This window comes from Dromiciops gliroides, chromosome 1 (assembly GCF_019393635.1).
Source record: "Dromiciops gliroides isolate mDroGli1 chromosome 1, mDroGli1.pri, whole genome shotgun sequence".
In the NCBI taxonomy this organism is placed as follows: Eukaryota; Metazoa; Chordata; class Mammalia; order Microbiotheria; family Microbiotheriidae; genus Dromiciops; species Dromiciops gliroides.
The window spans coordinates 453634434-453706522 of record NC_057861.1 but is presented as its reverse complement, the minus strand read 5'-3'; the positions used below and the strand labels follow the sequence as shown (position 1 = coordinate 453706522).

The 72089-nt window shown below is 37.2% G+C and overlaps 1 long non-coding RNA gene across 1 annotated transcript; it reads right to left on the bottom strand.

The window, feature by feature from the left end:
* Nucleotides 1-26249: 26249 nt before the first annotated feature.
* On the bottom strand, nucleotides 26250-52817 carry LOC122735814. Its single transcript, XR_006354149.1, has 3 exons — nucleotides 52605-52817; nucleotides 42027-42111; nucleotides 26250-26407 (listed from the first exon to the last, which is right to left on the bottom strand). It is a non-coding gene; the product is annotated as an uncharacterized LOC122735814 (long non-coding RNA).
* Between the last annotated feature and the right edge of the window lie 19272 nt (nucleotides 52818-72089).

The window sequence follows — 72089 nt, the reverse complement described above, 5'->3', positions numbered from 1 at the left end:
TCTGTCACTGTTGCCACAACACCATGCTACCTCAGGACAGTCACAATCCCAATATTCAGACACTCCCAGTGTGATGTGAAGGCACCAATCATTCTGGCATCTTACACGGTCCCATTCCTAGCTCAGGGGTTCTTAACCTAAGATCAGTGACTTCAGGGCCTTGGATGGAAAAAAATTACTCAGATATTATATTATAACTCATGTCCTTTGACGTCCTTTTTTATTTTATACATTTAAACACATTATTCTCATTTGATCCTGACAGCAACCCTGAAATGTAGGTGCTATTATCCTCTTTTTACAGTGGAGGAAATTGAGACATACAAAAGTTAAATGACTTGCCCAAGGTCACACAGAGAGTGCATGTCTATGGGCACATTTGAACTCAGGTTTTCCTGACTCCAGGACCAGCACTCTATCCACTGCACCACCTAGTTGCCCCCTATCAATTGAGATAATTTTTAAGGTCCCTTAGCTACCAAAATTGAAAGCAGATAAAATAATCTAAATTTCTAGACCCATTGAAATCATCTATATAAATTATAATATGCCAAAAGTATTCAAAATATCTGAAAAAAAATGATCTCTTCATCTCTCCATTCTTTTTTGTTTGTTTTTTGTGGGGCAATGAGGGTTAAGTGACTTGCCCAGGGTCACACAGCTAGTAAGTGTCAAGTGTCTGAGGTCAGATTTGAACTCAGGTACCCCTGAATCCAGGGCCTGTGTTTTATCCACTGCGCCACCTAGCTGCCCCCTCTCCATTTGGCTGTTTATGTTTGTTTAATGGATGTCTGACACATGTGCATCCATTAACAGTTTGCTAAGATTGCATCATTCTTTTGGGGAAGTTTCTTCCACAAGAAGTCTGAGGACTGGAGAGCATGTTGACATTCTTCACTGACCCTACCACATGTTTGGAAAGAGATATTTTTCCTTTTGGCTGTATACCCAGAACTGTCAGTGTCTTCAAAGGGGCCTGAGTCAACACCAGCAGTCCTTTGCAATATTCACAGAAGAAGGAATGAGATGACTCCTTTTTTTTAATTGGGGGGGGGGGGAACAATAGGGTTAAGTGACTTGCCCAAGGTCACACAGCTAGTAAGTGTCAAGTGTATGAGGCCAGATTTGAATTCAGGTCCTCCTGAATCCAGGGCCAGTGTTTTATGCGCTGAGCCACCTAGTTGCCCCCGATTACTCCTTTATTTTGCTTCAGATATGAGACCTATGCTACAGGGGAAAGGCTATAGGCCTGCCTCCCCAAACACCACCTCCAAAAGCCATATGAACCCTAAAAATGATTCTGGATCTTTGATCTTTTTGTTCTTTTCTGTTCTAAGTACAGGGAGTGGAATCTCTGACCTTGACTGGGTCTAGTATTCAGGAGTCCAGGAATCCAGGCTGGGTCGTTCAGCTAGGCCATGATCCATGCCCTGAGGAGGTAGAGTCCAGGACTCAGCCTAGCAGAAGCTGGCATCACTGCCAGGTATGAACATGAACTAGATGGGACCAAGACTATAGAAATAAATATATAAACCTCATCTCTCTCCATATACTCAGACTGAAGTGGTATAGGAATTGTGCCCCAAGGAAGAAATTTCCACACACACACCGGTGAAATGTTGTATATTTGTTCTTTACATATCTGTAAATATCCCTTTGTAAAAGTCAACTGATGTTAAGTGGTTGAATGGAATTGGGGTTTGACCCTAAAAATGGGGCAAACAGGCAGTGGGGGACTTGAGCCAATGACACACACAAAAAAAATAGAGTCACCAATACCCAAAGAGTAACTGAAAAAAGAGAGGTAAGGAGAGATGTTAACAGGCCTGCCCCTCAGAGAATAGGGACAGACAAGGAATTAGAAACTCAGGGAATGTCCATCAATTGGAGAATGACTGAACACATTATAGTATGTGAATTAATGGAATACTATTGTGCTGTAAGAAATGATAAAGGGTATGGTTTCAGCAAAAACCTGGGAAGACCTACATAAAGTGATCAGAACAAGGAGAAAAATTTACACAGTAATAGCAACATTGTAAAAATGCTAACTTTGAAAGACTTGATATTTGATTGATACAATGACCCACCATAATTCCAAAGGACTTATGATGAAAGCATGCTACCTACCTCCAGCTGTTTGACTCAGAGTACTAATTGAAGCATATTTTCTTCTATTTCTTTCTTTTTTTCTTTCTTTTTCTTGCTTTTGGGGGAGGGGTTGGGAGTATATGGCTAATATGGACATTTGTTTTGCATGATTATAAAAAGAGAGAGAAGGCTAGAGTCTAAAAGAGAAACTCCTTGCATTTGCTATGACAATCGTCACATTTCCTTAAAACATTCCCTGGTACAAACAGCTTAGTGGTTAAGGTCAGAAGCTTGGGAGGTGGGGGAGGGGAGAATTCCCAATTTTCTTTTTCTTCCATCAGACTTCCGTGACATTTTTATAACTTCATTATGTAATGGTAATTTTTTTAGTGTGATTTGTTTGCTTCCTAACAGTTCCCTGCAGCAGCCTGTGGTGGGTCAGGGTGAGAGTGGGGGAACATTTTCTAGCAGTGGCTTTGATGTGTAATTTGGGGAGTTTATGGTGCTGAGGGAGAGGTGGAGGTTGTAGAGGACTGTTGTTTTTAATCTTCGTACTTGGCTATCAAGGGCATTTGCTTGTATCTTCTGGGAAATATTGTAACAACAATAATACTTCAAATTATGCTGTCAGAAACATAAAAACAATTTTTATAACTGTGGTAACTATGCACAAGCACAGATAATATTTTGCCTAATCATAATAAAGAGATCTAAACATGCCCTGATTTGTCGGTATTCGTGTTATTTCTCCATGGCATGACTATCACAAACTCCCCAAAGGAAATTTTAATGCCACAGTGGCTAGAGCACTGTGAGAACCAATGGAGAGGAAACAAAGTGATTTGGGTCCCGCCTGGAGAGTTGCTTTTCACATCTCGTTAGCAACTGTATAGCTCACAGAACTATGAAGTTTTACAAATGGGAAGAAAAGAAGATATTTAAGAAGTGTAAAACTCATTTTGAGCAGACCTAAATTAGTGTTAATGCTGAAAGTATGAAAGATTGGAATGCATTGCCTGAAGAAGTCAAACCTTTAAACCTGTCATAATCAAAATTAAAATCATTTGTACCTTGGGGACTAAATTGGATAAGAAAAAAAAAAAACACAGTAACACAGTGCCCTCTCTCCACACAACACTGTTAAAAATTACAGACTTAGATCTGGAAGGATTAGATAGACATTATCTCATTCATCCCTCTCTGAGCAGGAAGTTTTCAGCTAACCCACTCAGTTCTGGGAACCTCTGAAATAAAGATAGAGAATAAGACAAGATTCATGGAAATAGGAAGTTTATTATAATATAGAGTCACATCGCCTATATTCCAATGAGCTTAGTTAGGCAAGACAGTTGCTTTCTATGAGCTTCATATTCCTCATCTGTAAAATGGGAATAAGAAGGCTTACACAACCTATTTAAATAAAGTAGTTGTGGACATTAATGCATTACACATTTGAGTGTTGGATGTCATCTAGAAAAACTGACCTTATGAAGTTATTGATAAACATACACACACATAAATGCATACACACATAAACACACACTAATATATTTCAATATGGAGTAATGAAAAGATAAATAAAAAAATTCACATAAATACCAAGAGAAGAAACATTAAATGGACAAAATTTAATATAACTGAATATAAAAACAAAGGAATTGGAATATATCTGGGGTGGAGGGGGAGTCCCAGTAAAAGAGTCAGACGTGCCATGGTCCAAATAGGTGTCAGTAAAAAACTAATGTCCTTGGAACTGAACATAAATAAGCATACTCAGGTATTATACTAATTCCAACATTGACCTCATAATAATTAAAAATTGACTCTTGCAACATAATACAGCTGTGCAATCACATTTAAACCTAATCATTTCATAGAGAGGAAAGTTGTACAAAAAGGTCACAAACACTTTAATTTCATGATAGTAAATTTACTCTTTATTCCCAAAGTGAAAATGTCTAATTTCCAAAAGAGCAAACCAATAATTACTTATTATAAAAATATTTTAGTCAATACCTAATTTCTCTATATTGATTACTGTTTAAGACATTTAAAATATACCCTGGAGCAAGAATTATATGTTTACAATGCTATTCTCCCTACTGACGTTTGTAAGTATTACAGTTATTGATTTAAGACATTCCCAAAATGCCAAACTTTATCGAGATCTTTAAAAAAAGATGTTTGTCTATTTCTTTAAAAAATAAAAATAATAAGTTTAATTAATACTTGAATTTTAGTATTATTAAAGACTTGTGGATTATAAAAGTGATTTGTCATCAACTACATTAATAACAATGTCTTGATTAAACCTTGCATTATGAATTCTGATCTCTCAATAGCATAACAGTGGAGAGAATAGAAACCATTTGAAAAAATAAAAAGGTCTGGAAATAATTAACAAAACGAAATCTTTTCTTTGCTTCATGAGGTTCTCTTTGCAAGAAGAAAGATTGAGGTATTATTTTCCCCTAACTTTCATTCTGTGAAACTTACAGTTCTTTGTAATAAAATAAAATGATGCTTCATCAGTGTGTTACCAGGAGCACCAAAGCAATTTACAAACTTTAGATCATTAAGTCTACAAGCATCATTGTGAGGCAGGTATTAATATAGCTATTCTCTCCTGAGAAGTTCAATGCACTTTATGTAACATGAAGTTCATTAACTCTTTCAATATTTTGAGGTGGGTAAAAGGACTCAGAGGCTTAACAGAAGCACAAAATCACTGCGTTATTGCACAAAATCTCTGAGATATTCAGGACCTCACATGTCATCAAGAAAATATCATACCTGAACAAGAACATGCTCGACACCATAACCAACAAGTGGTAAGCAAGTCTTTGCTTGCAGAGCTCTAGAAAGAAAGAATTTACTACCTGCTGAAGCAGTCCATTCTAATTTTCCTTATTTCAAACTGAAATTTACCTCTCTACACCTTACACTTATTAAACTTAGTTCTGTCCCTTGGAGCCAAACAGAATAAATCTAATATTTCATCTTCATGAAAGCATACTGAAAATAGCTACAATTCACCTACCACTACCACTCCCCAGATGTTAGTCTTCTACTCTTACTCTCCAATACTCCCAAATGATCATCAGATGGTATGGTTATCAGTCATTTTACCTTTCTAATTGCCTTTTTTCTGGGTAAATCCTGATTTTCAATGTCTATCTCAAATTATGGTACCTTTAACTGAACATCAGATGTGGCCTGAATATGACACAGTACAGTAGGACTATAATTTCCTTTATTTTGTATCCTATGTATTCCTCTAATATCACTTAAAATCACATTAGCTTTTTTTGACTACTAGGTCACACTATTGATCATGAAGTCCACAAAATATCCCAGGCAGGTGCTTTTCACATGAACTGTCATCCAGCCATGACTGCTTATCCTATACACAAGTGTAAACTTTACATTTAATTTTATTCAGATTAATATTTTTTAATTATTTAGGTGTTATTCTAATTTTCATTTTTAAAATCATGTCTGCAAATTGGGGGCCATTGAGCCTGACTTTGATTACTGGCAAAATTCAAGGATATAATATTAAATTGCTCTTTGAGAAACATCCATTAAAAGGAAGAAGGGGTCATAAAGAATAAGCATAAAATCATCTTGAGCAAGTCCCTCCAGAAGAACCTTATTTCATTTATTAAGGTTATTAAACTTATTGAAGAAATGCTATGGATATAGTTTGTCTAGACTTCTACAAAGATGTTCTTAAAGTCCCTATTGCTGTCCTTGTGGAATGATAGAGAGAGGTGGGCTCGATGATTATATGATTTTATGGATTTGGAACTAGCTCAATGGTTTGATGTCAACTTAGAAGAAAGTCTTTGTGAAGGGTCCAACAGATCTGTTCTTGGACCTCTGTCATTTAATACTGTGATCAATAGCTTGAATTTTTTAAAAGGGGAAGAGGTGAAGACCTATTTGTAGAAAATAGTTATAGCAACTCTTTTTGTGGTGGCAAAGAGTTGGGAATTAAGGTGTTATCCATCAATTGAAAAATGACTGAACAAGTAGTGATTGTAATGGAATACTATTGTGCTATAGGAAATGTCAAGCAGAATATTCTCAGAAAAACCTGGAAAGATTTACATGAATTGATACAGTGAAGTGAGCAAAACCAGAAGTACATTGTACACAGTAACAGCAATATTGTATGATGAACAATTGTGAATGACCTAGCTATTCTCAGCAATACAATGATCCAAGACAATCCCAAAGAAATCATGATGAAAAATGTTATGTACCTCTAGAGAAGAACTGATTGCATCTGAATGTCGATCAAAGCATAGTATTCACTTTATTTTCGGGGGAGGGGTTGTGCCTTCTTTTGCAACATGACAAATTCGGAAATATGCTTTGCATGATTGCACATGTATAAACTATATCAAATTGCTTACCATCTCAGGGAAGGGGAGATGAGGGACAGAGAGAATTTCAGATTCAAAACTTTTGAAAATGAACTTTTAAAATTGTTTTATATTAATCGGAGGAAAATAAAATATTATTTTTAAATAGCTTGAATGAAATTATAGGTAGCCTGCTTTTATAATGTTAATTGATATTTGAGAAAAGAACTATTAAGCACTGAACATTTTTTGTTTGGTTTTCAGTCATTTTTCAGTTGTGTCTGACTCTTTGTAATCCCATTTGAGATTTCCTTGGAAAAGATACTGGAATGGTTTGCCATTTCCTTCTCCAGCTCATTTTACAGATGAGGAACTGAGGCAAACAAGGATTGTGACTTGCCCAGGGTCACACATCCAATAGGTGTCAGGCCAGATTTGAATTCATGATGATGAGTCTTCCTGATTCCAAACCCAATGTTCGATCCAATACTCCCCCCTAGGAACCCCAAGCACTGAATATAGTAAACATCAAATTATATCATAAATAATGAAGTAGATTATATTTTTAAAACTTCCCATTATTGATGTGGGAGTTATCCCTGAGTCAACTGCCTGTGTACCATAGAATTTTCAGCAAAGATGATAAATAATAAGAATCAAGAAGAATAATGCAAAAAAGATATGGCATATAATTTAGACAACTTAACCTTGAACAATTTAAATAGCTAAATTTTTAATGTGGGGACAACTAGGTGACTCAGTGGATAAAGCACTGGCCCTGGATTCAGGATTCAAATCTGACCTCAGACACTTGGCACTTACTAGCTGTGTGACCCTGGGCAACTCACTTAACCATCATTGCCCCACCAAAAAAAATTTAATGTAAGAAATGATATTATCAACTATAATTTCATCCAAAAGTTTAATCAATGTAAATTAATTCCATAACAAGGGCACTAAAAGATTTCAGATAGCACTGTAGTCAACAAACACCTTACTTCCCCAATGGAAAAAAGGTAGCTGATGCAAACAACACTAGGTTAGAATATAAGCTCATAATTTGGAACTATGTCCAAAGGGCTATAGAACTGCACATATCCTTTGATCCAGCAATACCACTTCTAGGTTTATATCTCAAAGACATCCCCAAAAAGAGAAAAAGACTTATTTTTACAAAAGTATTTATAGCAGCTCTTTTTGCGGTGGCTAAGAATTGGAAATCAAAGGAATGTCCATCAATTGCAGAATGGCTAAACAAGTCTTGGTATATGACGGTGATGGAATTCTATTGTGCTATAAGAAATGAAAAGCAGAATGATATCAGAAAGGCCTGGAAAGACTTGCATGAACTGATGTATAGTGAAGTGAGCAAACCCAAGAGAACATTGTGCACAGAGATAGCAATATTGTTTGATGAAGAATTGTAAATGACTTAACTATTCTCAACAATACAATGATCCAAGACAATCCCAATGGACTATTGATGAAACATACTATCCACCTCCAAAGAAAGAACTGATATTGATGGAACACAGACTGAAGCATGCTATTTCTAATTTTCTTTTCTTTTTTTATTTTATTCAAGTTTTCTTATACAAAATTACTAATATGGGTTGGGGAGGGAAGGAGAAAGAGAATTTGGAACACAAAGGTTTAAAATCAATGTTAAAATTTGTTTTTACATGTAATTTGGAAAAAATAAAATTCTAAGTAAATGAGATAATTGTAAATAAACAAATGAATGAATGGATGAAATGAATGAATGAATAAAAATTGACATTTTAAAAAAATGACTAATATCGTAATGTGCATAATTGTATAACCCATATCAGATTGCTTGCTGCTTCAGGAAGTGGGGAGGGATAAAAAATGGAACTCAAGACTATAAATAAAAATGTTTATTACTTAAAAAAAATAAAGAGGAAATGAAGAGGAAAAAAGAATATAAACTTATTTGAAAAATCTTATGGTGAATGGACAATTCCGAATAAAAATTTCTCATCAAATAGAGGGAAGCATATATGGTTTTAAAAAAAACAGTTTAGGAGCGACTAGGTGGCACAGTGGGTAGAGGACTGGCCCTGGAGTCAGGAGGACCTGAGTTCAAATCTGGCCTCAGACACTTGACACTCGCTGTGTGACCCTGGGCAAGTCACTTAACCCCAATTGCCTCACAAAAAAAAAAAAGAATGACTTTAAGCAATTAAGTGTTTGGGGGGGGAGTAATGAGGGTTTAGTGACTTGCTCAGGGTCACACAGCTAGTAAGTGTCAAGTGTCTGAGGCTGAATTTGAACTCAGGTCCTCCTGAATCCAGAGCTGGTGCTTTAACTACCATGCCACCTAGCTGCTCCCTAGTCATTTTAACTATTATAAATACCCAAATTAATAATAAAGTACTTATGAAGAAAGATGCTTTCTGCATCCAGAGAAATAACTGATAAATAGAAATATGTATAGAATTTTACATATTATATGTGTGGGTGTCTAATGGTATTCATCTCTGGGGGAATAGGAAAAAAATAAGCCCCTAGCAATAAGCCAGGTACTCTATAAGACAGTCCTCAGTTGCTTTTTAAAATCAGAGTGGGAAACTGTACCCTCTGCAGTCATGCCACAACCACGATACCTTTCATTTAGGGTTACTGCCCCTTAAGGGACAAAGGCAATTAAAGACAAAGGAAGCCCATTCTCCCATTCCTTCAATCCAAATACACAACTCTAAGTGTCCCTCTTTCTTTGGTCCTTTGGTTCTGGAAGAAGCTAGTAACCATATGGGCATGCCTCCAAAGAGTCAGAAAAGTCAATCAATAATCACAATATTGCCACATTAAATAAATAAGCAAGCAAGCACCCAGCATTAGGAAGATTAATCTGACAGCATGTGCAGGATTGATTGGAGTGAGAAGACACCAAAGGCATGAAGATCAATGAGGATCCCATTGCAATAGTCTAGGTAAAAGTTAATGAGGAACTAAACTTGACTGATAACAGTAGAAATGCAATGGAAAAGATTAAGAGAAAAGATATTGAAGAGGAAGAAACCATTGCACTGGAGGGCTGCTCAACTGTGAGAAATAAGGAAAAGATAAAACCTGGAAAGTGATATTGAAGTTTCTTTCTAGAGTATATAGCTGGAAGAATGGTGGTGTCATGAGCTGAAGTAGGAAAGTCATAAGGAGTTGGTTTAGAGAGGGAAGTGTTGCATTTGATTTTAGACATATTGAGTTTGATTTGCCAACAGCCCTATGGGGGTGGAGCCAAGATGGCAGAGGAAAGGTAATGACTTGCCTGAGCTCTCCCCAAGACCCTTCAAAATACCTTTAATTAGTGCCATAAGAATTTGATTTGTCATTAGTTCATTAAAAATAAATTCCAGAAGACAACTGGACATTTTGGAAAGGAAACTGGGAGAGATATGAGGACTAGAGATACATATATGAATATCTTCTGCATACAATTAATAGTTGAAGCCATTAAGAATGGATGACATGCGGGGGGCAGCTAGGTGGTGCAAGTGGATAAAGCACTGGCCCTGGATTCAGGAGGACCTGACTTCAAATCCAGCCTCAAACAAATCTGGCCTCAAACACTTGACACTTACTAGCTGTGTGACCCTTGGCAAGTCACTTAACCCTCATTGCCCCACAAAAAAAAAGTCAATGAAATATGAGATAGTAATAGTAGAGAATCTAGTATCAAGCAACTAAAATGGTTGTACATGGGAATTCAGGCTGGGGAGGAAGACAGGTGAAGTTAAGAACTGATGAGATGAACTCAGGTCATGAGGATTGAGATAAAAAAAAACAGATTGAATAAAGGGAAGGAGCAGGTACAACAGAAATGAAGAATAATAAAGACAGAATAGTATAAAAAGTAGAATCTGAGTTCAAGATACTGGTGGTGGAACAATTGAAAGTGAGGATGAGATATGACATACCTCCTCCAGTGGTTGACTGGGGAATAGGTTGAAATCATTGAAATTGAGATGGTAAGAAATTGTGATCTCAGGATGTTAGAGGGATCACCAAAATGTAGGTACTGCTTCCTATAGGACTTCTATAGGACAGCATAGGTTTTCTTCTTTGAATTCCTGTAGCTGAGGTCATTTTTCTCAGCATCCTTGATATATCTTTATGAGGTAGCTACCTTTATAAGGTATTTCTAATTCAGGTTGATGAGGAAAGGGTATTTCCCATAATCATACATCAAAAAAAAAACTGATAGGATACTTGCTCTTACATTTTCCAAGGGAACATCTCTGTTGTAAGAGTCATAGGAATAAGAAAATTCACAAAGACAAGATGGGCAAACATCTTTGATTTCATAGGCTTAGAAATTACCTCCAGTAATGTAAATTATAATATTTCTGCCTATCCTGTGCATCTTGTCCATGTTGTCCCATAGGTTTGTCACAGGGAGTCTATCCACTGTGCCAGAGGAAGGCTTCAATTCCTCCAGACATCACAAGAATTTCAATAAAGCACTCTGATTATCTACCCATCATCCCTCACCCTAGCCACAGGACCAGACCAACTTCTCTTCCGAACATACATTTCTCTTTTGACATCTCTTACAATAATTCTTTGTGGAAAAACATTTTCAAAGTTCTTTGAATACTCAAATCTACCCACCATGTAACTTCCTTTTGCCCTCTGTGTGATATTCATTTTGAATTCTTTGAACACTGCCATGTCTCACAGCTGAACATCAAGGTAAAATGAAGATGTACTACAATTACAAAATAATTCCACTATAATTCTTTAGCTCCTTTCAAAGCACAGCTCATTATCGCAATAAATGGGTGAGTGTAGGTACATTATATTTAAATGTTAGAAGAAACTTTAAAGATCCTCTAACTTGGCCTTCTTGTTTTACAGATGAGGAAATCAAAGACCAGAAGAGCCTCTGTGAGTTAACCCATGTTAAACAGAAATGTACTACCAGAGCAGAGACCAGAACCCAGCTCCCCCAAGTTTCCTTCTCACCATTATTTCCTCTAAACCAGACTTTTAAATATTTGTCAAAAGCAATTCAGTTCATCAAATTTCCATTTAAACCATGCCATATTGGTAAATACTGTGCACTGATAAAGAATCTTAGGGAAAATAGCCAATAGGAAGTCAAAAAAAAGTATAGTGAATTTTCTTCAGTCTTATTGCCTGTTTATACAATTGCTTTAGACTGTGGTCATGGGAGTCAGTTATTCATTTCCATGCTTTTGAAAAACACACATGGCCAGGCTCAGGGCTCAAGAGAAGAAATGCAAAAATAGAGAAACTCTAAGCCATACTCAATTACTGAAATTGAGTATAATTAACAAGGAGTGTCCAAAAAATGTTTTTAAAAGATTCATGTTGGCAGTGGCAAACTATTGGAAATTAAAGGGACACCCAGCATTTGGGAAATAGCTAAACAAGTTGTGGTATTGTTGTTCTTCCTTTTCAAAAGGAACCAATGACAACTTATGGTAATGTTTTAACTTGCACATGAATATTGTACAATGACCAACTGAATGATTTGGCTATTTTAAGCAATACAAAGATCCAAGACAGTTTCCTTTTTAAAAAAAATAATACTTTATTCATTTTGAACTTAAGAAAGAACATTTCCATGTACACAGCACAACATAAAAAAGATTCAATATAAAACCATAAATTTCATAGTGTTTATATTTTTGAAAAACTATGTAATAAATACTACACATTGTTTTCAAAGGTACCCCACTTTTCTGTGCTTCCTTCTAAGTTATCTTTTGTTCTCTTCTGTACTACCTCCCTCCCCTGCCCTAGAGAAGGTTACAGACGCAAATATGTACATATATGTACAACTGTACTATACATATTTCTAGTTATCATTTTGTTCTTTGGAGGAGGATAGCATCTTCCTTCATAGGTCCTTTGTAGCTGATTTGAATATTTTTATTGGGGGCAGCTAGGTGGCACAATGGATAAAGCACCGGCCCTGGATTCAGGAGGACCTGAGTTCAAATCCGACCTCAGACACTTGACACTTACTAGCTCGGTGACCCTGGGCAAGTCACTTAACTCTCATTGCCCTGCAAAAAAAATTAAAATTGAATATTTTTAATCAAAATGACTTAGTTGTTCGAAGTTGTTTTTATAACAACATTGTTGTTACTGTGTGTAATGTTCTCTTGATTCTGCTCATTTCACTCTTCATTATTTCATGTAAATCTTTCTTTGTTCTGCTAAAATCAACCAGCTCATCATTTATTACAGCACAGTAGTGTTTCATCACATATACCACAACTTGTTTAGCCATTCCCCAACTGATGGGCATCCCCTAAATTTCCAGTTCTTTGGCATCCAAAAGAGAACTGCTATAAATATTTTTAAATATATAAATTATTTTCCTTTTTCCCTAGTCACCTTGGGTAACAGACCTCTAAGTTATATTGCTGAGTCAAAGCTTATACACAGTTTTTATAACCCTTTGGACATAATTCCAGGTTGCTCTCCAAAATAGTTGATTAGCTCACAGTTCCACCGACAGTGAATTAGTGGTCCAATTTTTCTACATCTCCGCCAACCTTTTCCCCTTCTATCATTTTAACCAATCTAATAAGTGTGTCCTATGAAAAGAGGGACCTCTGGTTTAGAGTGAGTCATTATTCCCTGTCTAACTGACCTCAGATAGATCATGGGGGGGAGGATTGGTGGCAACAGAGTCACTGATGAGTCCTGTCCTGCCTCTGCTTCTCACCCCCAACCCAACAGATAAAATTTCCTCTTGTCCAGGCTTATGGCTAAAAAGAAACCTTGATCTTTCCTCCTTTACAACAAAACCCAGGGAAGAAATCAATAACCTCAAATTCTATGTACAACCTTGGGAAATTCACTCAAAGATTTATGAATGACACTATCCATTTAACAAATGATTTATAAAAATATTTAAATTTTAATGTAGTTATATGCATTTTGTAAGTACTTACACAAATTATGAGTCACCAAATTAACAAATTAAAGGAAAAACTGGAGTGTCTCTTACTATCTCTTCTTGCAGAATTTTGTTGGTGATATATAGAAATACTGATGATGTATATGGGTTTATTTTATATCCTATTTTACTAAAATTATTCATTATTTTCACTAACTTTTTAGTTGAATCTTTGAGATTTTCCAAGAATATCATCATATTTTCTGCAAAAAGAGATAGTTTTATTACCTCATTGGCCATTCTGATTCCTTAAATTTCTTTTTCTTCTCTTATTACCATTGCTGGCATTTCTAATATATTGTTGAATAATAACAGGCATACTTGTTTTGCTTTTGATCTTACTAGCAAGGCTTATAGCTGATCCCCCATTACAAATAATGCTTATTGACGGTTTTAGGTAGATGCTTCTTATCATTTTAAGGAAAAATCAATTTATACCTATGCTTTCAAGTGTTTAAGTGTTGCATCAAAAGCTTTTTCTGCATCTATTGACATTATCATATGATTTTTGTTACTTATCTAATCAATTATGTTAGTAGTTTTCCTTACATTAAACCATCCTATTCCTGGTATAAATCCCACTTGTTCACAATGTATAATCTTTGTAATATATTGCCATAGTCTCCTAGATAATATTTTATTTAAGATTTTTTGCATCCATATTTATTAATGAAATTCATCTATAATTTTCTTTCTCTGTTTTTGCTCTTGCTGGTTTAGTTATCAGTAGCATATTTGTTTCATAAGAGAAGTTTGGTAGGACTCCTTTGTCTATTATTCCAAATAATGTATTTATATTAGAGCTTCTTCAACTTCAATTTTTGGTAAAATTCACTTGTAAACTCATTTGGTCTTGATGCTTTTTTTTTAAAGGAAACTCATTTATGAACTGTTCAACTTCTTTTTTTTAAATGAATTTATTTAGATATTCTATTTCTTTGGCTGTTAATTTAGGCAATTTATATTTTTTTAGATATTTTTTCCATTTCACTTAAATTGTTACATTTATTGGCAAACAATTGGGCAAAATAATTCCTCATAATTTCTTGAATTCATCTTCATTAATCTTATATTCATGCTTTTCCTTTTTAATGCAAGTGACTTGGCTTTCTTCTCTCTTTTTTAGTCATATTAACCAATGTTTTATCTATTTTATTGGGTTTTTTGTAGAACCAGCTCTTAACTTTGTTTATTAATTCAGTGGTTTTCTTATACTCAATTTTAGTAATCTCAACCTTTAATTTTTAGAATTTTCAATTTGGTATTTAATTGAGGATTCTTAATTTGTACTTTTTCTAGTTTTCTTTTAATTATAGACCAAATTCATCGGTCTATTCTTTCTCTTTTTATTAATAGAAGCATTTAGAGATATAAATTTTGCTCTGATTGCATTTTATGCTACATCCCATAGGTTTTGATGTTGTAGCATTATTGGCATTCTCTTTAATGAAATCATTGACTGTTTCTATAGTTTGTTCTTTACCCATTCATTCTTTAAGATTAGGTTGTTTAGTATTCAATTCATTTTTTTTTTAATTCTTTTTTTTTTCCAGGGCAATAGGGGTTAAGTGACTTGCCCAGGGTCACACAGCCAGTAAGTGTCAATTGTCTGAGGCCAGGTTTGAACTCAGGAACTCCTGAATCCAGGGCCGGTGCTTTATCCACTGCGCCACCTAGCCGCCCCCTCAATTAGTTTTTAATCTGTGTTTCCATGGTTCCTTATTCAACATAATATTTATTTTATTGTGATCTGAAAAGGATGCATTTAATAGTTCTTTTCTTCATTTAACTATAAAGTTTTTATGCCCTAACATATGGTCAATTTTTGTAATGGTACCATGTACCACTGAGAAAAAGGTGCACTCTTTTCCTTTTTCATTCAATTCTCTCTGGGTATCTATCATAACCAGTTTATCTAAGGTTCTATTCACCTCTTTAAATTCTTTCTTTTTTTTTGTTTTTGGTTAAATTTATCTAACTCTAAGAGGGGCAATTTAAAGTCCCCCACCATTATAGTAGTACTATTTATTTCCACCTGTAATTCATATAACTTTTCCTTTTAAAATTTAGATGCTATATCATTTGTTATCATTATCCATGGTACCTTTTATCATAATGTACTTTTCCTGTTTATCTCTTTTAATTAAATCTGTTTTAGCTTTAACTTTGTCTGAGCTCATGATTGCTACCCCCTGCTTTTTCATTTTACATCAGCTAAAGCATAGTAAATTCTAGACTTGCCCCTTTTTTAAACTCATTTTTAAATGTGTTTCTTGTTAACAACATATTGTTGAATTCTGACTTTTAATCTGTTCTGCTATCCATTTCCATTTTATGGGTGAATTTATCCCATTCACATTCAAGGTTATTATTAATAGTTGTGTATTTCCCTCCATCCTATTTTTCTTCACTGTTATCCTTCTTGTCCTTTCTTTTTACCCTACCCCTCCTCATATGTCTAATTTACTTCTAAATACTACCTCTCTAATCTACACCCTTCTTTAAGAATCCCTCCTTTAACCTCTCCTTTTTTTGTGAGGCAATTGGGGTTAAGTGACTTGCCCAGGGTCACACAGCTAGTAAGTGTCAAGTGTCTGAGGCCAGATTTGAACTCAGGTACTCCTGAATCCAGGGCCGGTGCTTTATCCACTGTGCCACCTAGCCGCCCCACCCTCCCACTTCTTAACCACACACCCTCCTAAAAGTTCTTCCCTTATCCTGTCCACTTGCCCTCCTGTTCCTTTATAAAGTCAGAAGATTTTTATACCTTTCTGAATGTGTATGTTATTCCATATTTAAGCCAGTTCCAATGAGAAAAAGGTTCCAGCACTACCAGTCCTCCACCTTCCACCTGCTTTCACTGTAACAGTTCTTCCATTCACACCTCATTTGTATGACATAATTGCTCCATTTTGCCTCTCCCTATGATCCAAGACAATTCCAAGGGACTTATGATGAAAAACACTATCCACCTCCAGAAAAAGAACCAATGAAGTTTGAATGCAGATCAAAGCATACTATTTTTTGCTTTGGGGGAGGGAGGGGTTGGTTTGTGTTTTCTTTCACAACATGACTAATATAGAAATGTGTATTGCTTGACTGCATATGTATAACATATCAAATTACTGGCTTTTTGAATGTGGGGGAGGAAGTGAGGAGAGAATGTTGAACTCAAATTATATTTTAAAATAAATGATAAAAATATTTATATGGAATTGGAAAAATATTTTTAAAAAAGACTTAGCTACTCTGGTCAATACAGTGATCCAAGACAATTCCAAAGGACTGACTCATGATTAAAAATATTATCTAATTCCAGAGAGAGAACTGATGAAGTCTGAGTACAGATGGAAGAATATTTTTTCAATTTTTTTTCTTGCTTTTCATTTTGAAACATGACTAATAATGAAATATTTTTGCTTGATTACACATGTATAATTGATATCACATTGCTTGTCTTCTCAATGGGTGAGGGAGGGGCAGGAAGGAAGGCAAGAATTCAGAACTTAAAATTGCTTTTAAATGAATGTTAAAAATATATAAGGAATTAATGTTAAAAATATATTTTGGGGGCAGCTAGGTGGTGCAGTGGATAGAGCACTGGCCCTGGATTCAGGAGGACCAGAGTTCAAATCCAGCCTCAGACCCTTGACACTTACTAGCTGTGTGGCCCTGGGCAAGTCACTTAACCTCAATTGCCTCACCAAAAAAGAAAAAAATATATATATTTTAAAGTTTCCATAACAATATTCTACTTTTAGACATTTTCCTTTCTCTTGTCTTATGGTGCTGTGGTCATTTTTTGTGATCTTTCAAGTATAACTGACTGGCTCATCAAATCACATATGCCAGTTCTTTAAGGACCTAAGGATTCAGCTTTTCAACTGGGCCAGGTGATTTGAAATCATCAAGAGCTGGCAAGTGCTCTCTTTTTTATCTTCTTACTTATCTTAGGAATCAACTATCAGTCATTTTTGTTCTATCATTTCCAGTGTAGAAGTATTTCTCCTTGGCAGAGAAAACAGAAACAAATATATATTTCATCCTCTTTGTGGTCAGTTATTAATATCCCGTTCTCCCACCCAAAAGGACCTATCCCTTCCTAGATCCTCCTCATGTATGTATTCAATAAAACTAAGGAAAAAAAACCTTTGTACTATCATTTGCTTCCCTTCCCAAACTCAGTTCCTTCTGAGCTTTAACAATCCTGACCCTATTTGTCTGTGTTCATGTCACATTCTTACATTCATCCTCTGTTACTTATCTTTGCTTTCATCAACTATACATTTTGGTTTAAAGTCTAAGATGGTTGATGAATTCCCTATGCATCAATATCAGTCTCTTCAGACAAATCCTATCTTTCCATCTCTTTGGAATTATTCGCCTTTCTGTCTTCAGAATTTCATTCTTGAACATCTCCCATCCTTCCTGGTCTCACCTCTCCTGCAAACTTTTATTCCTGTTGGTCAGAGGAGAAGCTGAAATTGAAGGCTAAACAACTTGCCAAAAGTCACAAAGATTAATCATCTCCTGGCTCTGGCATTTCATTGTTGATAGAGTTACTGCAGCAAGTTGCTGATGCAGTTATGTAGTAGCAGGAGATATGTACTTATACATGGACTGAGAAAAGATTCTGAAATCAATCAATAATCAATAAACATTTATTAAGGATCTACTATGTGCCAACTGCTGTGCTAAGAAGTGGAGATATAAATTTTGAAAAAAATTGAAACACACCCTGCCCTCAAGGGGGCAACAATCCTTCCCCTTACAATTTAATAGGGGGAGACAACACAAAAGGAAGCTAAAAAGCAGCAGGAGAGGGAGAAAATGGTGAAGAAGTCCACAGGAGGAGTCCCTCAGTAGTGTATTCAAGTATGAAATGAAGAGATGTCTGACCTGAGCTCTAACCTTAAATAGAAATAGAAAATGAATTTTCCCAAATAAGTGATCTTTACCCATTACTCCATGGATAATATGTTCAAGAATTCACCTAATATGAGAGTTTGGGAACTAGCCTCCTAGGTTAATGAGTTTTACTCAACAGCATGTTCTTGGAGAAGGAAAAGGAACATCAATATGGCCCCTACAACTAGAAGACTGAATGTGGAAGATCTGGACCTTGCAAACCCTTCCCATCTATTGCCATGACCTGGTTGAACAGCATATGTCTGGGATAAAAATGTAGCACATGTTCAGCAATCCATAAACCGTCTTCACCATCTGGGACCAAGCTAATTGGCTATTTGAGTGCTGTATGTTTTTGTATTTGTTCTTGGTCTCCAATGAATCCTTTGCATCATTTGCATTTTTGTAGGGTAAAATAAAGGTAGTTCCATGGCCAATACCCATATTGTACAAGTGCCTGTGTGGGATTTGAGACCTCTATCATCTTGCTTTGGGAGAAGTATAAACATAATGCTAAACTTTATTTTTGCTGGAGTAAAATTCCAGGATGGAGATAATGAGGAAAAGATAGAAACTGACCCTTTGGACTAAACCCTTAGGATTAATACTAGTCTGTGTGAACACAGAGTGTTTGGTGGATTTTCAGAGGTTGCACAAAATATCATCACAACAAAATGTGAATATCTTATGCTTATATGCAATATGGTAGAAAAAATTGAAAATATTTTACACATAGAAGCATTTCCAGAAATTACTTTATTTTTATCTCTGCTTTCTTCCTCACTCCCATTTTTGCCTCATCTGATTTTGGCCAGCCTAAGCCACATTTGAAATTTTCCATGATATAAAGATGCTTGCTTGTCCATCTTTAGAATTTGATGATCTAATAGGAAGAGCTATAATCAAAAATATCAATGTTTTTCATTAGCAACACTTATACAGTCATATCTTAGTATATAAATATATTGGCTGAAAGGAAAGAAAAGGATATACAGTGTTTGTGGATTCTAAGAAGGTAGTGCTAATTCCTAAGCTTTTAAATGACATATTGAACCTGATTTGTTAAGAAATGGGTCATGGGACTTTTATAATTGCAAAAACTCTAGACCTCAGGTTTTTGTGTCATTTGAAAGACTTTTAACAAAAAAAAAAGTCCTATACCAAAGAAACTTCTTGCTTCTGGGTACAATTAAGTGATTATTTTTACTGCTGAAAACAAAAAAAAAATGGCCTATGTAATTAGCAAAATCTATTTTTCTCTTGGAAGTGTATATCAATATTAATTAGGTCTTGTGCTCTGAATGAAAACACTTTAAATGTCAAAAATGGCCAAGAGAAAACTTTCAAGATGTCTTCATAATTCATCTCTCCCTCCAACCCTATGGGGAACACCAGACTCAAAGAAGAGTCAAAATGACAAAGGGCCCAAAGGCAATGGAAGGACATATAGTAAATGGTGGAAATAGGCTACAGTGCATTACTTGTAGTCAAAAAGGAGTTTAATGGACTTTATCTAGGACATGTGTGACCAGGAAAAAAGAAAAGGCCGGTCATGTAACAATATAGAAAGATGACAGATAGTTCACTGGTACATCAGAGATAGTAAAAGAATGAGAGGAAAGGCTCCATTGTGTTTGGCTGAAAATCTAAGGAGGATTTGTATAGGACCTGTATAAGACTCACACAAGGTCAAAAGGTATAGAGAAATTTTGACTTTCATTAATACAGTAGAGGGAGGACCCACATTGATGAAATCATGGCTCCACCAAAGCAACAAAGTACTTTCCACCTTGTAGGTTCAAATTACATAATATGGGAGGTAATCCAGGAAAATAAAATGGTTTTCTAGATCCAGTCTGCCTCAGCTCTAAAAACATACCCTCCTCCTGTCTGTTAACTCCATCAACCATCCTGCTGCACATACATACACAAAAACACACCACAATATGAATTATCCCACAACGAGAATTTCTATCTTTCATTTAACTTAAATAATTGGTACTTCTGTGCCTGTGGAAATATAATGTGATGCATCGGGGTGAGCTTGTAGCCCATTCCTCTAAAGCTTTAGTGAGACAATTTCCTGAAATGAATCTCAATTCTGTTGTGTGGGAGACACAAGACATCCATCATTGAAGAACAGAAGGTGTGGTCATTCTCTCAGGTGTCATAACCAAAGTTTCGTAGTAGTACAGCATTTTTTTGCCCTTATCATTGATCCCCTTTCTCCTTTTCCAGACTGAAAAATCTTCCCTCCAGGTCTTCAAAGCACATTGAAAAATAAGACAATACTGCTCTTGAGAAACTAAAACTCTGCATAAAATAAAATAGGGGGAGGGGTTAAATAATAAAATAACATTTCACAAGTGTCACTCTCCTTTGCTGGTTTTTCTTGAGTAGCAAAAGGCTTTTTTGCCTATTGATGATATCAGCACCAGTGATTGGGAATTAACATTTTAAGTGAATGGCAAAGAAGTCATATGAGGAGCTGAAGATAAGGGGAAAAGACCCACATGTACAAAAATATTTATACCTGCTTTTGTTTTGTTTTGTTTTTGTTTTTTGGTGAGGCAATTGGGGTTAAGTGACTTGCCCAGGGTCACACAACTAGTAAGTGTTAAGTGTCTGAGGCCAGATTTGAACTCAGGCCCTTCTGAATCCAGGGCCAGTGCCTTATCCACTGTGCCACCTAGCTGCCCCTATACGTGTTTTGTGTGTGTGTGGTGGAAAATAATTGGAAATTAAGGGGATGGCCAAGCAGAGTCAAGATGGTGATGGAAAGGCAGTAAACACTCAGACTTCCTGACACAATTACTCCCAAAAAACTCCAAACACAGCCAGAAAACAACTCCTGGAGCAGCAGAACCCACAAAAAGATGGCTGAGATAGTTCCATCCAAAGACGGCTTGGAACTTCAGCAGGAGGGGTGGCTGGGCTAGAAGTGGAGTCCAGCCCTGTGATCTGCACTGGAGAAACTTACCCCTGAGTTTCCAAATCAGCAGCAGTGCTGATGTCTTCTGGAACTAAGCTCACGGTCTATTGGGAGGGCTGAATGGCTGGCTGGGGGGAGTCTACGGGGGTATATGCAGGAGCTAAGGGGGGATTTGGATGTCCTACCCCACTGGAAAACCAAGAAGAAACCTTGAGTGGTGGCGGCCCACCTTGTCGGAGCTAACAACCACAGTACACAAAGCTTTGCTGCCTGGTTAATTAGCAGGTGGGCCTGGGGTTATCTATAGACCAGAGAAAAAGCCAGACAAATGAAGAAACTGCCCCTCATTAAATCATAATACATGGGATCCCCTGAAGCTTGGGATAGTATAACCTCGAAGCAGGATCCCACACTAAGAAGGAGTTAAAAGTCAAGTAAAAGGGGCAGCTAGGTGGCGCAGTGGATAGAGCACCGGCCCTGGATTCAGGAGTACCTGAGTTCAAATCTGGCCTCAGATACTTTACACACTTACTAGCTGTGTGACCCTGGGCAAGTCACTTAACGCCAATTGCCTCACTAAAAAAAAAAAAAAAGTCAAGTAAAAGACAGACAAGATGAGCAGGCGGAGAAAGTTATGAACCATAGAAAGCTTCTTTAGTGACAAGAAAGATCAAGGTGCACCCTCAGAAGAGGATAGCAACGTCAGGGCCCCTACATCTAAAGCTTCCAAGAAAAATATGAATTGGTCTCAGGCCATAGAGGTGCTCAAAAAGGACTTTGAAGATAAAGTAAGAGAGGGAAAGGAAAAAATAGAAAGAGAAATGAAGACAATGTAGGAAAGTCATGAGAAAAAAGTCAACAGCTTGAAAAGCCAAATGGAAAGGAGAAACAAAAGCTCTCTGAAGAAAATAATTGCCTAAAAATTAGGATTGAACAAATGGAAGCTAGTGACTTTATGAGAAACCAAGACACAATAAAGCAAATTCAAATGAACAAAAAATAGAGGGTGTAATGATTGGAATGACGCCACCTGCTGGAGACTTACTGTAGAAAAGTTCCACCATGAAAGGAAGGTCTTTAAGGGCAAGAACATGCGTCTTTTCTTTGGCGTCAGGAAGTGACATTTGCTAGTGGGAGGAAGAAGGAAGAGCTGGGCACACGGACTCACTCTCTTTCCTTTGGACTCTGGTGGAGAACGGAGCTAGAAATGTGCTCTCCCTTTAATAGATAGGAATCTAGGCCTTTTCTTCTCTCTTTACCAAATTCTTAATCTCCTTAATAACTGCTTTAAAGTCTAACTCTTGCTAGAGCTTATAATTTATTGGCAACCACTCATTAGATATTTTAGACAGTTTAGCTAGAATTTTAGCCCTTAACAAGGGCAATGTGAAATATTTTCTTGGGAAAACTGCTGACCTAGAAAATAGATCCAGAAGAGATAATTTGAAAATTATTGGCCTACCTGAAAATCATGATCAAGGAAAGAGCTTAGACATCATCTTCCAGGAAATTGTCAGGAAAAATTGCCCTGATATTCTAGAAGCAGAAGGCAAAATAGGAATTGAAAGAATCCACTGATTACCTCCTGAAAGAGATCCCAAAAGGAAAACTCCCAGGAATACTATAGACGAATTCCAGAGCTCCCAGGTCAAGGAGAAAATATTGCAAGCTGCCAAAAAATAAAGAAATAAAATCAAGTACTGTGGAGCCACAGTCAGGATAGTATAAGATCTAGCAGCTTCTACATTAAAGGATTGGAAGGCATGGAATATGATATTCCAGAGGACAAAGGAATTGGGATTACAAGCAAGAATCACCTATCCAGCAAAGTTGTGTATAATCTTTCAAAGATAAAAATGGGACTTCGATGAAAAAGAGGACTTTCAGGTATTTGTGATTCAAAGATCGGAAATGAATGGAAAATTTGACTTTCAAATACAAGACCCTAGAGAACCATAAAAAGGTAAACAGGAAAAAGAAATTAAGAGGGATGTTAAAAGGTTAAACTGTTTACATTTCTACACAGGAAGATGATACATCTAACCCATAAGAACTTTCTCAGTATTAGGGCAGATGATAGAAATAAATTTAGACAGAGGGCACAGGTGGGAATTGATTATGAAGGGATAATATCTGCAAAGTATCTTTTGTTTCTCTTTTTGCGGAAGAGGGCCAGTCGGGGTTGATGAGTGTCTTGTGTCTGAGGCCAGATTTGGGCTGGGGTCCTCCTGGGTCCAGGGCAGGTGCTTTGTCCACTGTGACACCTAGCTACCACATGATGACATCTTTGGGGTAAAATTGTGGGGGAGAGGAATAAACTGGGGGAGGGGATAGGAGAGTGGTAGAATGGGGTGAAATCTCACATGAAAGAAGCAAGAAAGGGCTTATGGAGTGGGGGGAGAGATGAGGGATAAGTGGGGAAATGAAGGAGCCTTACACACATCAGAATTAGCTCAAAGACCTTAATATCATCACAGTTGGCTCAAGGAGGGAATAACATACACACCAAATTGGGTGAAGTAATCTACCTAAACCTGCAGGAAAGTAGGAGGGGAAGGGGATAAGGAAGGAAGGGTGAAGGAAGGGTGAAAGAAGGGAGGGAAGAGCAGGAGAGGAGCAGTCAGAAGCAAAACACTTTTGAGGAGGAAAAGGGTAAAAGAAGATAGAAAATAGAGTAAATATCACGGGAAGGGAATAGGTTGGAGGGAAACAGTTATGATGATTGATTGATGATAATGGCAAAAGTAGGGTACTTGCTTTGCTAGGATATTGTGAAGAAGACTTTGTCAAGTTTAAGGTACTATATAAAAGTTATCTATTACTGTGGTTGCAACAATCAACTTCATGGGTTTATTGTAAGGAAATCACTCTTTAAAGTACTATATAATTGTAGCTTACTATTTTAAAAAATGATTATAAGGATATTATCAGAAAGACCCTGAGAGACCTGCATGAGTTTATGCAAAGTGAAATCTATTGTAAACAAAAGAACAGTATTATTGTGAGATGGTCTACTGTGAATGACTCAGTTATTTTCAGCAATGCAACGATCCAAGATAACTCTGAAGGTCTTACAAAAACTGCATTCCATCTACAGGCAGAGAACTGATGGTATTTGAATACAGATTGAAACATAATTATTTTTTGTTAGTTACTTTATAGGAAACAAAAAAAAATATGGTGAACAGGATGCTATCAGAAAAACCTGGAAAGACCTACATGAACTGAAGCAGAGTGAAAGATACTGTATACAAAATAACAGCAATAGTGTAAGATGATCTGTTGTGAAGGACTTGGTTATTTTCAGCAATGCAATGATCCAATATAACTGAAGGACTTATGAAAATTGCAATCCATCTACAGAGAAAGAACTGTTGGTATCTGAAAACAGATTGAAGCATAATTTTTTTTATAGTTCTTTAATCTGAATTTTTGGGTTTTTTTTCCGTTTTCTTTCACAAGCAGGGTAATGTGGAGATGTTTTCCATGACTACTCATGTATAACTTATATTGAATCACTTGAGTTCTTGTAGGGGCAGGGAGGGAGGGAGGAAGAGAAGTTGGAACACAAAGGTTTTTTTTTATTTTTTAAGGAACACAAAGTTTTAAAAATCTGATGTCAAAATTTGTTTTTACATGTAATTTGGAAAATAAAATTCTAAACAAAAAAAATTAAGAGGACGTTGCCTATCAATTGTGGAATGGCTGAACAAGTTGTAGTATATGAATGTAATGGAATACTACTGTACTTTAAGAAACAATGAGCAGGAAGATTTCAGAAAAACCTGGAAAGACTTATATGAATTTATGCTAAGTAAAATGAGCAGAACCAAGAGAACATTGTACACATGAACAACATTGTGTGATGATCAACTGTGATAGACTTAGCTCTTCTTAGCAATACAATGATCTAAGACAATGCCAAAAGACTCATGATGGAAAATGCTTTCCACATTCAGAAAAAGAACTATGGCATTTGAATACAGATTGAAGCATACTATTTTCACTTTTGTTGTTTATTTTGTTGTTTCTTTCTTTCTTGTGTTATTTTTTTCTTTTGTTCTGATTCCTCTCTCACAATATGACTAATGTGGAAATATGTTCAACATGATTATAATGTATAACCTATATCAATTGTTTGCTGGCTTTGGGAGAGGGGAGGGAGGGGAGAAAAATTTGGAACTCAAAATATTACAAAAATGAATGTTGAAAACTGTGTTTACATGTAATTGGAAAAAAATAAGATATTATTTTTTTAAAAAGACAGTGAATCCCCACAGACACAAATGGCAGGGCAGTTCCACTGAAAATAGCCTGAAGTTCTTCCTTTTAGAAGTATGTGTATGTGTGTTCCCTTGAGACAAACCTCTCCCCCCTGCCCCAAAAAGCCATGGATTGAGAGTAAGAAGACCTGGATTCAAATCCTAACTGTCACTTACTACCTGTGTCACCTTGGAGAAATCTCTCTGAGCCTGAGTTTCGTTATTCAGTCATTTTCGGCCCTGTCTTATTCTTCATGACCCCATTTGGGGTCTGCTTGGCAGAGATGCTGGAGTGGTTTGCCATTTCCTTCTCCAGCTCATTTTACAGATGAGGACACTGAAGCAAACAGGGTTAAGTGACTTGCCTAGGATCACGCAGCTAGTAAGTATCAGAAACTGAATTTGAACTCAGGAAGATAAATCTTTCTCACTCCAGACCCAGCGCTCTATCCACTGTACCACCAACCTGCCCATAGTTTATACATCTGGAAAAATAGAAAATTGAACTAGATAACCTCTAGGATCCCTTCTAGAAGAACCAAAATCTATGATTCTGTAACCTACCTCCTTATCCCCTGTCCCATCCTAAATTCTTATGACTGTAAATGATGGTAATGAACTTTACCAACCACCCCCCCCAAAAAAAAAACCCCACATATCTTAGCTTTTAATAGTATAAAAGTACCAAAGGAGAGAATGTTAAAGGAGAAGTGCAATTTGCTATTCACTTTAGATAGGCATCTGTAGCATTTATTTCAAAATACCAAAGATTTTTCAATTACATCTCTAGTGAATTTATGTGCCTCATTATAAAGTAATTCTGCTTAATTTGGGGGATTAGAAAGTAGAGTCATTAGCTTTTTCTTCAGAGGAGTACTGCTGCAACCTACAAAGAAAGAAAAATGTAAATGATGATCTCATATTTCACACATATTCAAGATGTTATTAACAAGACTTATTATAGTCACCTATTGGCCGGTCTCCTTAAAACTGGTCATTTTCAAAAGGGTGACCTATTCTCAATTGTGTAAGTTTAAATAAATCATGATATGATCCTGGGAACTTGGCAAGTGCCCCAATGATTTTACATCTGGCATCACACACCAGCTGCATGTGAAGGGAATGAAAAGATTTTCGATTTCTTTACCTTGCCTCATTAGTCATTATGTGGTGATGCATGCATTACCAGGCATATGCAGGCTATGGCTCCCCATATGGAGAGAAATTTAGCAATGTCATAAAACCTGAGCAAAACTTGCTGTGGTCCAGATAGTTCAGAAAATTATATGATTAATTTACTGAAAAGTTCATCTGTAATTTAATAGATTGTATTTGTCAGTAGAATTAGATATTTAAAATGTAATTATGGGACCTGTTGCAAGGGTTTCTAAGGCAGGGATAACTTTAGTCACTGTCACAAGTAAAATGTATGCACAATATGCCACCCATCTTCAAGTCATCATATAGATGGAAACAGTGGTTTCTTTGCCAAATCAATGTCCAACACATTTTTCACTTCATTCTGGATAACTTACTTGAAAATTTCTACTTGATGTAACTGATGACTTTTGAAATTATTAAAGAGATTTTTTTTCCATTTTTTAAAATACTACTAGGGTTCTTCTCTCAGAGATATATGTATATATACATGTATATATACATATACATGGAACTTTGTGAATTTGATCTCTAAAATCTATTAAATTTTAAAATGAGAGGCACTATGGTATACAAAAATCACAGAGGTCTGGCCTTTGAGTTAGAAATACCTCTGCTCAGATCTTGCCTCTAATATACTGGCTTTGTGACCCTAGGCAAGTCACTCAACTTCTCAATTCCATCCCCACCCCCAAACAACTTTCTGGGACTATTAATTAAAGAAGAGTTCTATACCTGCATTGGTGGGGTGAGTCTTCTAACTAGTAGTTCTCAACATGGATGAAATCATAGGTTCAGACAAAATAAATTTACTAAATAAAAAATTTCCAATTGTATTAGTTTATATTGTATGTATTTTAATTGTCTTTAAATTTTATTATGTATGTTTTTGGTTTCCTACCCTAGTTAAACATTGAAATAATTTAATATTTAATAAATACTTTACAATTAAAATTGGGATGTTCAGCCAGAGTAGTTTTCTAACAAATTTAACAAATTGAACTAAAACACAAATAAAATTTTTAAAACAAATATGTCTGAGGGGCAGCTAGGTGGCTCAGTGGATAGAGCACCGACCCTGGAATCAGGAGTACCTGAGTTCAAAGCTGGTCTCAGACACTTAACACTTACTAGTTGTGTGACCCTGGGCAAGTCACTTAACCCCAATTGCTTCACCAAAAAAAAAAATATATATATATATATATAATGTGTGTGTGTGTGTGTGTGTGTGTCTGGTTGGATAGTAACAGTATTTGTAATACATAGAGTTTACTGCTGAAACCTGTGATTTTTCAACCCTTTGGATAAAATTATAGATAAGGAAGCTGATATTTTGCTGTTTCATTTCATTAAGCATTCACAGGCAATATCTATCATTCATCTCGAAAGAAAATATGCTTAAAACTCAAGGAGGACAAAAATTTCCTTGTATACCTCAGCTTATGACTTTCCTGAATGAGAAGTCAAGGAAAGATGATCTCTCTGGATTTTGACAGATGGTGATATGAAAAGGCGATATTACTGCAAAGTAAATCTTTATAGTCCTAATCATTAAATCATTTGCTGAATCTGCCAGCTAGCATTTGGGTAATGCATTTGAGATGTGCAATTAAAAGTATTCTACCTTATTCACACCTTGATAGGCTGAACTGAATATCTTCTCATTCTACAATTTTCCTATTGTCCTGCATTAATTTCTCAATTCATTCAATGATTATTTAATGAGCCCAACGGGTCAGCTAGGTGGCACAGTGGATAGAGCACAGGTCCTGGAGTCAAGAGAACCTGAGTTCAAATCTCACCTCAGACACTTCCTAGCCGTGTGACCCAGGGCAAGTCACTTAATTTCAATTGCCCTAAACATCCAGGGCCATCTCCAGTTGTACTAATATATTTCTTTTTTTTTCTTTTCTTTTCTTTTCGTTTTTTGCTAGGCAATGAGGGTTAAGTGACTTGCCCAGGGTCACACAGCTAGTAAGTGTTGTGATGTTTAAAATCTAATGTGGGGGCAGCTAGGTGGCACAGTGGATAGAGCACCAGCCCTGGAGTCAGGAAGACCTGAGTTCAAATCCGACCTCAGACACTTAACACTTACTAGCTGTGTGACCCTAGACAAGTCACTTAACCCCAATTGCCTCACCAAAAAAAAAAAATCTAATGTGGGTCCTAATCTGCCCCCCCCACCCAGTTTTGGGAGGAAACTGGCTAAAAATTACTGATAAATTCAGCAAGAGTTTAGGCTTTTAAGGATTTGTTAAAATATATTAGAAGTTAGTGGAGAGGGGCAGCTAGATGGCGCAGTGGATAAAGCACCGGCCCTGGATTCAGGAGTACCTGAGTTCAAATCCGACCTCAGACATTTGACACTAGCTGTGTGACCCTGGGCAAGTCACTAAACCCCAATTGCCTCACAAAAAAAAAAAAAAAAAAAGAAGAAGTTAGTGAAGAGAAAGAAGTTGAGAAAGCCACCTTTATTTAGCTATCCATGCTTCTATAGAGAACATGTGGAGTAGATCTTTCTACTCTGTTCTGCCCCTGCTGACACCACACGGGTTCCTGAACAAAAAAAAATATCCTGCGAGCCAGCCTCTGCTTCCTACTTCCTGTCTCCCTCCCCAAAAGGGGAGGTCATTCAAGTTGATTGGTTGAGAGTCGTCTCCTATTGATGGCATAGTCCACAGCCTCTGAGAACAACACCCTACTCAGGGCCAGCCAGGTGTGGTCTCTAATCATTCTTGAGTAGAGTCTCAGTCAGTTTCTCAGTCTCACCAAATTCAATCAATTCTAAATCAGTCTTCAGGTGGGGCCCCTGGGCATCTGTCAAATCCCATTATTTTATCACAATGTCAAATGTCTGAGGCTGAATTTGAACTCAGGTCCTCCTGAATCCAAGGCTGGTGCTTTATCCACTGTGCCATCTAGCTGCCCCGTGATATATGTCTTAACACTGAACCTGGATGGCTCTGGAGGAGAGAGTGAAGTTGGTGACCTTGTACAGCCCTACTTCACTTAAATCTAATTCATTGCAAGTCATGACATCACCTGGATGTCATGGTCCTCTTCAAGAACAAAGGACAAACAACAACAAAACCAACAACAATTTAATGAACCCACACCATACTGTGCTAGGTGTTGTAAGAAATAAAAGGATATCTAAAACATGTTTTCTTCCCTCAAGAATTTATAATTTGGTAGGAGAGATAAGATGCATGTTCAAGAAAAGCTAAAATTCAAAGCACTAAATAATCAATAGAAGCCAGGTGTAAGGAACTCTGGGAACTAAGTGAGGGGGCAATCACTATATACTTGAGAGAGAGAAGCTGTCAAGCTTTTCTATAGTGTAAAATAATGTGTAGGCGTGTAATGAAAAATGAATCTTGAAAACAAGGTTAAGGATTTTGAAGCTGATCTCCTGAACTGTCCAGAAATCCGCCTTGTGTCTACAAGATGGCTAGATGAAATTTAGAACCAAAAAAAAAAGTAATTTAAGTTTCTTAGTGGACTGCAAATTCCATATGAGCCAACAGTGACATAGAGCCTCAAAAAATCTAATACAATCTTTGCCTGTATTATGAGAGAAAAGGAACCAGAAGTGGGAAAGTAACACTATTGCTGCTTGTTGCCTTACTCATTCCACATCTAGAGAATTTATTACTATTCTGGGTATCACATATAAATGTTTTGTATCCCTCCTCATTCACATGTGAAGCCCCCCAGAAAAGGTATCCCAGATTACAGGTGCTCTAAGGATCCACATTCATCTAAAACTATAGCTCATCAATCTCCATAAATGCTACTTTTACTAATCACCTAGAGAACACAATTAGTTGAAATTAAAGGGCATTTTACAGATCTGGGAGTTTGTCTTGTAATATGCTCTGAAATAACTAAAATACAAAAATCTCTTATTTCTGCCTTGAGGTCACATTAAAGACACCTCCTACTTTGGACTGGTTGACCTCATTTATAAAACTTAGACACTTTACACTTAATGGACACATGATTTATTCAAACACATTAAGGTAATTTTAAATGAGTCATATACTCCTTTCTGATCCTCCCACTGACAACCCCTCCGCGCCCAGGAAATGGAAGGAAAGATCAGAGAAAGGACTATGGGCTTGAAATTCACTGAGATCACAACAACAAGCACTCAGAGAAAACAGGGATGAGGAAGGCGGGGAAGGAGAAGGGAAAGAAGAAGAAAGGGCATTAGAACTGCCTCCCATTTGATTTCCCTACATTTAAGGACATTTCACAGCAGTGACCAGTGCCAACCAGTCTTGCCCCAATAGGTCCTATCCTTTTCCAGATCCCAAACCTTCACAATGTATGGCCAACCGAGTACCTCGAAATTAGTTCCAATTCTTCCTTTATTCCACCCGGTTTGTACTACATTAACAGTCCCACTGGGGTCCTATACTCATTAGGCTACCTTGCCCTACCAGGAGTTCCCAATATCTCAGAAGCCTCTCTGCTCTTCTCAGCATGAAACTAATTCCATGGAATTGTAGACCTGCTTATCTAGCCTCTCCACTCCCAACTACATGGAAGGAACAGAATGGAATCTCAAATTGGGACTCATCCTCCAGGCAAAACCCCCAAAACAATTCTAAAGGGCAGGACCAAGCTTGCACACTCTCATAAAAAATCTTGCCCTGCCTCCTCACCTCTCAAGCAGCTTCAACTTGATCTCAAATTCACAATTAGATGAACCTTGTATGTGGCTGTGTCATTTATGGATACTGAGACAACAGTCCCCAAAGGGAAAGAACTTACTCAAGGTAAAGAGGCAATGAGATCCTTTCCCCCAAACTCTGCTTTGCATAGGACTGACATGAGAGCATTAAAGTTGATAATTAGGAAGTCTTCTATGTTCTCATGTCAGTCCTATGCAAAGTGATCTCAGGAGAGATCTCTGGTTGAATCCGGAAAAGGACCTTAGATTTTTTACTGCTACCTACTGCCCAAAAGGTGATAACCTATCAGAAGCGGTCCATATCTGGAAAACCATTGCAGATCCTAAGCTTACAGTTTTGTCTTTCACTGAAAGAGGACATCGCTATCTTAGTTTTCCAGGTTATCCAGGAGCAACCTGAGTGGTATAAACATGGAGAAGCAGACTTGTCCTACAATGACTGTCCAAAAAAGGGTGGCCCATACAGAGCCATCAATGGAGGAGCAGCCCCAACTCATTAATATGAGTTATTATGCAGACTGTTCCTGGGCAAAAAATAATTGAAATCAACATCCCTAGTACAGTGTTGTGAGTTACTTGGGTACAGTTTGCCTTATCTTATGCCTTCCTGAATAAGGTGTAAGTTTGTGCTCATATTCCCCAACAAACACCTTGTACTTTGGTGGAAGAGTGTGCCCCATGCTTGCAGTTGAAAGGTTATAGTATTCTTATTGCTTTACATTCTGCTTAGTAAATGTTCCCCAGTAAGAAAATAAACTATTTATTATCTGGGATGACCCTGAGGTTGGGGGAAGGAAGAAGAAGGGATTCTGGGGGAAACTCTGGTGATATAAGAAATTCAAATAAAATATATTTTTAAAACACTTAATACAGTTCACCCTGACTAATTTGTTAAATGAAACATACACTAGTAGGATTTCAGGAGCCTCAGTGTATGGTAAATAGGAGAGGAATTTCCCTACCAGAATTGCTCTGTATCTTGTGATGGTGTCATCACTGGCCCTATTCCTCTCTATCTTGAATGGCATTCAGCCTCTCCCAAGAACATAGTCTCTTCCTAGAATTGATCCAGTCATCTGTGTAGGTGATCAAGTTAATTCAACAAGCATTCATTAAGCAACTACTATGTGCCAGGCACTGAGCTAAGGGCTGAGAATACAAAGAAAGGCAGGAAAGTCCCTATCTTCAAGGATTTTATAATCTAATGAGAGAAACAATATGTAATCATCTATGCAGAAACAAGAGATAGATAGGTAGATAAGTAGGTAGAGAGATAGAGAGATAGGTGGTAGATAGTTGACAGACAGATGGATGGATGGATGGATGGATGGATGGATGGATGGATGGATGGATGGATGGGTGAAAGGATAAATTGAAAATAATCTCAGAGGAAAGGTACAAACATTAATGAAAACTAGGAAAGACCTTGCAGAAAGTGAGATTTTTAGCTGAGACTTGAAGGAAGCCAAGAGGTGAATATGAGAAGAGAAGAATTCCAGGTAAAGGAGTCAACCAATTGACAATGCATATATTCTGGAGCTTGAATGTCTTCTCTGAGGAATTGGAAAATGGCCAACATCAATTTGGAGCCAGATTATGAAAAGTCTTAAAAACCAAACAGAGTATTTTTATATTTGGTCCTAGAAGTAAAAGGGAGTCACTGGTATTTATTGAATGGAGAGGGAAAGGGTGTGTTATGTCAAACCTGTGTTTTGGAAAGATTGCCTTGATAGCTGAGTAGAGGATAGACTGGCACAGCGAGAGACTTGAGGCAGAGAAACCAACCAGAAGGCTACCACCGTAGTCCAGGTTTGAAATGGTAAAGGTCAACACCAGGGTGGGGGCAGTGTCAGAGGAGAGGAGGCTCATATACAAAAGATGTTCTGAAGGTGGAAGTGACAGGAGTTGGCAGCAGATTATCGATGGAGAATGAAAGCAATTGAGGAGTCAAGGATGACACTTAGGTTGTGAGCCTGGGCTACTGTAAGGAAGGAGGTGCCCTTGACAGTAGTAGAGAAATTAAGAAGAGGGGAGAATTTTGGGGGGAAAGATGATGGTGTTCTGGCAGTTGTGTGGTTGCTTCCAGGCACTGGTCTAATGATCCCTACTAGGTATGGCTGAGCATGTAGTTATGGAATTTTTCAGTCTTTGGCAAAAGTCCTCAACTGACATCCTAGTTCTTTCTCATAAGAGGAATGAGTGTGCCAACTCTCTTTCAGTTACAGTCCTAGCTCTTTTAATAGTGGAAATGTAACCTTTTCACACATCTAATAACAGCCATGGAGAAATGATCAGTTGCTTTTCTCGTCTTTAGAAGAATTTGTCAGTCCCCAAGGCCTTAGGTATCTAAGGGGCTTTCTCAACAGAAGGAGACTCTGACTCTAGAGGCCAAACTTTTTTGGAACAAATACAATCATCCAGCAAAGTAGAAGCCAGAGGTATTTAATTTGTCTTTACCACTCAGACAAATTGGCCTTCTCACTGTTCTTAGAATGAAGGAGTGGGATTCTTTCTAGAGTGTCATATGTCCGTACATATGTTATGCTGTTGTTATATGGAATGGTTCTCTGAGAGGGGAAGAAGAGGGGATTCTGGGAAAAACTGTGGTGATATTTAGAAAATCAAATAAAATTTATTTTTAAAATGCCTTAATAGAGTTCACCTTGACTGATTTGTTAAATGGAACATACACTTGTAGGGGCTAAGGAATCTCAGTGCATAGGAGATAGGAGAGGAATATCCCCACCAAGGTTACCCTTTTTCTTTTTCTTTTTTTTTAATAGGGTAGTGGGAAAGAGAAAATAAATGCTTGTTAATTTTTTTTAAATAAAATGAATTTTTAAAGGAATACTGACAAACTAGGAAGTATCATTCAATCAGTAAGGATTTATTAAGCACCTACTGGGCACTGTGCAGGGCACTGAGATGCCAAGACAAAAGCTTTAAAAGATACTTTGGTTTCTCAAGCAAATGAAGTGAGAGGGTAGAAGGGGACGGGAATCAAAAACAAAAACCATGTGCATGAAAACACCTTCAAGCCCTTGTTCCAAATTTCTGCTTTTATCATGTAGACAGCTAGATGGCATAGTGGATGGAATGCCAGCCCTAGAGTCAGGATGACTCATCTTCCCGAGTTCAAATCTGGCATCTGACTCTTAACTAGCTGTGTGACCTGGGCAAGTCACTTACCTCTGTTTGCCTCTTCTGTAAAACAAGATGGAAAAGAAAGGAAATGGCAAGCCACTCCAGTATCTTTGCCAGAAAGTTAAATAACTTTTCCAAGGTCACATATATAGCAAGTGTCAGCCATGATATTTGAATCCAGATAATCTGGCTTTAGAGCCAGTGTTCTTTCCACTGTCTTAAAATAAAACAGTTTTTTTACTGTACCTAAACTAAACAGCTAATAGAAAACATGTAAAACCTAAGTAGTTTCCCCAATTGTGGCCAGACATTTTTGCCCTTCATTTGTAAAAAAAAGAGATTCTCCTCCTAGCTCATGCTACTGTTTCCAGGGTTTAAAGTTTAAGGAATGAGTGATTAATAACAAAAATAGTAACTGCTACAATTATCTTGGCTCCACCTCCCCGACATTTGGGAGATTTCAAGTTCTCAGTTTCTCTCCCCTCTGTCCTCAAATTATCCAGACAAGCGACATATGGATCCCTGCAGTTTCAATGTATATGAAATTCAAATGAAAGCAAAAAAGGCATACTAACCTCCGTAACAAAATAGGGATTGGGTATCTTTCACTCCTTCCCAACTCCCCACCTTCATTTCTATCCTGGGAGATTCCTTCTTTATTCCTTCAGCTCATAGAGAATAGAGGGAGGTGAAGAACTTTCAGTGTTCCTCAGAAACAAAGAGAGGTAGGGAAATAGAGACTCTCTCACACTCATCTAGTCCTATAATTAGGCAAGATTCACTGTAGCTTTAAGTCTGCAGCAGGCTCCAACTGAGGCACGGCATCCTCCCCCATGGCAGCTGGTCAGCCTTGTGTGGTCCTGCATCCATCCTCTAGCCTCCAGCTTCACTGTTAGTATCTAGAAACTGTCTTTTGCTTCTCTTTGCATGCCAAGTGTTTAGCACAGTGCCTGGCACATAGCAGGCCACTTAATGAATGTTTATTGACTGACATTGCTTAGAATTCCCAAAAGGCCACAAATTACAGGGCAGTCTCTTATGGCAGAGAAAGGTCCCCAAATCAGTCCCACCTTGTCTCCACTCTGAATCACCCAGGCCTGTGGGAGGTTTAAATGGAAAGAAATTCTCCCAGATTACACAATTGCTTAATGGGAATCTCTGTCTGCATATTCCACTGCCTCTTCTAACTAATCATGCTCAAACTTGAATTATTCATTCCCTCAGAGTCATCCAAAATTAGGGTACCGAAAGGAACCTTAGGAACATGGAGTCCAATACCTGAATAGTTAGAACCTTAACAAAGGGCATGAAAGAAATAGATTTTATGGCCAGGATCTGATCCAAGATCATCTGACTCCAAACTGAGAGTTCTTTTGACTTGACCCAACCATAATCATTGGCTCTTCCCTTTCCTATGCCCCCTCATATTCCATCCTGACAATTTTATCTTAATATCTCTTATCCATATACTCTTTTCCATTTTCACTACCATTCCTCAGGTTCCGATCCTCATTCTTGCTTCAGTTATTCTTATAATTGGTCTTCACGCCTTCAATCCCTCCTTCTCCTCTAATCCTTGCTTCACACCACTGTCCAAATAATCTTCCAAATGTACAAGTCTGATGATGTCATGCTCATGCTCAAATATCTTCAATGGCTCCCCACTGATTATAAGGATAAGAATTTAAACTCCTGAGTCTGGCATTCAAGGCCCTCAACAGGAATCCATGAAATTGTCCTGTGAGAATTTTAATACAAACCGATGTGAAATGTGTATTCTTCACACCATGAGAACCAAAATCTTCTCTTCATAGGCTCAAAGGATCATCTTTATCAGTATATCTAGCTTCATACTTATCCCCGCTTCCTAAGATTTGCAATTAATTACAGCATAATATGCAATAGCATCTTAAAACAAATCCTTTTGTTGAAGGAAAAGAAATTCAAGGTTTGTTGCCAGTGGCAGAAGATAATCCCATAGGGTAGCATGAAGAAAAGTGACTGAGCTGTAGATAAAAGCATAGCTCCTGCTGTGGGACATTACACAGCCATCAAAGATACTGGAAAAATGCCAAAAACGCCTTCGTGCTAGAGACTGGAAACATAAGTTAAGTAGTCTCATGCACACTGAATGGAAAAGGAGAACAGTCCTGGGATTCTATCAGGCATAGCTACAGTAGATGAGAGGAGAGCCCTTTCATCTTCGAGTACATGAAATTTGTTTTCTTCTTTAAAAGCAATGATAGCACAGAGAAAGCCCCGATCCAGGCAAGAAATAGACCACAGCAACCCATTGTCAGCTCCATTTAGTTAGTACAGTTCTTTATGGTGCTAAACCTATTCAAACCCTCTACGCACAATGACACCTAATTATAACACCATATGCTTGCAAAAGATCATTCTTCACAATGCCTGAGACCTTTACACATCACAAAATCTTTTCTAGTAAGGCCTCCTACATGAAGCACAGAATTTACTTGATTTGTCATCCCTCCAGTGTCAGAGCATCTCAAAGGGCTTTGAGGCATAATATCAAAACTGTTGCATTAATAATTTTTCATATATTTTTGCATGTTTGGTTAATTAATTGGCATCAGGAGAATATATCATTTTACATTTAGATTTGAGTATCCGTGGGTTAATTTAGTAATAGACATGATTTTAATTGGATTTGAAATTGGGGTATAAATGTCTCCAAGGAATTTCAGACTGGTCAGGGTAGACTAAAATATTAATTACTGTACTTCAAAATATTATCATGTTTTCTGAATTCCTTATAATCTCTCAAAGTTCTCACAGCAGCAATGAGGGTTTTGGATTTTGTTTAGTTTTGTTTTGTTTTTTACTAATCCATATGATTTCTAGAGTTTTAAATTGTTTACCCAAGATTACTAAATGAGTATGACTCCTTATGGCTCATTATCTGACTGTGTACAACAAAATCCTTGTATGTAACAGAAGATGAGACAGGTATAAAAATCTCAGAGAAAAGGGGTGTGGCATCCTTTCATCCATTTACTCTACAATCGATTTTAAATTGATGCTTTAGACACATTTAGGAATATGTATTCAGTCCCACCTATCTTGGAATGGTAGATTGACTTTCTTTATACTGATACTGATAGAATAAAATACTGATAAAAGTATTTTAATATTTTCCAGTTACATGCCGAGATAGTCTTCAACATTTTATTTATATAAGATTTCCAATTTCAAATTTTTCTCCCTTCCTCCCCCCCCCCGACGGAGGTAATCTGATATAGGATATATATATATATATACATATATATATATGTATGTATGTATGTATATTTAAAACATTAAACATATTTCTGCATTAGTCATGTTATAGGAGAAGAATCAGAGCAAAAAAAAGAAAAACCTCAAAAAAGAAAAACAGCACCAAAAACAAAAGAAATAGTATGATTCAATCAGCATCCATATTCCACAGTCTTTTTTTTCTTTTTTATTCCTGGATTTGGAGAGCCTTTTCCATCATGAGCCCTCTGGAACTTTCTTGTACCGTGGTATTGGTGAGAAGAATCTAGGTGGATTGACTTTTAATAAAAGACCTGATAGATCAGTCAATGTTCTCAAATTCTTTTATTCATTAAAGAAAAAAATCAAGTGCAGTGAGCCTTTGCCTAAGAATTGTGATAAAAATTATTGTAGCAATTTAAAACTATTCAGAGGAAAAAACAGAAAGAAATCTGAGATATTTTTTGTTGTTTTTCAGTCATTACAGTTGTGTCTGCCCCCTTGTGACCATATTTGTGGTTTTCTGGAATGGTTTTCCATCTCTTTCTCCAGCTCATGTTACAGATGAGGCAGCTGAGGCAAGCAGGGTTAGGTGATTTACCCAGGGTAACAGCTAGGAAGTGTCTGAGGCTAGATTTGAACTCAGGTCTTCCTGACTCCAGGCCCAACTCTCTATCCACTGTACCACCTAACTGCCCAATCTGAGATACAGTGAAAAGGAAAGAGTCAGAAGGCATGGTTTCTAGTGCCAGTTTTGTTCTTTTATAAGTATTGTGACCTTAAGCAATAATAATAATAATAATAATAATAAAATAATAATAATAGCTAGCATTTATATAATGCTTTAAAGTTTTCAAAGTGCTTTACAAATATTATCTTCTTTCATCCTCACAAAAACCTGAGAGAAAAGTTCTATAACTATCCCCATTTTGCAGATGAGGGAACTGAGGCTGAAGGTGAATAAGTGATTTGCCCAGAGTCACAGAGCTAATAAATGTCTGAGGTTGGTTTTAGTCCAATTTTATCCTTGATACCAAAGCTAACACTCCATCTATCTATCACACCACCTAGCTGCCTGATTCTCTCTGAATCCCACTAGTTTCCTCATTTGCAAAATAAAGAAATTATACCTCACAATTTCTAAGATCCCTTCAAGGCAAACACCAAACTGGCTCTTCCTCCTCCATGAAAGATTAACGCCATGGATAGGTTTGGAATCAGGAAATTCAAATTCTACAACTAAATTATACTGTGATCTCATTTACAATGAGATTAGTTCTAAAAAAAATTAAAAATTAAAATATAAAAAAAAATGAGATTAGTTCTGCTATCAGGACAATTGTAAATCAAAACTTTCTGCAAGAAGACAGCTAGGTGGTGCAGTGGATAAAGTACCAGCCCTGGATTCAGGAGGACCTGAGTTCAAATCTGGCCTCAGACACTTGACACTTACTAGCTGTTTGACTGTGGGCAAGTCACTTAACCCTCATTGCCCCACCAAAAAAAAAAAAAAACCTTAATGCAAAATGCATTTGATATTTGGCATTAAGGCAATATACTGAAAAAATGCATGGACTGGGCAGCTAGGTGGTATAGTGAATAGAGCATTGCCCCTGGAATCAGGAGGACCTGAGCTTAAATCCAATCTCAGACACTTACTATGTGACCCTGGGCAAGTCACTTAACCCTGACTGTCTCCCCCCAAAAAATCCAAGGATCAGAAGAACCTGAGTTCAAATCCAATCTCAGAAATGTATTAATCGTGTAGCCTTAAGCAAGTTGTTTCACCTCTGTTTACTGCAATAAAAGGTAAAATAATCGTACCTTCCTCCCAAGGTTTTTGTGAGGATCAAATGACATAATATAATAATATAACATAATATAATAATATAATAAATGTGCCTGGCACAGCACTATATAAATTAACATTTAGTGAATTTTAATATTTAATTTTAATATTTAGTGAATTTAAATACTTATATTGGTCTTGAATGCAATCAGTATAGAATGTCAAAAGTAATCGAATGAATATTTAAGATAATTGGGAAATGCATTGAACTGAATTGATATCATCTGACCAGTAATAAGTTTTGTTTCATGTTTTAATACATGCTATTAAACATATACTGGATATCTTAGTATTGTGTTTCTAAAGTGTTTCTTGTATTATAAAATTTCAGAAACACATATCAGAAATGCTATTTCAAATGTAACTTCTCTTTTAATCTGGATACTATTAGATTATGAATTGAGCTGTTAAGAATGTAGTCAAAATATTTGAAAAATGGTAAATATTTAATTGGATATACTTTAAAGTGGATAATAGCAATAATAATAATAATAATAAACTGGAGGGAACTAGCAAAGACCTCTTAAGCTGTCCTTATCTGTGAGGTTTTAGGACTTTCTATTCAGGCAGGGTCATAAGATCTTATTAGCCCCACTGACAGCATTTTGTAAAATTCTGAAGTATGGAAGTTTGTGATACCAGAACCACTCCCAATCAAAGTGAGGAAACTTACAAGTTTGCTTATAGTAAAATTTTATCCAATCGATTATTTGACTATCACTTATAAAAAAAAGTATGAAATTATACCTGTTAATAAATAGCATGTATTAACTCCGAGGTACCACTTCACACCTATCAGATTGGCTAATATGACAAAAAAAGATAAATGATAAATGTTGGAGATGTGGGAAAATTAGAACACTAATGCATTGTCAGTGGAGTTGTGAATTGATCCAACCATTCTGGAGAATTTAGAACTATAACCAAAGGGATATAAAACTGTACATACTCTTTGATCCAGCAATACAACTACCAGGTCTGTATCCCAAAGAGATCATTAAAAAAGGGAAAAGGATCCACATGTACAAAAATATTTATATCAGATCTTTTTGTGATGGCAAAGAATTGGAAATTGACAAGATGCTCATCAACTATGGAATGGCTGAACAAGTTATACTATATGAATGTAATGGAAAAGTATTATGCTTTAAGAAATGATGAGCAGCAAGATTTCAGAAAAACCTGGAAAGACTTACATAAATTGATGCTGAGTGAAGTGGGTAGAACCAGGAAAACAATATACACAGTAACAACAACATTGTATGATGATCAACTATGATAGACTAAGCTCTTCTCAGCAATACAATGATCCAATACAATTCCAAAAGACTCATGATGGAAAATGCTATCCATCTTCAGAGAAAGAACTATGGAACCTGAAATGAAAATGAGGCATACTATTTTCACTTTTTTGTTGTTCTTTTGTTTTTTCTTTCTCATGTTTTTTCCCTTTTGTTCTGTTTCTTCTTTCACAACATGACTCATGTGGAAATATGTTTAGCATGATTGGACTGCATAACCTATATCAGATTGCTCACTGTCTTGGGGAGTGGGAAGGGAAGGGAGGAATGGAGGGAGAAAATTTTGGAACTCAAAATCTTACAAAAATTAATGTTAAAAGCTATTTTTACATGTAATTGGGAAAAATACTAGTAAGTGAAAATTTTTTTAAATAGATAAATAAATAGTATGGATTAAAGTTACATCTTTGAGCCAACTTAGTAACAGTAAACCTTAGATTCAAAGAGTTCATTTTTGCCTTAGGGTTAATAAGCAGTACAAATTGGAGCCTTACTGTTTTCATCATTTTTCTGGGATTTTTGAGTAAACTTTCATATATTTATTGTATGTACAAAACTCAAAAATGTGATTCTTCTTTTTTCCCCCAGGGCAATGAGGGTTAAGTGACTTGCCCAGGGTCACACAGCTAGTAAGTGTCAAGTGTCTGAGGCTAGATTTTAACTCAGGTACTCCTGAATCCCGGGTCAGTGCTTTATCCACTGTGCCACCTAGCTTCCCCTCAAAATGGGTTTGGGGACATAGACTTGGGGAGGGAGGCAGGGCAATGAGGGTTAAGTGACTCGCCCAGGGTCACACGGCTAATAAGTGTCAAGTGTCTGAGGCCAGATTTGAACTCAGGTCCTCCTGAATCTAGGTCCAGTGCTTTATCTACTGTGCCACCTACCTGCCCCCAAAATGTGATTATTCTTAATTTTTAATTGAAAGATGAATAATATGTCTTTATATATGCTCGTTGTCAACTGTTATTACAACATGAGAAAAAAACCATAGCCCTAAGATGCAATTAATGAAATTGCAATTCGAGGTAAAAATCTTTTGGGGCTGTAATTTGATATACTTCTGAGTTTTGGTTTCAGGTATGGCTGTCTGAATTACCATGAAGTGTCCATGATCCAAGAAGAACTCATGTGCTGACTAAGGGGAGTCCAATCCAAGAACTGATGCAGGTAGATGTCTATGCCTGGAAAAATTGAAAGGACAACCTAGTGTAAACAAAGATAGGAGCCTTTTGACTCAGTTTAGTCACTGTGCTATTTCCTTTCTGAACAGGAAATTTTCCCACTTGGCAAATTCTGAGCCTGGCTAAGATACCCTGCAGATAATATGGAACTTTTCTGTATGATGGCTGTTGTGACTCTTACTCAGAATCAAATAGAGCTAAGGGAGTTTTTGCCTTTTTATGGTTTGTGTCTGGCTAGACTATTCCCTTTAAGAAGCAATCTTGATATCATCATATCCTCTTTTTCCTTTTAAAACAAATTTATATTATCAGGGCAAGGGGACTATAGAAGTTTTATCATTTAAAGACTATACCTATTAATGGATTAATGCTAAAACATCTGAGTTACTATAACAGGACACAAATATAAAAGATCTTTCCATTTTTAATCTGATTTTGTGATCAACTTGGTATCATAGACAACTAAATGAATGAGTTCTTAGGCTTTCCATCCCCTTCCTAATAGTTATATATTTATCATTCACTTTCTGACTCTTCCCCTTTTACAATGAATTTGCCAAGAACTAGCCCTTCAAGCTCCTCCTATCTCAGTGTATTAATTTTTCATTGGCCTTGATATCTGCCCCCAAATAATTTATGAAAGAGATGGAATTGGCCTAAGTTGAATGCTAGTTCCTTTTCAGTGAATCCTGGTAGAACCCTGAGCTCTATTGGTGCTCTGCCTCAATTCTTTCTTCCTTAGTTCGATTGAACACTCTTCCAACCCATTGCTGCTGTAGACCCAGACAGCATTTCCCAATTTCTGTGGCACAAGAGGAGACTTGAGTTGAGTTACAAACTCCTGTGTTGGCTTATAAAGCCCTACTAGACTATGGTGGTTAGTGATGGAGGGGACGCTGAGTTATCACATCAAAAGTTAGGGATTCAAAAGCCTAGAAAAGCATGTATACCCTTTGATGCAGCAATACAACTACCAGGGTAGCTAGGAGGCACAGTGAATAAATCACTGGCCCTTAAGTCAAGAGGACCTGAGTTCCAATCTCATCTCAGACACTTATTATCTATGTGACCCTGGGCAAGTCATTTAAACCCAATTGCCTTAAACATCCAGGGCCATCTCCAGTCATCATGATATATATCTTGCCACTGGACCCAGATGGCTCTGGAGAGAGTGACATTGGTGACTTTGCTTGCACTGCCCTGCCTCACTTAAATCTAATTCAGTGCAAGTCCTGATATCACCTGGATGTCATGGTCCTCTTTAAGAGTGAAGGACAAGGGGCAGCTAGGTGGCGCAGTGGATAGAGCACTGGCTCTGGAGTCAGGAGTACCTGAGTTCAAATCCGGCCTCAGACACATAACACTTACTAGCTGTGTGACCCTGGGCAAGTCACTTAACCCCAATTGCCTCAAAAAAAAGAGTGAAGGACAGGGGGCAGCTGGTAGAGCAGTAGATAAAGCACTAGCCCTGGATTCAGAAGGACCTGAGTTCAAACCTGGACTCAAACACTTGGCTTCTTACTAGCTGTAAGTCACTTAACCCTCATTACCCTGCAAAAAGAAAAAAGAATGAAGGACGGGGAGGGGGGAGGGGCACAGCTAGGTGGCAGAGTAGATAAAGCACCGGCCCTGGATTCAGGAGGACCTGAGTTCAAATCCGGCCTCAGACACTTGACACTTACTAGTTGTGTGACCCTGGGCAAGTCACTTAACCCCCATTGCCCTACAAAAACAAAAAACAAACAAACAAAAAAGAATGAAGGACAAAAAAGAACTACTACTGGATCGGTATCCCAAAAGAGATTTAAAAAAAAAAAAACAAAAGGAAAATGGCCTGTATCTAGGAGCTCTTTTCTGGTGGCAAATAATTGGAAATTGAGGTAATGTCCATCAATTAGAGAATGGCTGAACAAGTTGTGGTATATGATTGTGATGAAAAACTATTATGCTATAAGAAATGATAAGCAAGTTGTCCTCAGGAAAACCTGAAAAGACTTACATTAACTGATGCATAGTAAAACAAATAGCACCAGGAAAATATTGTATAGTAACAGCAATGTTGTAAGATGATCAACTGTGAATTACTTAGCTATTCTCAGAAATACAATGATCCAAGACAACACTGAAGGACTTATGATGAAAAATGTCATCCACCCCAGAGGAAGAACTGATGGAGTGTCAATACAGTTTGAAGCATACATTTTTTTTTTTACTTTGGTGGGTTTGGTCTTGGTTTTTGGGGGGGTTGTGTGTGTATGTATAAATATGTTTTGCCTGACTACATATGTATAATCTATATCAAATTGCTTTCCTTCTCAATGAGGGGAGTGGGGAAGGAAAGAAACTGGAACTCAAAATGTTTAAAACGAATGCTGGTTTTTAAAAAAAAAAAGAAAAGAAGTTAGGGATTAGTCTTTTATTATTTTATTAGGTTGTTATCTCTTTAAGGTTCTTGGTGTCTTAGACAGTAGAGTCACTATCTTTCTCGTGCATAATTCCTATTTTGGAAAGTTTTGAAAGGTCATGAGGACTGAAGAAAATGTCTAGTCCTCTTGTGTTGTGGGTCATTTGCTCTGAAACTCCACCAATGATCTCTTAATTGACAAATCTGATGGGGTTTTCTTGGTCTTCATCCTTCTTGACCTATCTTCTCCATTTGATCTTGTTGACCAGCTACTCTTCCTTCATACTCCCTACCCTCTATATTTTCAAGACACTGCTCTTTTCTGGTTCTACTTCTACCCAACTGACTTCTTCTTCCTAATGTCCTTTACAGACTCATCATCTTTATTACACTTCCTAAATGTAGGTGTCCCCCAGGGCTCTCTTCTTTATCTACACCCTTTCACTTGAAAACCCATTAGCTTCCATGAATCAATTATCATCTTTATACACATGAATCAGTGACTTATTTATCCAATCTCAGGCTCTCATAGAGCTTCAGTCTCTCATCACCAATGGACTATTAGAATTTCAAGCTGAATATCTCTCAGATACCCCTCAAACTCAATATATCCAAAGCAGAGCATTTTTTCTTCCCCCTCTTCCAAATTTCCTTATTTCTTTCAAAGAAACAGGAAACCATTTTTGGACTCCTAGGTTGTTAAAAGGAAAAATCTTTGTTCTGATGTTCTTCTTGAGTAATGAGGCAAACTCAGAAAGCAAAAAAGGATTTTATTCAGCTTGCCAAGGTGATAAGCTGTTCATCATTATGATTTCAAGTAGACCAGCCTACAAACCTTTGCTATGCTATTTCTTTGATTCTTTGGAATAGCTGTAGCACCCTAAGAAGAGTATTAACCCAGTCAGTAGTTTCATTAGACCACAATTCATCAGAATTTCTTGGTACCTGTTATGCCTTCACAGCTACCATAATGATTTCAGGTCACACAGTAACATCACTTATAGCCCCATATGTATGATTACCAAAGGTTTTCACCACTGGGATGATGGAGGTACAGCATAGAGTCCAAATTAGAGAGGAATCTCTATGGATGGTCAGGTTCTACACATGTTCCTATTTGTAAATGACAACATACTAGTTGTATCAACTCTTAAGACATTTCAGAGCTTCCTGGAAGAGATCTATAAACATTCAAAAGAGTTTAACCTGATCACCCACACAGGAAAGATTAATTAGATGAAGAAAGTCTGTTACCCAGATTAAGACTTGGATGCACAATCTGAAGGTCTGCCCATATGTATATCTCTGTATCAGAAGGAACACATGTACCTTCTACAAATTTTTCTACAAACAAAACCAATGTAGCCAAGATTAAAAGGAAAGAAAAAAAGATGGGAAACCATTTTTTACATCCAGTGTTTCTGATAAAGGCCTCATTTCTCAAATTTATAGAGAACCAATTCAAATTTACAGCAATACAAGTCATTCCCCAATTGAGCAATGGTCAAAGGATATGAACAGGCAATTTTCAGATGCAGAAATTAAAGCTATCTATAGTCATATGAAAAATAGTTCTCAAACACTATTGATTAGAAGGATGCACATTGAAATAATTATGAGGTGCCACCTTACAACTATCAGATTGGCTCACATGACAAAAAAGGAAAATGATAAGTATTGGAAAAAATGTGGGAAAATACAATGTTCATGGAATTGTAAACTGATCCGACCATATTGTAACTATGCCCAAAAGGCTATTAAACAGTGCATACCCTTTATTCTAGTAATGCCACTACTAGGTCTATATCCTAAAAAGATAATTAAAAAGGGAAAGAGACCCCCAGGTACAAAAATGTTTATAGCAGATCTTTTTGTGGTGACAAAGAATTGGAAATTGACAGGAATGGCTGAATAAGTTGTGGTATATATAAATGTAATGGAATACTATTGTGCTATAAGAAATGATGAGTGGGAAGATTTCAGAAAAACCTGGAAAAACTTACATGAACTGATGCTGAGTGAAGTGAACAGAACCAGGAGAACATTGTATATAATAACAGCAACATTGTGTGATAATCATCTGTGATAAACTTAGCTCTTCTCAGCAATATAATGATCTAAGACAATGCCAAAAAACTCATGTTGGAAAATGCTTTCCACATGCAGAAAAAGAACTGTGGAGTTTGAATTCAAATAGAAGCATACTGTTTTCACTTTTTTGTTGTTTTTTTTTCTTTCTTGTGCTTGTTCTGATTCTTCTTTTATAACATTACTAATATAGAAATATGTTTAACATGATTGTATATATACAGGGTGGACCAAAAGTCACAAAGTGATCTGATGTTTTAATAACTTTCAATAACTTTAATAACACCATTTGTTAGATTTTTCACATGTAATGTGAATTCATTTCCTACATATATTGCATATGATGCTATGGCATTGTAAATTAAAAATAAAGGGATTATTAAATATTGAAACCCCTTTGTGACTCTTGGCCCACCCTGTAAAACCTACATCAGATTGCTTGCTATTTTGGGGAGATGGGGGCAAAGGGAGTTAGGGAAAAATTCGGAACTGAAAATTTTACAAAAATGAATGTTGAGGGGTGGCTAGGTGGTGCAGTGGATAGAGTACCGGCCCTGAAGTCAGGACTCAGACACTTAACACTTACTAGCTGTGTTACCTTGGGCAAGTCACTTAACCCCAATTGCCTCACTAAAAAAAAAAAATGAATGTTGAAAACTATGTAACTGGAAGGAAAAAATACTATTTCAAAAAAGAAGCAGCATGGTATAAAGAACACTGCTCTAGAATTCCTGTATTTTGATGACCCCTCTGACACTAATTATGAGAACTTGGGCAAATCACTTAATCTTCTGTATCTCAGTTTTCTCACCTGTAAAATGAAGATATTTAGGCCTACCCCATAAGGTCATTTTAAGGATGAAAGAGAAGATATGCATGATAGTGTTTTTTAAACTTTGCTGTTCAATAGTGTCCAATTCTTCATGATGCCATTTGGGGTTTTCTTAAGATACTAGAGGAATTTTCCATTTCTTTCTCTAGCTCATTTGACAGATGAGGAAATTGAGGCAAATGGGATGAAGTGACTTGCTCAAGGTCACACAGCTAGTAAGTGTCTGAAGCTGGATTTGAACATAGGTCTTCCTGACCCCAGTTCCAGTGCTCTATCCACCTTTGGATAGAGCCAGCTTTGGAGCCCTATAAAATTTGATAAACAAATTGACACATGCTGTGATGAATGAATTTCAAATTCCTAAGGAAATGATAAGCATGGGGAACAATGTATTGCAACATCATCTTTTGGTTTTGTATCAGTATTTGCAGCAAAGAACATGGTGTCTTGCACATGATAGGTGTTGAATAAAGGTATCTTATCTTGAATTTAAAATAGTGAGAATAGAGATCATGAAAAAGAAGAAAAGGCCCACATTTCAAAAAGCAGCACTCTTTGTGGTGGTTAAGAATTCGAAATCAAAGGAATGCCCATCAATTAGGGAATGGTTAAACAAGATGTGGTATATGATTATGATGCAATATTATTTTGCTATAAGAAATGACAAACAGGATGACTTTGGAAAATCCTGGAAAGACTTACATGAACTGATGTACAGTGAAGTGAGAAGAACCAGGAGAATGTTGTGCACCGTGACAGCAATATTGTTCAGTGAAGAACTATGAATGACAATTATTCTCAGCAATAAAATGATCCAAGACAATCCCAAAGGATTAATGATGAAACATACTATGTGCCTCCAAGAAAAGAACTGATATTGATTGAACACAGGCTGAAACATGCAATTTTTTACTTTCTCTCATAGTTTCCTTTTATTCAAGTTTTCTTATACAAAATTATTAATATGGTAATGTTTTATATAATTGTACATATATGACCTATATCTGATTGCTTACTGCTTCAGGGAGGAGGGTGAGGAGGGGGGAAGGAGAGAGAGAATTTGGAACTCAAAACTTTAAATAAAAATGTTTCTTTAAAAAAATAGTGTGTAGGTAGAGAAATAGTGACTTATGTAGAAGCTTAGTGTGAGACTCACCCCAAATCACCTGAAAAACACTTAAAGATAATATTAGAATAAGACAATCAACAGATAAAAATTGGTAAAGACCTGCCAAAATTTAGACAACATAGTATTTTTGGATGGTTTAAATGTCAAGCTAGAGAGTTTATATTTTATTCTAGAGGCAAAGGGAAGCCACTTCAAATTCTTGAGCAGGTAAGTGGCCTACGCTTTAAGGAACATTATTTTGGCACCTATGTGGAAGATGGATTGAAAAGCAGGAAGCAGGAAGATTTAAAATATTTAAATTTTTTAAAAAATTTTTAATCTTTAAATTTATTTAAATTTAAAAGATTTAAATAAAGTTTTGATCCAGGTTGTAAGACATGTGAGAAAAGAAAAAAGAACAGATAAAAAAATTGAGGAAAATAGAATTTTAATTTTTTTTTAACTTGGCAGCTGATTAAAGTATGTGAGGCAGAATGAAGAATTTGTGAACCTGGGTGTCTAAAGCATGGTGGTACTGTCAGCATAAAAGTGGAAGTTAGAAGGATAAGTAAGTTTAGAGGGAAAGATAATGTTGTGTTTTAGATATGTTGAATTTGATTCTATTCTGGTGGACCATGATGGGGAACTTACATAAAGGAGTTTTATTCAGCTGAATCACCTCAAGTTGTTCATAATGCATATCCTTTGTTCAGTATTCTTCTCCTGCTATAGCTCTATGATTTTCCTTTTAACTGTTTTTGAAAAAAGCTACCACTTTGGGGCAGCTAGGTGGCACAGTGGATAGAGCACCAGCCCTGGAGTCAGGAGGACCTGATTTCAGATCCAGCCTCAGACGCTTGACACTTACTAGCTGTGTGACCCTGGGCAAGTCACTTAACCCAAATTGCCTCACCCAAAAAAAAAAAAAAAAAAAAAAGCTACCACTTCTTCAGAGATTGGATTTTAAAAAGGAAAGAATGAGGAATGACTTTAAAGGGATTTGATGCAATAGAATTGGGGAGAAGCAGGGACTCATGATAGGTGGCCTGATTTTTCTCAAAAGAATCTATGTATTGAATAGCAACTAATGAATAGCTGTTCACATAGAACCAGACAATGATATTCAATTGGATAAAAATCCTACTGAGTAGTTACATACATACACATACCGTGGAATGACACTGCAGAGAGACAACAAACCCGACCCACAATTGAATGGAAGGAAGAGAACAGACTGGATGGCACTTGGGAACTTACACAAAACTTTCAATAGCCCCAAACTTCTCCTTAAAAACAAAGCCCATTTTTTAAAAACATCTATACTTTTCTGGTGAGAGGCAGCATAGAATAGTGACTGGAGGTCCAACTTGGTGTCAGAAAGACCTGGTTTCAAGACCAACTTTTGACTTATTGACTGTGTGACACTGGACAAATTACTTAACTCCTTAATGCCCCCATAATTACAAAGGACTATCCATCTGTATCAGGGAGGAAGTTTCCATACTAGGAGTTCCCTACACCCATAAAGCCACAAGTCCAGAGCAAAAAGGCAAAATTATTCTAGTTCTTCTTGGCTACAAATTGTGAAATACTATGGGTCACCCTAAGGTCCCTGGAGAGATGCCCAAGGTGAGTCCAGTGATGAACTGGGAGCAAAGAATACCTTTTTTTTTTTTTTTTTTGCAGGGCAATGAGCATTAAGTGACTTGCCCTGAGTCACACAGCTAGTAAGTTTCAAGTGTCTGAAGCTGAATTTGAACTCAGGTCCTCCTGAATCCAGGGCCAGTGCTTTATCCACTGCACCACCTACCTGCCCCCGGGCAAAGAATATCTAAAAAGATATACAGCTGAAACAGGAGGTGTGCCAGTCATGTAGCAAGAGGTAACAGAAAACCTGAATGAAACAGTGATATATATAAAATGTCACAGGACCTAGAAGAAAGCCACCAGTGTAATGGATGGATACACTTTGGTGAGTTATAAAAAGAGACAGGCAAGAGTTGAATGGTGACTGCACCACTGGAAAGAGTGCACACTAAGATGAGAGCACCACTACATTTATCTATTAAGGTAAGAATAATCTCTGGATGGACTGCTAGGTGGATAGAGTGTTGGGCTTAGAGTCAGGAAGACCCCTCTTCCTGAGTTCAAGTCTAGCCTTAAACACTTGCTACCTGTGTGATTTCTTATTCCTGTTTTCCTCAGTTTCCTCATCTGTAAAATGAGCTGAAGAAGGAATTTTCATATAGCAGCTTTTCTTTTTCTTTTCTTTCTTTCTTTCTTTTTTTTTTATTTGGTGAGGCAATTGGGGTTAAGTGACTTGCCCAGGGTCATACAGTTAGTAAGTGTCAAGTGTCTGAATCCAGATTTGAAATCAGGTCCTCCTGAATCCAGGGCCAGTGCTCTATCCGCTGCACCACATAGCTGCCCCTAGCAGCTTTTATTAAACAGATTAGACCTCCCCAACACACACAAACACACATGTACACCAAAAAACACACTTGACAAGAATTTTGAGAAGCACCAAGTGATAGAAATCACAAGGTAAAGCTAAAATAGTATAGGAGAAAGGGGATGAAAATTCAACAAAAAATAAAATTATAATTCTATCTCTTTATAAATAGCTGAGTTGCCTGACAAGCAGTCATTGTACTTTCTAATATTTATACTGGGCCAAGTTATTCAGAGATGGATGAAGGGTTGTGCATTCCACAGCATCAGACTAATTTATCAATCAGTGACCAGATATTAGTCTCCTAGAATAAGTTGTTTTTACCAACTTATTCCTTTAGCATTTAATTGCTGAACAAAAACAAAACCCCTCCAATTTTAAATGTTCAAAGCAGGAAGTCTATTTTAAGGAATTATCCCAAGGCAATAGTTATCGGTTACTACAGGTTACTCTCATGATGTAGCCCCAACAGAAGGGGAAAAGAGAGGGGATATTAGAAATATTAGCCCAGAGTGAGTACAAAAAGTTTCCTGGGAGAATGTCAAATTATGTTCTGGGGTATTTGACTCTGATCTCCAGATTTGAGAGGTCATTTCATCTAAATATGTGGAAATCATTCTCAGTATGAGGCATTTTTTTAACATGGATAACATGAGAATTGGTTTGTTTGATTATATATATATTTCCTACAAGGGTTTTGTTTCTCTCCCCCCCCCAATAGGGCAGAAGAGATGAGAGGAAAGAATTTTTTCAAGTGAAAAAAATAAAATTTAATCATTTTAAAAAGGACTCACTCAAAATACCTGAGACCTGAATTTTTCTTATATTTAATATTATTCTAATTACATGTTTATATCAAAGACACGGGATACTCTCACTTATTCACAAAGACAAAGAAAAAAACCCTTGAAGGTCAATTCAGCTTCATTCATTTGAAACTGATAATTTTTTTAAGGGAAACTTTTTCAAGTACCTTACCTCTCAAAAACATTTTTTTAATCAAAAGTCCTAATTCAGTAGCCAAAATGCACAGTAATGAATAAAGGAATTCACGCATAGTCTACATTCCCCTCATCCTACCCAACCCATCACTATGACCATCTCTTAAGTCTTTTGCCATGAGACACCTCCCCAATTGATGTCTTTGAATTACTCAAATAAATTCTCTGACCTTGAGAAACCTGCCCATTCAGTGCCATGGGATCACTTCCCGGCTCCTAAATTGGGCAGTAGCTACCACAACTTTTTCAGAATAAGTAGCAGTCTTCCATCTTTATAGTATGAGAGCAGCTTTTAAGCAGTTTAAGATTTCACTATGATGAAAAAAACACTAGCTATACACACCATTATAGAGTCAACTAGGAATTCTACTTTTCAGAGGCATCTTGAAGAAGGTGCCACTCTATCAACTGGCAAAACAAAAATGCAGGATATTTTTGTTACTAGAATTCTGGCATTGTTCTCTCTCTTCTAGCCCTAATCACACCAGCCAACCTTATTCATGAATACTGGAGATCTTGGAGCTGAGTTCTTTTCTATTCTCATTGGTGATCTGAAAATAAATCCTGCACATTCATGATACTCAGTCTCTAGTAAATGGCAAACTTACCTGTTGACCATTATTCATACTATGAAGTAGGGAGGCTGCTAGGTCCAGAACATCTTTGGACTTTCTAAAGTACCACCAGCTTTCCCAATTTGCTTCTTCTTACCTAGATATCCTCCCAAATTTCAGATCATTCCTCTTTAAAAATGTTGTTTATGGAAAAATTGTAGCTTCCCTGCAAGTTTGAACTGCCTGTGAGAATATTACAACGGACACTAAAAGCAAAACAAATAATGCAGTGAATGATTTTTTAGCTTATTCATGGATTTTTTTTTTGAGATCCTGGGCATGTAGCCACATAGGCTCATGCTATCTTGCCAAACACAGTACCTTGTAGGTGTTCAACAAATATTTGTTGATTGATAACTGCCATAGGGGTAGAAAATAGGTGAAAATATTTTTTAAAATAAAAACAAAACCCCCTTTTTCACACCTATCCTATAGGAAGATAAGTACCACTGTTCAGAAGGAAAAAGTCAAAGTACAAATGCTTATGTGAACATAGACGTGCAACAGAGCAAACTAGAAATTTCTAAGAAAATCACCAACAAGAAAAAAAATGGCACAACTCATGGAAAATTTGAGTTACTGAAATAGAACATTCTTTCATTAAAGGACTGGAATTTGTACTCACAACACCCAATAACATTGCACTGAACTCTCTGGAAAGGCATTTGAGTTCAGACATTTTGCAATGATACCTCTGTGTCAAAAAATGGATGAACTCACAGATGAAATATGAGTGAATTGATGTACAATAGTTCAGAATTCTCCTCATAAGGCAAAGGCAATTCAACATCCAACAGAGAGCATCCAATTAAGCATCCAACATGAGAGTTAATGACTTAGTAAAAAGATTGCCTTTTTTCCAATAACACAAGGAATTAGTGATTCCCAAAATCATTTGGGGGGAGGGAGAATGTGTGAAATAAAGTTCTATCAATGGATACACAATCATCAACTAAATTATGAGGCAGGTTCTTAAATTATTTTCTGCAGAAGAATTTACTTTTATTTCATTTGAATCATTTTCATTCTAGTAGACTCGGTGAGTCCCAAAAGGCATTCTTTTCACACCATCCACTCCAAAAGCCCATTTCCACCATTCTAATAATCAATTCAAATCTAAAAGTTTTATAAATTCTCATATTTTAACAGGTTGTTTTTTTTTTTTAAAAAAAGGCTTTACTTTTCTTAACTCCTTAACTCCTTAGGCTATCTCACCCCAGGTTAAAATTCAAGATTTTCACCTGGCACTCGGTTTTCGTCTTTCTTACCATCAAAGAAGGTCTTTGTCCTGTAATGAGAATTTTCTGGACCATACCCTAAGCCCACTTGATCCTTTCTGCAACTGGGAGTTTTTAGTTTTTCCTACTACAAGCCTGCTGTTTTAATTAGTAAGTATTAGAGATGCCCTTTTGAACTCTAATTCAGTCAAGTAAATTACCTCCTGAGATGAGTTGACTAATGGGAATCAGCAGGGTAGCTTCATTACTATATCATATGAACAAGTAAATTTGCAGGTGTTCCTATTACCATACACATAGCTGACCCTTATTCCACCCCATTCCTTCTTTGCTTTGAATCCAGTCCTCTTATCTCTCTAATTTTTCTGGTTTGGGGCAGAAATAATGTGACCATGTTCATGGATAGCCCCAACTCAAGAACTAGGCTCCAAACACATAAACAAGTTGAGTATATAGAAGACAAAAGGGCCCTGTGCAAAGATTTTCCCTCTCCCTCCCTCCCTGAGGTGTCTGAAGAGCAAGAAAGCTCAGAAGTGGAAAGGAACTCTGAAGTCATCTCTGAACAAGAATGCCTTCTATAATATCCAGATAAGTGATCATTTCTTCTCTGCTTTGAAGACTTCCAGTGACAGGGAATTCAATGCCCTTTTCCACCAAACCACACCACTCCAAAATCAGTCATTCCACTTAGGCACCTAATTGTTTTGGGTTTTTTTCAGGGCAATGAGGGTTAAGTGACTTACCCAGGGTCACACAGCTAGTAAGTGTCAAGTGTCTGAGGCTGGATTTGAACTCAGGCCCTCCTGAATCCAAGGCTTGTGCTTTATCCACTGCACCACCTAGCTGCCCCCCTGTCTAATTGTTAAGAAGAGGCTCAGGAGTCACTGTTTAGGGATGGGGGTTCTGCTGAAATAAAAGCCACAAAGTCAAAGTTCTGGAGATTAAAGCTCTAGAAGATATCTTTCAAAATGCACCCAGTGATTTAAAGAAGTGTAACACTAGGGGCAGCTAGGTGGTGCAGTGGATAGAGCACTGGCCCTGGAGTCAGGAGTACCTGAGTTCAAATCTGGCCTCAGACACTTAACACTTACTAGCTGTGTGACCCTGGGTAAGTCACTTAACCCCAACTGCGTCATTAAAAAAATTAAAAATTTAAAAAAAAAGTATAACACTAGCCATGAGCACACCAATGTGGCTAATGTATTAGCTGGCCATCACCTAGTGGATATTAAAAAATCATACTAAATCACAAAAAGTCAAGACTCTAGAGTCTAGAGCATGGCTTGCCTGGACAGCCTCCTGTAATAGAAGACCCTGAGAGCCAGGTTGCACCACATAAGAGAGGCTGGACAATGGGAGCCTAAAGGGAATAGAAAGATATGGAAACTTTGTAGAGTAGGAGATAGCCATGGACCTAAATATGTCTCCCTTGCTAAACGCAACATATTCTTTCTCCAATTGCATCAACTTAAGCATGAATCTTCACTGAAGCTTAATAATCAAGGCTGAAGGGGATATGCATTAAAACAAGCAATGATAAAATCTGTTCACTTTTTGCCACATGAAAAATATAAATCCCAGATATTCACAGCACACAGTAAACAAGTTTCCTGTAAGCTCATCTAAATATACTACTGTACATTCAAAAAATGATGATTCTATTTTTGTTAGCAGAATTTGAGAGTGTCAAGACACTGGAAGTAGTTGTTGAACATCTTCTTTTATAGAAATGTAATGTTCATATGCAGCATCAAATGAACAGAACCGGTAAAACAATTTATACAAGACCAACAACATTGTAAAGAAAAACAATTTTGGATTTTTATGAGTTATAGTTTAATTCCTTTGGGAATTTTAATATTTTTTTCTTCAATTACATGTATCAACAATTTAATTTTTTTGCAGAGCAATGAGGGTTAAGTGACTGGCCCAGGGTCACAAAGCTAGTAAGTGTCAAGTGTCTGAGGCCAGATTTGAACTCAGGTCCTCCTGAATCTAGGGCCTGTACTTATTCACTGCACCACCTAGCTGCCCCCAAACAACAATTTTTAACATTAATTTTAAAATTTTTTAGTTCTGAATTCTCTCCCTCCCTTTTTTCCTCCCTTCCCTCCCCCAACATTGAGAAGGCAAGCAATTTGATATGGGCTATATATGTGCAGGCATGCAAAACATATTTCCATACTAGTCATGTTATAACAGAAAACACAGACCAAAAGAAAACCAAGAAAAATAAAGAAGTTTTAAAAATATGCATTGATCAGTCTTCAGACTTCATCAGTTCTTTCTCTGGAGGTAGATGGCATTTTCATTGTGTCTTTCAGAATTGCCTTGGATCATTGTATTGCTAAGAATAGCTGTCATTCACAGCTGATCATTGTTATAATATTGCTTCTACTTTATACAACATTTTCCTGGTTCTGCTCATTTCACTTTACATCAGTTTTTGTAAGTCTTTCCAAGTTAGAAAAAAAAAACTTTGGGAGATTTAAGAACTCTAATCAAGAACTGGCCAATGTCTCCAGAACCTATGATGAAGCATATTACCCACCTCCTGACAATGAGGTGATGGATCCAAGGTTCAAAAGGACACATACATTTTTGGACATGGCCACTGAGTGAATTCCTTTATCTTGACAAGGATTGGGTTGTTCTTTTTCTGTATGTTTTTAATTTGGGAGTGGAGAAGAGAAGTGGAATTAGCAATAGCGATACCAAAAAGGGGAGGGGAACCTTTGAAACATTTTTTCTGTGCACAGAAGGGAAAAGAAAAGAACTTAAATAATCATAGACAAGCTGGACTGTTTTGAAAGTAACCATTGCAATTATTACATACTTTTTCTAAAAAAGCAATTGATATGCTCAGCAGCAAGAGATAGAAAGAGAAATTTCATTTAAAGTAATGGTAGACAATATAAAATACTTGGGAGTCTACCTGCCAAGATAAACCCAGGAACTCTATGAACACAATTACAAAACACTTTTCACACAAATAAAATCAGATCTACATAATTGGAAACATATAAATTGCTCATGGATAGGCCAAGCTAATATAATAAAAATTACAATTCTACCTAAATTAATTTACTTATTCAGTGCAATACCAATCAGACTACCTAAAAATTATTTTATAGAGTTAGAAAAAAATAATAACAAAATTCATCTGGAAGAACAAAAAGTCAATAATTTTTAAAATGCACAGGAAGGTGGGCTAGCCATACCAAATTTGAAGCTATACTATAAAGCAACAGTCATCAAAACTATTTGATACTGGTTAACAAATAGAGTGGTGGATCAATGGAATATGTTAGGCACAGGACACATAATAGTAAATGACTATAGTAATCTACTGTTTGATAAACCCAAAGACTCTAGCTTCTGGGATAGGAACTCAGTATTTGACAAAAACCACTGCGAAAACTGGAAGATAGTATGGCAGAAACTAGGCATAGACCAACATCTTACATTGTATACCAAAATAAGGTCAAAATGGGTACAAGATTTAGAAATAAAGGGTGATGCTATAGATAAATTAGGAGAGGAAGAAGTAGTTTACCTCTCACATCTATGGAGAGGAAAATAATTTATGTTCAAATAAGAGATAGATAATATTATGAAATGCAAAATGGATGACTTTGATTACATTAAATCAAAAAGTTGTTGTACAAACAGAAGCAATGCAGCCAAAACTAGAAGGGAGGCAAAAAGCTGGGAAACAATTTTTACAGCCAGTATTTCTGATGAAGGCCTTATTTCTAAAATATATTGGGAACTAAATCAAATTTATAAGAATGTAAGTTAAAGGTCAAAGGATATGAACAGGCAGTTTTCTGATAAAGAAATCAAAGCTATCCATCAGAACATCCCTTGTTCTCACCATGTGACAAGACCGTTTTCTTTTTTCCTTTCTTCATTTCTTTGATAACATCCTTTACAGCACAGGTTATTCAAAAGTCTTTGTCATGTCTTCCTTCTTTTCCATGCCCACCATGCACCATTCTATTCTCCATTGGATAACACCCAGCTTTGCCTCTTTGGAGTCTGTATCATTCCATGTTGTGCAACTCATCGTCATACATCAATCCCAAAACCTTATTGATATTAAAAAAGTTAGGAACAAAGAAAAGAAATACACATGTATAGGTACCTACTATAGGCCAGTCACTGTGCTTTACAAACATTATCTCATTTGATCCTCATAAAAACCCCTCAAGAGAGGTGTTATTATTATCCCCATTTTGCAATTCAGGAAACTGAGATGCATGGAGGTTAAGTGATTTGCTCAGGGTCATACAGCTGGTAAATGGCTGAGGATGGATTAAAATTCAAGTCTTTCTGACTTTAGAACCAGAGCTCTATCTACTATACCATCTAGCTGCCTCAGAAAGATGGATCTTTGTTTTAGGGAGAAGTTCGGTGTCATTAAAAGAACTTTACAACTTCCCAAAGGCAATCCAAACTGCTTTTATCTCTCCTGGTCATATCCAGGCCCAGATCATATTTTTGTAGCACCTTTGATGGAATTTCTTTTATTTGACTAAGCATATTTGTTACAAATTTTTTTTTGTTTTTCCTTTTTTTAATGGGATGGGGCATGAGACAGAAAAAATAGATTTTCATTAATTTTTTTTAAATAGGAGGGGGAAGGTCTACAGACTTGAAAAGTTACATTCACTTTCAGATGAAACCAGAATTGTATTAGTTTTACTTAACTGTTTTACAAGAAACTTCTTACAAAGTGGGAACAATCTGTAAATGTTTTTAATGTAAAAACAAAACACATTAATTAAAAGTTTTTTTAATTAAAAAAGTGGACACAAAAAGTTCATATATTGCTCCCACCACAGCCTCAGAGAACTATGTGAATGTCAGCTATTATGATTTCCCAAAGTTGATTCTAAGCATCAGTTCATAGCATTCACATGCCTCTAAAAATTCTCATTTGTGCTGACTTGACTGTAAACAAAACAAGCTATATAAACATTCAGCCCTGATTTATTCAGATAGAAAAAGTAGACACAACCTATGCTGCTTACAGCAGCAGCTAAAAGGGGTATCCGTGATAATCTAATCCAATTTGCTCATTTCACAGATGAGAAAACTAAGACCAAAAAAATCGTCAACAAGCATTTCTTAAATGATTACTATAAGCCAGGCTTTGTGCTAAACACTAGGAAAACAAACACATGTAGAAAAAAAAAATCAGTCCCTGCCCTCAAGGAGCTTACATTCTAATGGGGGAAGACAATGTATAAAAGGGAGCTAAAAGGGGGCTGTTGGGAGCCAGGGAAGGGGAACTTCTTGCTTGAGCTAGTTACTGTTAGAGCTGCCTGATGTCAAGGTTCTTTCTCCCCACAGTACCTTGTCATTCAGTGCAATTTTTTAAAGTAATTAGACCCTTAAAAAAATTTAACCTCTTGAAACCATGTTCTGTCTAAAACAATTGAAAAATGGCACCAATAACCAAAGTAATTCAAAGGAGTATTTAATAAAGGTATACATGGAGTAACAAAATGAAGAAGGCAGCAGGATTTAGGTCAAGAATTTTAAAAATTATTCTCCATGAAATTGGAAAATTCTCATTGGATCATAGGATCATTGATTTCGAGCTGGAACAGAACCTAGAGGCCATCTAGTCCAATTCCTTCGTTTTACAAATGAGGAAACTGAGTCTCAGTCAAGTGACTTGCTCAAGGTTATTGTCTTCTGATTCCATTTCTTCTCTGTCTCTGTGTGTCTCTCTGTCCATCCCTCTCTCTGTGTCCCTCTCTTTTCTCTCTCTGTCTCTCTTTTCTCTCTTCTATTCTTTTTCTTCTCCTCTTTCTCTCTCTGTCTGTCTCTCTCTCTCTGCCTCTGTCTCTCTGTCTCTGTCTTTCTGTCTCTCTCAACACTCCAGGCTCAGGTTTTACTATGACCATTCAGAGCCGGAGGCGACTATGAACTATATGAATTTTGTGTCTGGTGACCCTCCACACTCTCCTTTAGCAATTCCCCAATTACAATGACTCTCTGACTCCCCAGACAGGCACCTCTCCTTGACCATAAATCAAATAGGTCCTTAAAGAGAAGACACCACCCTAGGAGGAGCAAGCCCATTTGAACCACAAGTTGCTTAACAAATATGATACCTTGGGAAAAGTCAGTGCAGCTGAATAGCCCAAAGTATCCTATATTCCCAGAGATGTGAGTTGTCTCACTACCACTGTATTTTAAATTTATCCCCACTCTTCCCCCTTGCTAGACTCTGGGTGTATTTGTGGGAGAGTGCACCCCTGGTTTTGAGGGAAATATTTTGGAAGTAATGAGTTTACTGTGCCACCTGAGTTAATGTCTTTGCTAAAGAACTGTCTAGGGGATAAATGTTATGGGGAAGCACATCAATGGAGGCTTATAAACTATTTCAAAGGATAGTCAGCCAAATGGTGACCCCCTGAAAGTAGGAGCAGCCATCTCTCTGGAGATCCAATCTATTAGCTGAAGAGTGAGTTGGGCCAGTGAGTCCCAATGCATTAAAAACAACACTGATAGGTTTTAAGAGATCAAAAATATTGAAAACCACAGATATAGCACAATATGTTTGCTTAGGATATTGAAGGTATATTGCGCAGCCAAATAGAAAAAAAAAAGATGTTTATTGATATTCCAAGTAATCAAAAACTTTACTTCTCTGTCATTCATTGACAAATATCAAGCAAAAGCTTCCTAAGTTAAATACATTCCCCAAAACAGGAGACAGAATGTTATAATATTGCCATATTTTGCCATTCAATCAATAAACATTTATTAAGCGTCTACTATGTGCCAAACACTATACTATGCACTCAGGATACAAAAGGGACAAAAGTTATGAAAAATGCAATCCATCTATAGAGCAAGAACTGATGGTAGCTGAATACAGATTGAAGTATAATTTTTTTGTTAGTTCCTTTTTCTGAAGTTTTTTCGCAACGAATAATGTGGAAATGTTTTGCATGACTGCACATGTATAACTTATATTGAATTGCTTGAGTTCTTAAGGGGGTGGGGAGGGAGGGAGGAAGAGAATTTGGAACACAAAGTTTTAAAAATTGATATGAAAATTTCTTTATACATATAACATGTAAATAATTTTTTAAAGGGACAAAAGGGGGACAGCTAAGTGGAGCAGTGGATAAAGCACCTGCCCTGGATTCGGGAAAACCTGAGTTCAAATCTGGCCTCAGACACTTGACACTTACTAGCTGTGTGACCCTGGGCAAGTCACTTAACCCCTGTTGCCCTGAAAAAAAAAAGGGACAAAAGATAGTCCCTACCCTCAAGGAGCTCACAGTCCAATGGAAGTATTCTACTCTGAATTGTTGTTGTTCATCCTTTGCTCTCAAAGAGGACATCAGGAGAATGATGACTTGCAAGTGAATCGGATTTAAGCGAGGCAGAGCTGTACAAAGTTATCATCAGCCTCACTCCTCCAGAGTCAGCAGAATCCAGCAGCAAGATATAGGTTGGGACGAATGGCAATGACCCCAGATGCAGTTTCTACTCTGGAACTCATTCACTAAAGCTGCTTTGGGAGGCCAAGAAAGAAACTAAAAAAAATCCAGGCAAAAAACAAAATAAAAGAATTGTATTTAGTCTCTGAAAGTTGTTTGAAAACATATTAAATAGGTATGAGAGACTGGAACTTGACTCATGAGTACAAAAAGTTTCCCCAAAGTGAAATAGAATTCTACATTCTGAACTGCCAGCTAATTATTACATGGGAAAGGTCCCTTTGGGTCACTTCTCATATACTAAACAGATGTGACCAGGGCACTGTTTTTACAAAATAAGATTTCAACAGAGGCATCCTGGAAAAACTCCAGACAATAGTAGATAAACTTAGGGAAAATACAAATAAAACAGAAGATAAAAGGGAAACTTTGCAACATGAAAAGTTAAATTAACACTTCAAGAATGGCCCTCTCAAAATAAACATTTATGACTTTAAAATTAGAAAACTATCAACTTGAATCTTTCTGAATAATATTGGTTAATATTTATACTATGAAGTATTTCCAGTCCATAAATGTCAGCTGGAATAAAACAATCAATTAAAGAAAATTCACCCTTTCTCTAGTAGCAAGGAAAAAAATAGCCTAAATGTCTATGTAATAAATTTTTCATCACAGTTTGATAGCTTATATTCAAAATGACACATTAAATAAATACAAAAAAGAAAAAATATATGGCATACTTTTAATTCCTCAAGATAATACTATATATTTTAGGTACAGGAGAAGCTAGTCGTAAATATTTATAGGATACATGGAAAGTAATATTCAATAGACTAGGATATTACAACATAAATAGCATATTTAATAACCTAAGAAAATAAGCATATTGTTTTAAAACATAAATCACTTCTGTTCTAGTCTAATATGGAGCTCTTAAGTGAAGGAGAAAGTGTAATGAGAATGGATGGGACCCCTCTCTTTTTGGTTCCTCTCCCCCAGTGTGGAATATTTTGTAAGTCCTAAATAACCATTTATATAACCTTATATAACCACTTAGAGGCCAATTTAAAGAGACCCAGAGGGAAGTGATATAGTCCTTACCCAAAAGAGGGGGAAGTTCAAAGACACAGAGAGACAAACAAGGCAAGATGATATTTTCAGAAACTACCAGTAGCCATGTTAACCTCAGGTATGAGTGAGAGAAATAACAGGCCCGACATAAGCAAGGAGTTATAAAAGAATCTTTGAGTAGTACATAAGGGTATAGTTGTCAAACCCAAAGCAAGGATACAAGTTGACAGTTCTGGCTAAGTGTCCAACCTCCCCTACACAGTCCCTGCCTTATTCCTGTACTGGGGCAAACGCCTGAGCAAGAGCAGGAAGCCCCCAGGAAGTATAAGTCAGATTGCTAACTGGGGTCCTCCATATTTGGTGCTTTTTATATGCTAATGGGGATGCCAGAAACCACAGTCAGCAATTCCAAGTTTTCAGTTAAGCATGAAACAAAAGAACTTTTATGTGCTGGCTGCCTACATGGCAAGGGCTACTGGTCTACAGAATACCTTAATTCCATTGTGCCTTGAAATCCCAGCTGTATGACAAGGTCTGTTCAAAGCCAGGTAATGGGCACAGGACCAGCTGCAACCTAACAGAGAGAGCAGTCAGAGCAGACGGAGCTCCGTTCCTTGTATGGCCTGCCTCTGCCCATATCCCTCTGCTCTGCTAACAATGAACAGCCTGGAAGGAACAGTTGGAATCAGGCTGGCTAATAAACAGAAAAACAGGTTACTGCCTGTGACAGCATTGTGAGAAGAAAAGTGGCCCCATGAGAAGCAACTCGAGTTTCTAATCTTTCTTCCACCCCAATTAGAACATTGATCTCTCCCTCACAGGAGGCTCTAAATTGAAAAATTGAGAATTGTGCTGTATTTCTTACATTCCTTTGCCTCTTCATAGGAGGAGAATCTACAGTGGGGCTAAAACAACTTGACTGTGCTTTTCCTAGATAGAATTCCTCTATTTGAAATGTGTCTTGATAATATTGGGACCATCTGGATCTAAAAGGAACTATGGATATGCTGTCATTCGGTAAATAATCTATCATGTATTGTTGTTAATCCTTTTATTGGGTCTACATAGACAGTAAAAACACACTGTACTATAAAGAATTAATTGTTATTTGAGGTTTTTAAGCACTGGCCCGGGGCATTGCAAACCGCAAGGTGCTCCACCCACTGGTTGTAGCCATTGCCATGGTGCTAGCACTTCACGTCATCACCACTCGCCAACGCCTACATGGGCCTGGCAAAATTATAATGATTGGAAGCCTAGTGAGGGCAGTCATGTGACTGTCAGATTGGCCATCCCATTGGCTGGGGCTGTGTGGGGTTTTTCTGGGATTGGGGGAGGAGAATTGGGCATTCTATCTGGATGCTGGAAGGACAGGAGCTCTGCTGCATATTCTCAGCTGATTCCTGGGCGGTGGTATCTTTACTGGTTGTATAATTTCCCTTTCCCCATTTTATTTCCTTTCCCTTGATCCTACTGATCCTGTTTGTGTGTGTGTTTTTTAAAGTTCGTTCTTGTTAAAATAAATCCTGTTCTGTTTTGAGGAAGGCTGCCGGTCTCCTTCCTTACCCCAATATTGCAGCGAGACGCTTAGCTAACACTCCCCAAATAAAAATTGGTCCCCACAGTATACAATTAAATATGGCTGTTCATATGGGGAGTTAGTAGTGTTAGGTGATGATAACATGACTAGGATTCCCTGAAAGATTCAAGGAGGATGTGGGGTTTTCTAGGAGGTGGGAGCTCAAAGCTATTCTAATTGGATAAATCCACACGAATCATAACCCTTAGAATAAAAAGATAGCACTTCCACCCAGAGAGGAGCAGATCTACGGGATGAGAGAATGCTCAGTCTCTGAGGAGGACCATGGACAGCTTGGTACTCTCCCAGTACTCCCTCTACCAGTGGGTGGAACCATGGTGAGTGTAGGACTTTCCAATGATCTGTTCTTTTTTGTTAAGTATCAGGATGGTGGCTAACAATACCACCTGATTAAAACTGGTGATGATAGATGGATGGATGAGTGGGTGGGACGGTGGATAGATGGAGAGAGAGAGAGAGATGATAGTTTTTGTTTAGTCATTTTTCAGTCATGTCCCACTCTTTGTGACCCCATTTGGGATTTTCTTGGCAAAGATACTGCAGTGGTTTACTATTTCCCTTTCTAGATCATTTTGCAGATGAGGAAACTGAGGCAAACAGGGGTAAGTGACTTGCCCAGGGTCACATAGCTAGTAAGTGTTTGAGGCCAGTTTAGAATTCAAGTTTTTCTGACTCCAGGCCCAGCACTCTATCTACTGTATCACCTAGCTGCCCTGTATATGTGTGTTTGTATGTGTGTGTGTAATTATAATGTTAGTATTAGTTTTATATCTATATATCCATATATATCAATATGTAGATAGATATACATATTGAATATATAGTATATATAAAGATCTTAGTACTTTTATCAAGAAAATAAATTTATTTTAGTCTTCTATAAGGGCCAGAGAGACAACATGGCATGAAGTGCTGAACTTGAAATCAGGAAGACCTGAGTTTAAATCTTAGTTGTGTGATAATTGGCCACTTAAACCACTCAGAGTTTCTGTTCTCTCATCTATAAAACAGGGAAAATACTACGTATCTCATAGCTTTGTGAGAAGCCTTTAAAAAGCACTATATGAATATTATTTTAATCATACTAAATATGTATAAGGCAATGTAGAATAATGGTTAGGGAGCTGGCCTTAGAGTCAGGACAACCTTGGTACAAGGTGCGTTTCTCTGACATACACTAGCTTACTAGGGCAAATCACTTAATTTCTCAGTTCCCAAGGCAATTCTTAGACTATAAGTTGCAGAACCATTGCTGATCTGCATTGATATAGGGAGTTTCTTCACTAAAACCTCCCTATGAGGCAGCTAGGTGGCGCAGTGGATAGAGCACCAGCCCTAGATTCAGGAGGACCTGAGTTCAGATCCAGCCTCAGACACTTGACACTTACTAGCTGTGTGACCCTGGGCAAGTCACTTAACCCCAATTGCCTCACCAAAACTGAAAAACAAAAAACCTCCCTACACCAAGGAAATTCTATCTATCTCCTCCAAAAAACCAACAATGTAATACTAAATATAAGTCTATAGGGTTAAACTCATTGAACATGATCTTTCAGAGGATTTGGTTTGCTTTCTCCTCTGGAATTCTACTAAATTATGCTGCCTTCTCATTTGGAAATATAGGGATGAATAAAAATCCCTCCAAGCTCTTAATAAGCTTGCCGTAAACTACAATTCTCTCTTTCTCCAATGAACTACTATTAACAGATGTCTACTGTCCTCCCCATCACATACTGTAAACTTGATTTGTTAAATCTAAGTAAAGAATTTCTCATGAATTCCTACTAGATTTGATCTTGATAGTTTCCCATCCACCCCCAGTCCCCACTATTAAAATCTGCCTATATAGTCTGGATTATAGGCTCAAGAATGTGTGTGTGTGTGTGTGTGTGTGTGTGTGTGTATCTATATAACATTATATATACATATATATTCAAGAAGATAGAATCATCCAATATATTAGCAATTCTGCCCTTTTTTGATCACTCACAAGTCTGATAGACATACCCTTTTTACAGGAGTGTGCTAGTAAATGTTTAACAACAAACTCTCTGGAGGGGAACACACAACACACTTAGTGTTTAATCTGTACTGTCAACATTTTCTTTAATCACTCCCTTAAGTCTAGACAATCAATAAAACAAAAAACTAAGTCTTTATTTGTTGCATTTTGCCTGAAATTTTAACAAATCAGCTCCTGTGAACCAATTCGAGTTGGTGCCAGCATGCTTTATGTCTCCACAGATTCAACTCAAATTAGTTCAACATTTATTAAGCTTCTATTATGTGTGAAGGAGGGTGTTAGATGTGAAGGAAGAAAGAAAGAAGTGGGGAGGGAGAGAGAGGGGGAGAGACGGAAGGAAGGAAGGAAGGAAGGAAGGAAGGAAGGAAGGAAGGAAGGAAGGAAGGAAGGAAGGAAGGAAGGAAGGAAGGAAGGAAGGAAGGAAGGAAGGGAGGGAGGAAGGGAGGGAGGGAGGGAGGGAGGGAGGGAGGGAGGAAGGAAGGAAGGAAGGAAGGGAGGAAGGGAGGGAGGAAGGGAAAGTTCCTGCCCTTAAGGAGCTTATATCATACAGAACTGCAGATTCTCAAGGTTGGAAGGGATCTAAAAGGCCCACTAGACCAATTATATTTGAATCAAAATTCCCCTTACAACATCACCCACTCAAACTTTTCATAAAGACCCCTAGTAAAGGAAATCCAACCTACTAGAGCAACCCTTCAATTGCTGGTTAACTCTATGTGTTAGGAGGCTTTGCCATAACCCTTTGTCAACTCACGGTGCATTTTTCAAAAACCCCAGACCTTTTATCTGATGAACTGTTGCCTAGCATGCTTCCTCCATCGACTATATGTGACACTGATTTTTGAACCCAGGTATAAGATTTTACATTATCATTATTAAATAACATCTTATTAGTATCAGTCTAGCATTCTAGGTCTTTTTTTTAACTCTGATTCTATCATCCACTGTGTCAGCCAGTGGCATACTGGTAAATGTTTAACAACTGATTCTCTAAAAACAAATGTACACATGACACACTTTGAAGTTTAATCTGCATTATTGTCATTTTATCCATTATTTTCTCAAGTCTGAACAACCAACAAAACAACAAATCAAGCCCTGATTTGTTGCATTAGCTAATTTTCAAGGGATAAACGTTTGCACTGAAATTCTAACAATCACAGAAGCTGGTTTGAGCCATTCCTACTCACTTTGCATAATACTTTACTTTGGAATGAATACCTTCTATAATTTTATCCAAGTCATTGATAGGAACATTAAGCAGCACAGAGCCAAGGAAAGATTGTTGGGACACTAGAGACTTCCATGCAAGTTGGCATCAGTGTAGCAATGACCCTTCTTTGGTTCTGGCCACATATACATAATAATCCTATTGTCTAGTCTACATCTCTCCATGTTTTCTACAATGATAGGATTAGAGAATTGAGCAGATGTTTTGCTAAAATCTACATCATCTAACTGAGCTATCAGTCTAGATACACTGACCACTTTTTTTTTACTGAGGATAATTTAGTATGAAGACATTAAAGAAGTCATTCTGAATCTTTTAAGAACATAGCTTATTGTTCTATGTATTCACTAACTATCCTTTTAATGCAAGGATAAAATATATGTGTGTTTATATAAATATACACACACACAACAGGAGAGAGCAAAAAACAAACCCCGTTGTCACATAATGAAGTTCGCTCAATCTGGGTTGATATAGAACTATTAATCAATATTTTAGGGATATGATTGTTCAACCAGTTAGTAATTTAACCTAAATGTACTGGCAAAGGGGAAAAGGCACTCTACTTAAATGGAAACCTGGGTTCTAGTACAGGTTTGTCATTTAACTACATTTATATCCTTTAGGAAATTATTTTAACTTATCTAGGACTACTTTTTCTCATCTAGAAAATGAAGGGGCTGGACTACATGATTTCTTAAATATTTTCCATTTCAAAATTTTATAATTCTGCTCCCTATCACTAAAAAGAAAAATACAAATGAAAACGCCTTCTTGCCAGCTTCCCTGAAGCGCTGTTGGTGGAGTTGTGAATTGATCTAAACATTTTGGAGAGCAATTTGGAACTATGCCTAAAGGGCTATAAAACTGCATATACCCAGGGGGGCAGCTAGGTGGTGCAGTGAATAAAGCACCGGCCCTGGATTCAGGAGGACCTGAGTTCAAATTCGACCTCAGACACTTGATACTTACTAGCTGGGTGACCCTGGGCAAGTCATTTAACCCCCATTGCCCCACCAAAAAAAAAACCAACAACAACAACAAAAACTCGCATATACCCTTTGACCCAGCAATACCACTACTAAGTCTGTGTCCCAAAGAGATTTATAAAAGGGGGGAAAAAGACCTATTGGTACAAAAATATTTATAGCAGCTCTTTTAGTAATGGTAAAGAATTGGACATTGAGAGGATACCCATCAATTGGGGGATGGCTGAATGAGTCATAGTACATAGTTCGGTGGGGACCAATTTTTAATTGGGGAGTGCTAGCTAAGCGGCTCACCGCAATATTGGGCAAGGAAGGAAACCGGCAGCCTCCCTCAAAACAGAACAGGATTTATTTTAACAAGAACGAACTTAAAAAAACACACACACAAACAGGATCAGTAGGATGAAGGGAAAGGAAATAAAAATGGGGAAAGGGAAATTATAATACCTGAAAAATACCACCGCCCAGGAATCAGATGAAAATATGCAGCAAAACACCTGTCACTTTCCAGCTTCCACCTAGAATGCCCAATTCTCCTCCCCCAAACCTAGAAACACCCCACACAGTCCCAGACAATGGGATGGCCGCTCTGACAGTCACATGAATGCCCTCACTAGGCTTCCAATCATTATAATTTTGCCAGGCCCATGTAGGCCTCTGCGAGTGGTGATGACAGGAGATGCCAGAGCCCTGGCAAAGGCTACAACCAGTGGGTGGAGCACCATGCGGTTTGCAGAGCCCCAGGCCAGTGCTCGCCGAGGCATAAAAACCTCAAATAACAATTAATTCTTTACATTTGTAATGGAATGTTATTGTGCTATAAAAAAATGATAAGCAAGCAAATTCAGAAAAACCTAAAAAAACTTAAATGAACTTATGCAAAATGAAGTGAGCAAAACCAGGAAAACATTTTACACAGTAATAGCAATACTGTATGATGATCGGCTGTGAATGATTTAGCTTTTCTTAGCAATCCAAAGATCCAAGACAATTCCAAAGGACTCATGATGAAAAATACTATCCACATCCACAAAAAGAACTGCAGGAGTCTGAATGCAGATTGAAGCATAACATTTTCACTTTCTGTATTTTTTCATGGTATTTTTTTCCTTTGGGTTTGTGTCTTCTTTCACAAGACTAATATGGCAATATGTTTTTCCATGATTGAACATGTATAACCTATATCAAATTGTTTATTGTCTCAGAGAAGGGAGAAGGGAGGCAGAAAGAGAAAATTTAGAATTCAGAAAATCCCTGGCTTCCTTCAAGACATACATAGTTCAAGTGCTACCTGCTACTGAAGGTCTGCTGGTGCCTTTCCCTCTAAAATTACATGGTATTTACTTTGTAGGCATCTTTCAGAGCTATACACACATACCTACAGACACATACATGCCACACAAACACATACATGTTATCTCCCTCATTAGAATGTAAAATTCCTGAGGGACAGGCCTGTTTTTATTTTACTTTTATGTCCTCAGTGCTTAGGATAGTACCCCACAATATTGATGTTCAGTTATGTCTAATTCTTCATGACTCTGTGGACCACAGAAAACCAATTCTGTCCATGGGGTTTTCTTGGCAAAGACATTAGGGTGGTTTTCCATTTCCTTCTCCAGGCAATTGAAGCAAACAGAGGTTAAGTGACTTGTCCAGGATCACATAGCTATTAAGTAACTGAGTTCAGATTTGAACTCAGGTCTTCTTGAGCCCAACTCTCTATCTACTGAGCCATCAAACTACCTCTAGCAAGTACTTAATAAATAATTGTAGACTGATTTTTCTGAAAGTTATCTTCTTCTTAATGGGAATGAAAACTGAATCCATATGAGTTGATATAATCCTGATGACAAATTATTTAGTAGAGGGTCTAGAACAGAGTCTTGTGGCACAGGTTTGATAACCTTCCAGCAATGGAGACTGAGAAGGGGAAGCCAAATAGGTAGGAGGAGAATTAGAAAAGACAAGGGTCATAAAAACCCAAGGTGAAACAAGTATCCAATCATCACAGGATCATAGATTTAGAACTGAAAGGGACTTTAGACAATATTGAGTCCAAACCTCTCAAAAAAACTAAGACACAGAATAGTTAACTTAATTGCCCAGACTCACACAGCTAATATATACCTGGGGCAGGATAATCCAGTTCATCCTGCCTCTGGGTCCAGTGTCCCATATGTCAATGCTGCCTCTCCCAAAATGAACAGTGTCAAAAAATACACAGAGGTTAAAAAGGCTAAAGATTGAGAAAAGAACATGAGGCTTAACAATAAAAATAAAACTGGAATCTTTAAAATTGGAACTTTAGGGGCAGCTAGGTGGCGCAGTGGATAAAGCACCAGCCCTGGATTCAGGAGTACCTGAGTTCAAATCTGGCCTCAGACACTTGACACTTACTAGCTGTGTGACCCTGGGCAAGTCACTTAACCCCTATTGCCCTTCAAAAAGACAAAAACAAAAATGTGAACTTTATTTGAGTGATGAGCCTTTTAAAGATCTGAGAATCCTTATCTCACCTCCCACCTTCAATGATGAGTCAGATATTCAAGAGAATCTATTTCTCTTCTTTGGGGTTCTAGGAGCCCTTCTGAATGGGATGGAATGATTCTGTTCTTCCTAATGTTGACCACCAGTGATTAATGCTCCATTTTCATTTGATCAATTTACCATCAATTAGCGTTTTACAAAGGGATGTGTACTGAGAAGAAATAGCAAAAACAGAAATTACAAACCACTTGGGTGCATAGTTTGCCCTTTACCACTTTAACCCCTGGGGAGGGTGCCCTCAAACGTAAAGCATTTTCCCCATGAAATTCACTTCCAAATTCATCATGGCCATTGACTAAATCACTATAGGTCTGTCTCAGCTGCCTGCTATCTATACTGGATCAATCAGGTTTCTAAGGACCAAGATGAAATGGGTAGTCTAGCTTCCAGAAAATCCCAACATGGATTCCAGCTTCAAGACTCATGGTGCTTGTTATTCTGACCTTTTGAAGCTCACAAAGTCATAGACATCTCCAATACTCAACTTAAAAAAGGAAAGGGCAAACAAAGAAACAAAGAACGGAGGTCCACATTTGTGGGCATCAGATGGGGGAACATCGGGCCTCTCCATCAAGAGGCTTTGGACATGCCTCTCTCACCTAAACAAGAGCCAGCAAGGAATAAGGAAATGAAAACAATGACTTGCCAATTAATGTCTTTGGGATGTGTCCCAGCTCTAGTTCAGCAGCCAAACAACAGTATTTCTAGTAGAACAGAACCAATTACAGAATGTCTGTGCTTACTCCAAATCTCTTTCCCTACACAGATTCTCTACCCAGTCTCTTCCATGTGGACCAGAAGCAGGTAAAGCACACGGAGCTTGCTGTGGGTTTGGAGCTTCCGTTGGCCAAACCTTTATTTTACTTTAATGTTTATCTTTGTTACTAAGGGAAATTCTTAGGGAGAAGGAGTGGTGAGAGGAAAGTGACTGGTATAAAAACAAAATACAAGAATAAAACTTTTGTGTGTGTGTGTGTGTGTGTGTGTGTGTGTGTGTGTGTGTGTGTGTGTGTGTGTGTGTATGCTACTACCATCACAGAGCCCACCTATCTCTCTTACCCAACAGGCTATCATGAAAGATTTAATGAAGGCCTTCCTTGATTAAGAAACAAACACCCAAAGCTTATACTTTCCCTACTCAAAATATGCCAGTCTAATACAAACCAATCAAGCAGTAAAAATCAGTTTAATTTTATATTTCTTATTCTTATTAAATCAAAAGTGCTATCCAGTGAACATGGCTTTTCTTTTTTTCTAAATAATCACAAACCATCTGTTTAATGTTCTAAAATATTTTAGGAATCA